General features: G+C 36.7%; 7 protein-coding genes, 1 long non-coding RNA gene and 1 other non-coding gene across 12 annotated transcripts; 5 read left to right on the top strand and 4 right to left on the bottom strand.

The window, feature by feature from the left end:
- The first annotated feature begins 1,812 nt into the window (after positions 1-1,812).
- LOC147506081 (uncharacterized) lies at positions 1,813-2,635 on the top strand. Its single transcript, XR_015220734.1, has 2 exons — positions 1,813-2,030; positions 2,132-2,635. It is a non-coding gene; the product is annotated as an uncharacterized LOC147506081 (long non-coding RNA).
- Positions 2,636-14,407: 11,772 nt separating this feature from the next.
- LOC147506082 (protein NRT1/ PTR FAMILY 5.2-like) lies at positions 14,408-19,299 on the top strand. The gene is given in 5 exon segments (XM_086558393.1): positions 14,408-14,667; positions 15,951-16,168; positions 17,496-18,061; positions 18,351-18,789; positions 18,791-19,299. Coding segments are annotated over 5 exon segments (1,767 nt in total). The 5' UTR covers positions 14,408-14,558; the 3' UTR covers positions 19,226-19,299.
- Positions 19,300-19,864: 565 nt separating this feature from the next.
- LOC147506083 (protein unc-13 homolog) lies at positions 19,865-24,675 on the bottom strand. Its single transcript, XM_086558391.1, has 5 exons — positions 24,020-24,675; positions 22,204-23,082; positions 21,623-22,075; positions 21,240-21,426; positions 19,865-21,137 (listed from the first exon to the last, which is right to left on the bottom strand). Exons 1-5 carry the CDS (start codon positions 24,620-24,622, stop codon positions 20,167-20,169), a joined length of 3,093 nt encoding a protein of 1,030 aa, XP_086414517.1. The 5' UTR covers positions 24,623-24,675; the 3' UTR covers positions 19,865-20,166.
- A 632-nt stretch (positions 24,676-25,307) lies between these two features.
- Positions 25,308-32,200, top strand: LOC147506084 (heterogeneous nuclear ribonucleoprotein 1-like). Of its 4 annotated transcripts, none has more exons than XM_086558394.1 (8): positions 26,997-27,136; positions 28,373-30,106; positions 30,180-30,239; positions 30,311-30,364; positions 30,450-30,476; positions 30,553-30,641; positions 30,725-31,778; positions 31,860-32,200. In XM_086558394.1, the coding sequence occupies exons 2-8, from the start codon at positions 30,023-30,025 to the stop codon at positions 31,941-31,943; spliced, it is 1,452 nt and encodes a 483-aa protein (XP_086414520.1). In that variant the 5' UTR covers positions 26,997-27,136; positions 28,373-30,022; the 3' UTR covers positions 31,944-32,200. The 4 variants fall into 4 exon arrangements, 3 of the variants coding, with proteins under 3 accessions (XP_086414522.1, XP_086414520.1, XP_086414521.1); XM_086558395.1 differs by having other exon boundaries at positions 30,180-30,227; XR_015193574.1 differs by lacking the exons at positions 30,180-30,239; positions 30,311-30,364; positions 30,450-30,476; ... (1 more) ...; positions 30,725-31,778; positions 31,860-32,200 and adding an exon at positions 25,352-25,693 and having other exon boundaries at positions 25,857-27,136; positions 28,373-28,710.
- A 1,296-nt stretch (positions 32,201-33,496) lies between these two features.
- LOC147506085 (transcription termination factor MTERF15, mitochondrial-like) lies at positions 33,497-35,873 on the top strand. Its single transcript, XM_086558397.1, has one exon. The coding sequence runs from the start codon at positions 33,794-33,796 to the stop codon at positions 34,946-34,948; it is 1,155 nt and encodes a 384-aa protein (XP_086414523.1). The 5' UTR covers positions 33,497-33,793; the 3' UTR covers positions 34,949-35,873.
- A 3,162-nt stretch (positions 35,874-39,035) lies between these two features.
- LOC147506086 (uncharacterized) lies at positions 39,036-40,526 on the top strand. The gene has a single exon (XM_086558398.1). The coding sequence runs from the start codon at positions 39,184-39,186 to the stop codon at positions 40,357-40,359; it is 1,176 nt and encodes a 391-aa protein (XP_086414524.1). The 5' UTR covers positions 39,036-39,183; the 3' UTR covers positions 40,360-40,526.
- A 16,998-nt stretch (positions 40,527-57,524) lies between these two features.
- On the bottom strand, positions 57,525-57,592 carry LOC147506087 (small nucleolar RNA snoR127). The gene has a single exon (XR_015194094.1). It is a non-coding gene; the product is annotated as a small nucleolar RNA snoR127 (small nucleolar RNA).
- Positions 57,593-60,129: 2,537 nt separating this feature from the next.
- LOC147506088 (protein FAR1-RELATED SEQUENCE 5-like) lies at positions 60,130-61,053 on the bottom strand. Its single transcript, XM_086605693.1, has one exon. It carries the CDS (start codon positions 61,051-61,053, stop codon positions 60,130-60,132), a length of 924 nt encoding a protein of 307 aa, XP_086461819.1.
- Positions 61,054-67,318: 6,265 nt separating this feature from the next.
- LOC147506089 (large ribosomal subunit protein eL20-like) lies at positions 67,319-69,810 on the bottom strand. The gene is made up of 5 exons (XM_086605694.1): positions 69,774-69,810; positions 68,673-68,718; positions 68,468-68,583; positions 68,302-68,365; positions 67,319-67,492 (listed from the first exon to the last, which is right to left on the bottom strand). The coding sequence occupies exons 2-5, from the start codon at positions 68,691-68,693 to the stop codon at positions 67,319-67,321; spliced, it is 375 nt and encodes a 124-aa protein (XP_086461820.1). The 5' UTR covers positions 68,694-68,718; positions 69,774-69,810.
- Between the last annotated feature and the right edge of the window lie 966 nt (positions 69,811-70,776).

The following is a 70,776-nucleotide window of genomic DNA, read 5'->3' on the forward strand; positions in this document are numbered from 1 at the left end:
TTATTTTATTTTTTCTTTTCACACCATAGCTGCCCAAAAAAATAAATAAAATAAAAGGGGCTGTGTAAGTACTCTCTTTTCTCAAACATATCACTACAGCACACGTGTCCACACCCCAGGTCATATATTCACAGCTTCATTACATCACCAAATTCATTACCATGCCACCCGGGGACGTAACAACGATCCGTTCGAGGTCATCCCAAATATCAAACACAACCATTTATGGAAGCGAATGATCTACCGCGATCCTGAAGCTCAGTCAACGCACCAATCAAGGAGACATTTACTTTGTAACATCAGAAGTAATAACGGATCATCAAGATAACACAAAATATGGATCTACACTTGACAACGGCCTATAGCAAATAAGGAAAGTCAGCTCAAACATAGTTTAAATACATAAATATGCAACGTACTTAGGGTATATTAACACTTGTATCAACATAATTTTTTTTTTCACAAACGTATCAATGTATTATGCTCGATTTCACAAAAATAGCAATCCGTTAGTTAAGTGATGATGTGCCTTTGTTTTTTCAATTCTGTTTTATTTGTATTTTCCACTTGGCATGCCACATCAGCATTTTCTACCAACTTAGCATTTCCACCTCAGCGTTGTTTCTTTTTTTTTTTTGTTTTTTGTTTTTTTTGTTTTTCATTTCATATTACTTTTTTTTATTATATATATTTTTTATTTTTTATTTTTTATTTTTCATATTTCTTTTTTTATATTATAATTTTTTTTATTTATAGTTAACTGACTTAAAAATAAATTAATAAAAAGTTTTTGAATTAATAAATATATAAAAAAGAATAAATTAGTAATTATATAATAATAAAATATTTATATAAAAAAAATAAAGAAATATATAAATAATAAATTATTTAATTTATTATATATATATTTGAAAATTATAAAAAATATTATAATATAAAAAAAGAAATAAAAAAAAATATTTTTTATTATATATATATAATATTTTTTATTATTTATAGTTTTTTTTTATAATTTTCAAATATATATAATAAATAGAATAATATATTATTTATATCTTTCTTTATTTTTTTATATAATTATTTTTTCATAAAACTGGGGTAAAAACCCTGATTTGAGTCTTTATTAGCTTAAAACTCATTGACTTTTTGAATTACGTCTAAAGCCCATCCCTTTTTTTAAGTTGTGAATTAAAAGTTTCTGCACGTTAAAATTATGGAATAAGGTCATTGACCCAATTAGATCACCTCCTTTAGCTTCTTCTAATACCAAATTTACCCTTTTCTTATCTGTTTAGTTCTTATTGTAGTTTGTCTTCGAAAAATCTCTCTTTTATTGAGTTTGAGATCGTGATATGTGATTTCATCAATTGAAAAAGTTTGGGTAACATAAATTTGTTATCCATGTTTGGGTAATGAAGAAAGGAATCACTAGTGGCTTAGCAAGAAAAAGGTTAGATTTTTATGATGTTGGGCTTTTGATTTAATGTGTAAATGAGAATTGGTGTTCTTCATTTTTAAGTTTTAAGCTTGGTTTTGTTAAGGTACAGTGTACGTTTGGCTTTGTTAAGCTTCAAATACTTAAGAAATAAAATTTTTCTTATTTGTTATGATGTGAATAAGATCTAGATAGAAATGTCAAAGATGCAAGAGCTCTTATTGCAACACAAGATCAATTAGAGATGGTTACAGTACTTAATCTTATTGTTGCAGCACTTGCACTTTAGCCTAGATATGAAGTAGCATTGGAACTCAATTCTAGAACACTTCGTTCGAATTAAGGAAGTGGCTAATATGCTTTAGGAATATGTTCTTAGCTATAAAATGGTGTATGATGAAGAATTGACTACTTATTTAGACAATAGTAGTTAACAAGAGATTTCGAGAGAAAGAGTGAAGCTTCTTTCTGAAAATTCTTTCGTCAACCGATTCATCTGATAGACAGTCTTCACTCAAATGCTTTTTTGTTTCTGATATGAAGAAAAAGTTATGGTTGGACTTTGTAAACAATATGATAAAGAAGGTCAATGGGGGTAAATTATTCATCTCAATTTCTTTAGCAATTGTGATTTATGTGGATTGATTTGGAGGATTATTGAAATAAATGGTATCTCACTATCCCTATGCAATGCAGGTATTTGGTATTGGGTGAAGCTTGTTGCTATCTTGGATTAATAGAAGATACAATGGTTCTCCTACAAACAGTAAGCCGCTACAATTCAAAGAGAAATCATATGATGTTATGAAGATATCTTTACCTTGTCTAATGCCGCTTTGTGCAATGACATGAATAACACCACGCTGCCTCCTTCCGAGGCTGCATCAAGTTTCAAAGGGGTATATTATGCCGAGACATTGTTTGTATTTGTGATTCTTCTGAGCATTGGACTATGCGTTGTTGTTGTTCTTTTTTTTTTTTGACAAACCGTAGTTTTACGAAGGATCCATAAGCTAAAAATGGAAGAGCACTCATTAAATGAGTGAGTGATGGTTTGAGTCCATCTAGATCCAATTCTAGCACCTTTTGGTGTAAAAAGGAATAAATAAAACGTCGTTTGATGGTAGTATATGCATAAGAGGCCTCTTTGCATAGATGATCGATAACATTTGTATATGTATTATATTAGGTTTTGTATTAGGTTGAAGACATGTTTTAGATTTGTTTGCACACAAACAATTTTTGCATTAGCAAGTGAGTTAAAAACCAATGATTTTGTGATGGTAAATTATACTTTTTTACCATATATAGATGACATAGGTTTTACGTTTCACAACAACTCATACTGAAGCATGGGATCCTTTTCAATGAACACTAACTTGGTAGTAATAGACAACATAATATTCATGTTGCAGTAAAGTTGACAGTGTAGCATCCATGTTGCAATAGATTTTCCAATGCAACATCCCTGTTGTAGTAATGTGGGAGTTGGCGATTACATTCGCGGATAGTAATATTAATATCTGATTGCAACATCCATGTTGCTGTGGGGGTTCACATGTTCCTTCTAATCTGGCTATTGAGTATTTAAAGAAGTACAACATGTTCCTTGTTAAGTCTCTCCATGCTTCTTCTCTCTCTAGCTTAAATTAGAAGCCCCGCAATGGGTTCATAGCTTTTGCAAGGTTGTGGTAATTGTAAAGGGTGATGTGAGTTTCATAAAAAAAATCATCATGAAGAAAGTGGCTTTGTTAATATATGTGATAATTTGATTACTACGCATTTGAATGCATTTCAGATAAGGAGCCAAAAGTGAGGTCTTGCGTTGCGCCAGTCTTGGATAATCTTTTGCAAGTAAGACTTATTTACCATGGAAACTTGTATGAAATTGTAGGAGTCATCCTCGAGAAAATTGGTGATCCTGATACTTCTATAAAAAATACATTCTTGTTCTTAGATAAGCTAACATCTCTTTTTTAGTTTTATACTAAAAAAAATCAAGCTTTTAATTTGTTTTTCTAATACCACGCTTACAAGTACCTTCCTCATGCACAAATTGTCATTTGTAGAATGTCTCATGTTTGGAGCCCTTAATACTGCAATTGATTCTGTCACCATTTTAATCCATATCTCTGCGACAAACTTTCTACTAAGTATGTCCATTAGTGTGAGTATAATAAAATGACTTGTATGCTCAAACTGGAAGAGCGCTCATTAAGTGTGAGGGTGATGGTTCGAATCCATATGGATCAATAATAAAATGACTTCGTATGCTCGTAAATGGAAGAGCTTTCATTAAGTGTGAGGGTGATGGTTCGAATCCATATTCGTCTTGATGGTAGTATATGTACAGTCGATAGTATTTGTATGTGTTATGATCGAAATTTGTAGTCACAAATAAATGTAGTCAATAGAATCTATGTTGTTTTTGTGTATTTTTTAGTCATTGATATAATACTTCGGTTAATTTCTAAACTTGAAGAACATTGCATTGTTTATCTTAGTTATGTGACAAAAGACCTCGACATCAAGTGTAATGTAAGAATGCGACCTTATGACTTGAGTCTAGTGTTGCAGTGAGAGCATGGACCAAAATATCGCCGATATATCCGATATATCGCCGATATATATCGGTATTTTGGTACACCGACATCGATATTTCCGACATATATCCACCGAATATAGAATTCTTTTTTTCCGATATATATATATCGAATTTCCGATATGAAACTTTATATCGCCCGATATAATCGATATTTCCGATATAATCGATATATATCGGTTGACTTTTTGACCATTTTAAAATATAAATCCGATATTTCCAATATATTTCCGATATATATCCGATATTTCCGATATTATATTTCGATATATCCGATATTTCCGATATTTTAAATAGTTTGGGTTTGTTACCAAAAAAATGGATATATCCGAAATATCCGATATATCCGATATATATCGGTTTTTGGGTACACCGATATATTCATCGATATCGATATTTTGGGCCTTGAGTGAGAGTACGTTGACAGTGCAACATTCATGTTGCAATGGGAGTTCACAGTGGTTGTTGCAATAGTAATAGACAATGCAACATCTATGTTGCGATTGAGTTGACATTGTAACATTCATTTGTAGTAGTAGAGTTGCCGGGCAACATCCATATCGATAATAATAAAATGTCGCAACATCCATTTTGCATTAGAGTTGATGAAGTCAACATTCATGTTGTTGTGCGATTACCATTTTGCAACATTTATGTTGCGATAGTAATAGTCGATCTGCAACATCCATGGTGTTGTAGAAGAAGTTAATAAAGCAGGCCCAAAATATCGATATCGATGAATATATCGGTGTACCCAAAACCGATATATATCGGATATATCGGATATTTCGGATATATCCATTTTTGGTAACCCGGTCCAAACTATTTAAAATATCGAAATATCGGATATATCGGATATATATCGAAATATCGGATTTATATTTTAAATGGTCAAAAAGTCAATCGATATATATCGATTATATCGAAATATCGATTATATCGGCGATATAAAGTTTCATATCGAAATTCGATATATATCGAATCTATATTCGGTGGATATATGTCGGAAATATCGATGTCGATTAAAATACCGATATATATCGGCGATATATCGGATATATCGGCGATATTTTGGTCCATGGTTAATAGTGCAACATCTATATCACAATGGGGAGTTGATAATGGTTGTTGCGGCATGGACCAAAATATCGCCGATATATCCGATATATCGCCGATATATATCGGTATTTTGGTACAATCGACATCGATATTCCGGCATATATATATCCAAAATATAAATTTTTTTCGATATATATCGAATTTTCGATATGAAACTTTATATCGCCGATATAATCGATATTTCGATATAAATCGATATATATCGGTTGACTTTTGACCATTTTAAAATATAAACCGATATTTCCAATATATTTCCGATATATATCCGATATTTCCGATATTATATTTAGATATATCCGGATATTTCCGATATTTTAAATAGTTTGAATTTGGTTACCAAAAAATGGATATATCCGAAATATCCGATATATCCGATATATATCGGTTTTAGGTAACCGATATATTCATCGATATCGATATTTTGGGCCTTGTGTTGCAGTAGTAATAGATGCGGTCAATATCCATGTTGCCGTAGAGTTGATGATCACAATATTCATTCGCGATGGTTGTTGAAGTAGTAATAGATAGTCGCGAGATCCATGTCTGCAAAGATATAGTTAACAATATAACATTAAATGCTGCGGTGGGAGTTAGCGGTGGTTGTTGTAATATTAATAGAATTATCTGGCATCAATGTTGTAGTGTTTGAGAAAATTTCGGAGAGAAATCAATAGGAAATTTTAAGAACAAAATTACCAATTGAAATTTCACAAAATTTCAAGACAAAGTTCACAAGAGAGAAAGTTAAAGCGGGTTTCATATTTGGCGTTATTTGTTTTGTCTTAAAGGGCAAAGTGGTAATCTAACTCAAAAGTCAACCGGATGGGCTTTTACACATAAATAAAAACCGGTGTCTTTTTATCCATAATTAAATCGAACTGGGGCTTTAGGCCCAAACTCTGTTATTTTTTATTATATAATTATTAATTTATTTTTAAGTCACTTAACTATAAATAATAATATAAAAAATATTATAATATAAAAAAAAATAAAAAATAAAAAATAAAAAAAATAAAAAAAAGAATAATATGAAATGAAATGAAAAAAAAAAATTGAGGTGGAAATGCCGAAGTTGGTAGAAAATCTTCGATGTGACATACATGCCGGAAAATACAAATAAAACGAAATTGAAAAAAAATAATGACACATCATCACTTAACCGACGGATCCTAACGAATTGCTATTTTTGTGAAATCGGGCATAAGATATCGTTGATACGTTTGTGAAAAAAAATTCTATGTTGATATAAGTGTTAATAGGACCTAAGTACGTTGCATATTTCTGTATTTAAGCCGCTCAAACATCTATAAGTAGAGAGAGATGAACTACGTAAGGCTTGATTCAAGTTGACCGAAAAAACTTGATACGTAGGCTCTTAACCACAAGAAAGAGTGCAATCATTCCCTATCAACCTCACCATCAGGTCGTAGATACAAATCCACACCTCTACAGGTGGTGATGTTGGCACCCCCTTATTACATACTATGTTACGTTAATTTTTTTGTTTGACATAAAAGTCCATGTTTGTTAGTGATTGCACCCACTTTACCAAGTAGATTTTTTCCCTCTCTATGCCACATAAAGATACCCAAAAAAAAAAGAGAATGTATTATTTTTCTTTTTTTGTTTAAATATATCCAACAACACCCTTTTTTTTTTTTTTTGTTTTTTAGGAGTTTACATCTTACTAAGGTTATAGCTTGTGAATTGCTCTATTTTTAGGATACATTATGGGTATATATTATAAACTATGGCAGGCTCATGTATGATAGATTTAATGTACTATAAATGGGATAAATGATTGCCTTTGTTCATGATAGGAAAAAAAAAAAAAAAGAAGAAGAAGGTGGGTTTTTTTATTAAGTGGGTGCAAACCTTTAACCAGGTGGATTTAGTCATAAAAGTGGGTGTAGTGCATAATAAGGGTGTTGCCAATATCACCACTCTTATTAGAAGGAAATTCATAATCTTAATAAGTATGGATTCGAGGTTTGATTCATTTAATTCATAGTAATTACCAATTGTACCAATAAAAAAAATAATAATTACCAGTTGGCAGAGTTTTTGTCATGCATATGTTGCAATATGATAGATAACTTATTCTTGTCATTGAACAGAATTATAGTACGTGGAGTCTGTTTTTGCTGCATAATATGTAAATCATTTTGAGAATGGGAAATTGTGCAAGTGGACACAAATCACACAATAATCTACTGAAGATATAAAATAAATAAATAAAAATTGGAAAGATTTTCAATACAATTCAACAAAAATGTGCAATTGATCTGATGTACAATTCGATATTCTGAATATTAATTGTGAAGTAAATAATGGAATTGACACAATGTAGTAGAAGAACTGAAGAAGGCTAGCTAGAAGCTATAAACTCTCTGAAATTTTCTTAATTTGACTCTAAATTGCGACATGAAGTGGTGAACTAGTGATATAGAGGCCAAGTACAAAGTTTAGCAGCTATCAAAGGCACATTAAGACAAAGACTGACTACCAGTGATCGTTTTTTTTTTGGTAACCAACTACTACCAGGCTACCAGCGATCTAGAAGCTGATTAAATTCGTTTTTGTTTTTTCTCCAAAGACGTCCATTTAGCTGAGCTCATATCAGCCCATCTTATTTTCTCCTAGATGGTTCTTAACTTCTTATCCAGAATTCTTGGCTGTCATCTAGAACTCCAAGTCACGTACCCAAAATTGACTCCACTCTCTTCAACACCAAGAAAGCGAGACCCACAGTATTATCTGTTTGAAGTTTGAACAAAATTCAGATTCTAGCGAACTGGACAAGTTGGTATTGTGCATTTATCAAAAGACATCTTGCTGGTTTGGACTTAATTTATACCATGTGACTTTCTGAGTGAACTAGCTCCTCACTCTATTTCTGAAAGAGGCGACCTTACCGAATAGTCAATACATGTACATATCATGTCGTAGGAACACAATTCATCATCAATGTACCAAAGTCAACAAATAGATCGATTATTGGACTTGAGGCGAAGAAACTATTTGCGCGTTAACCATTATTTCTTAGCTGTCTGAGAATTTTAGGAGATGCATGCAAAGACGGCAGATTGAGCTAGGCCGCAGTCACATTAGTACATACCTCTCTCGGGGATTTTATTCTTTGCATAGTTTTCGCAATTCGTACTTCCCCTACATCATGTGTACTCTTGTACAGTTGTACATGATTATTTAAGAGTTTTACTAATTAGGCTTTTGGGAGTGATAGGAGAAGGAAAAAAAAAGCGTTTGGGCACGTTGACTCTAAGACTTGGTCCTGGTTTTGGGAATGTGAATTCATTCTTATCAATGATCGTGGTTCTGAATATGCATGAGGTATTTCTACGGCCAAGGTTGTGGTGTTAAGGTTCAAATAAGAAGATTTCTGAAACTGGAAGTTCAAGAATCAAGATACATCAACCATACCCAAATTGTAACAATTTCTGATATCGAAAAAAAGATACATGCCACTTAATTGTATATGGAATTATGGATGTAAACTAAATTAAAAAGCTAGGCTCGTGTAGACCAGCAGACGAAAACCTACCCTAGTGAGCATGTCTTCCATCTTCATAATGTATGCAATTGCGTGTCTTTCTTGTTCCCGAAATCAAGAGGATGAAGGTGACCGTAACAAGCTGAAGATGGGGAAAATTCCATTTCAAACTAGTTCACTTGTCAAAAGTTAAAATTCCAATGATTTTTGCATTGTAGTGGTATAATAGACCACATACTGACATACCCAAATCAAATAATGCTTGTCTTACAAGGAATGAATTGATTTAGGTTGTATCACCAAATAATGAACGTGGAAATTGTTGATTCCTTCGGAGAGAAAAAGGAAGAAAAAGTATAAAACTACATATGCCACACAACCTAGCTAACTAGTAACTACGACATATACCACGAAGAAATAATTTTTCCAAAAAATGTTGAACTCAGTATCATTTCCTCTTATGTATCATGCCAACAATATACTTTTTCCAATATTTTTAAGCAACCTAACTAGTAACTACCGCATATACACAATTATCATTTTTTTCAAAAAACCTTAAAGACTATATATATACTGAAAGATTCTAAAGAATTAGGAGATCAATTGCTTTACATTTGTGTATATGCTCCTTAGAACTTCAATTTTGAGCATAATGTTTTGTTTGTGGATACTGATGGTATGTCACAAGTCACAACGGCAGTTGGGACGTGGGATGGCTCGATGCAAGTTGAGGCCTAAGGTGAAAACTATAACTTGGGAGTAGTGGTGAAAACTGGACGGTAATGCCCGGGCTATAGATGTATATATCAGGTTGGAAAACAGGTATTGACTATGTATAAGTACAGGGTCGAGCGCCCCTTAATATACCTTAGTGAAGGGGCGCACGCCCCCTAGCCTTCATTAGTAGAGTTGCTTCAGGAAGGGCGAACATCAGTACTGGAAGTTGATTATTCACAAGGGGCGCACGCCTCCTAGTTTCTACACAGCCAAACTTTCAGTTTCTCACATATATTTTGGCATGATTTGAAATTTCGGTGACACCGAAATTCCAGTTACTATATAAAAGAAATTAGAGTTTTGACCCAAAACTAAGCTAATTAGTGAGAAGAAAAGAGAGATTTGAGAGAGCATTCTTTGTGAGTGATTGAGAGTTGTGTACAATCAAAACAAATTCTCTTGTAATCTTCTTGTTCATCTAGTAGAACCACTGATCTCGTCGTGTGGATGTAGGTGTTAAATTTCATGTTAGTGGTGATGCTAGGAAAGTTGTGACATTGATATATTGAGAGAAACCAAGAAGAAGAACAATAGAGAATAATAGAGATTGATTGATTGAGAGAGAGAGAGATTGACTAGGGTTAGAGTGATTGTGTTAGTTATTGTTCTCTATTTAGAGTTATATATTTACACTAACCTACCTTGGGTGTGAAGTAAAACCCAAAACATGATAGTGGAAATTACTAGATATGGATGTCCGTACTTATGGAAATATGGGACTTTACATATAAGACATATTCTATTACTCCCCCTTAAGCTGTAATGCCGCAAACTTGCAAATTATAGTTTGAATGGCAAAAAGAAAAGATAAAAATATAGCTCTCCCTTTTGCATAGAACTGCCTTTAGTAGAATAACTCAAACAACTGTTGAGACGAGACATTCTGGAAAGTGAAACTGTCGGTGTAGACAATGGCCTAACCTAAAAGCTGAATTTGTACCACAGGCACAAACTAGAAACAGAACACCTGTGTGATGACTGCAAGCTGAGAGATGAATCTAAATAGTGTAGTGATTGATGTGACTGCAACCTGAGAGATTAATAGAAAACTCGTGTTTTTTAGCCAAAGAGCTCAACAAGAGATAGTAAGAGTCAATGAAACACCTGAGTACCGGGCACCACTGCGGCATAAAAGGAATCAAACCCTGAAAAGCTGAACCATCAACGACAGCAACATATAATAAGCTCCTCAATAAGAAGGCTAAAACATAAAGTCGGTGAAACACTATAAAACTCAAAACCATGATATGAAAGGGAGTCAAACCCTTATAAAGGAAAGAACTTATCAACCAACCAATAATTATGAATTCTACCACATATTAATTGATTAGCTTCCAAATACAAAAGTATTAGAGACCAATTTGTAAGAATGTGAGTTTAAGATGATCAATGGTTTGGGGTGAAACATGGAAGCAGTACGTGAGAGAGAGACGTTCATAAAGAGATGATTGATATAGAAATTGATAAATTTGTCTTTAATTAACTTGAGAAGATTAACTTGAGAAGAAGTGGGAAAGGCGCCATCAAATATGGAGATTTTTCTTGGGATTTACTATTTTCATTTAATCTTTCCAATTAAGAGATTTAACTAGATGAGGACACTCCCGCAAAAAATGAGACTAGTACGCGTTTGGTCATTAGATTTGTCATATAGTTTTGAGATGCAAATAATGTAGTGGACTATTGGATATTATTTCCTTTAAACCAATTCAATTCCTGAAATTTAGTGAGGTGGGGAGAAATATATGGAGAAAACAAATTGATGACATTATCGTTTTGTGTTTTTTTTTTGCTTTTTAAAAAATGGTAATATCAAACATGTGCAAGGACAAACAAGGAAATTTGAGCCCTTCCAAATTTGAGGCCTTAGGTGGCTGCCTAAGTCGCCTAATGGATGAGCCGGCATTGCACGCATACATCTCCAGAACAACCTTAACAAAACCATCTAACCCTACATATTCCAAATACTCCCATAAATGAAGCATTGACAAATGCTAGATCACTTGAGTACCAAACTAATATCAACTAAATAAACTAAACAAATAAAAATATCTCTAATATGGCAATCGGGTGGATACAAACACAACTAGAAATAATGACACTCATAGCAATAAATATTTAAGTTATAGTAAAACTTACTCTCAGTGCAATTCCTACATCTGTCTATTCGTAACCAAATGACAAACGTAAAATATTAAACCTGAATCACTTAATATCAATTCTTCTAAGCAAAATATATGAGGAGCCAATATTAAACAGATCACACTAAGAACGCTCTAACATATATAATTACGAAATAAAACAGCGATCAAACATTAGAAACAAATAACTCTACGAGGTGGGTATGTACCTTTGGAAGCGGCTGTGTCAGGTGACTGCCTACGTACCCTTTCAGGGATCAAGCCATACGTAGTTCTTCCTTAGAACTCAACAGTTTAACATTGGAATACTAGGTCACTTGCCTATTCAATGCCAAGAATAAAATTTAACAATAGTCATGCACAAATTAAAACCTTAACTATAAAAGCCATAAACATCGAACTATAATCTCTTGCACATACCATTAGAACATGAAAAACCAAACTATGGGATGATTAACACAACTAAATAAACAACCCATCACTTATACAGCCACCACTCGACTCAAACAATTCATCGTACCAATCAAATTGATTTTAGTGGTTAGCTACATGCATTTCAAACATGTCACACACCATATCGATAATGATAACTATGAATAGAATACCAAAAGATGTTTATCTAACAAGCATGTTGCAACAAACAGTAATCATTACATATATTTATACTCATAGAAATTTCAACTTCTAATTAAACTTAAGAGGATTTATGATAGAGATTACTTAGCTTAACTCATGTGGTGTTTAATTACTCCAATTTCATGAAATTCCTTAGAATTCGCTTCCAATTCAACACCCCACTAAAAACCCTAACTTGTATTGTATGAGGTGGATGAGTGTACCCTCAAAATTATGAGAGGGAGACTAAGGAAGAGAAACCCCCAAATTTCGGAGAGAGACCGAGAGACCAAGACCGAGAAAGAGAGAGAAGACCGAAAGTCTTCTACCTTTATTTTCTGTTTTTCCTCGCCCTTATCCCCTCATTCCTTGCCATCCATCTGCCTTAGGCCCAAAAGCCCAACTCATCCTAAGGCCCAACAAAAAATGGGGTTTTACATACTTCTACCCTTAAAAGAATTTTGTCCTGAAATTCAACTAACTTCGGATTACCAAATGTGACATGCAACAATAGCTTCAACAGAACTACACGTGTGTACAGTTCAGCCAGTGTTTTAGGGTTATCCTTCATGAGCAACCTGGACAGATCAGTGTTCTTCCTAATTGCTTTGGTGAAGGCCACTATGGCAAACGACTCCTTGAGGCCGCTCTCCATGGACAGTAGCTCTGTCTTGAAACGTCCTAGGAAGGTGCGAATTGGTTCATCACTCTTCTTAGACAATTGGAAGAGTGAATTGAGGTCGGCTGTCTTATGTCTGTTGTGGACGTACTGGCTGACGAACTGGTCAATTAGTTTTTCGAAACTGTCAATTGAGTTCGGTCCTAGCGAGTATAACCAATCGAGAGCTCCATCTTGTAAGCTTGCTAGAAACAAAGCGGCCGCTAGGTGGTGGTCTCCTCGCCCTTTGTAGAGTGCAAGCTCTCAATATAGCGAGCTCACGTCTTTAAATAGGGCATGTCTTTGCCATTGTACATTCTTGAACCGAAACCGAAAGTGAAATCTTGGGGGGAGGGTTTATTGAGTACCTTAGTTGTGAAGGGGGACGCTCGGTACGTCTTCAACATCTTTTGAACGACCTGAGTGGCGTCCTTTTTGACAGTACTTTGTTCGATCCGCTGAGAGAGACTGTTGATTTGTTGGTTGACCTTGTTAATTCCATCCTCATCGGTGATTCCATTCGGGTTCTGGGACTCGACCTGGGTTTTTAATGCTATGTTCTCCTGCCGGAGTAGGGTGATGCTATTGTTCATGGCTTCCATCTAGGTGGCCATAATCTTCAGTTGATCCTAGAGGCTTTCCATGCTTCGTGGACTTGAGATTTGTTTGAAGGTTTTTTGGTTGAAGGGTTGTGAACTCAAGAAATCTCCCTTTATAAATGTAGGCAATAATTGGAGAGAAAGGTGTTTGTGGGATTAAATTGACCGAGTTCGTTTGGACGAACTGCCTACATATCAAGTTCTCTCTGGGGGGGGAGGGAGACTTGAATCAGGTCAGATGTAGTTCTTCATCCTCTTTATATAGGTAAGGTGCCCACGCCTCTTGCTTTCAAGTCAGATCTAGGTCTTCAGGTCACTTGCGAGCCTTGATGGTGAGTTAATGACATTTATTGTTAAGCGTGCCTGAAGTCTCGGTCTTGATAGTTGTAATAAAGACATCGTTACGAGCCGTTGTGGATGAGAGGATTGAGCGCTATGGAGGTCGTTTCTAGGGTGAGATCGTTTACTCGACTTGAGCCACTTAGAAGCGAGCTCGCAGGATGAGTATGTGAGATCGGTTTCTTGCCTGAGTTGAATCACTATGAAGCGAGCTCTGAGGACGAGGATATGAGGTCGGTTGGTAACTCTGTATATGCTGAACATGTGTGCGGTATTTATTGGATGTGAATATTACTCCCTCACAATATATATGCAAGTAATTCAGAAAAACCTTACCGGCCTCCATGGTTGATTTCCCAAAATAAATGTCACTAAATTTTACAGTTTACATCAACACTTTACATATCAACATTATTATTTTATATAATTATCGTGTGTTAGGGTTTAATATTTCAAAAGTTCCGGCATCCATTTTTGTTGTTGTCGTTGACTTTCGAATCTGCTTTACACTCTTCTATGTCTCGGCCAGATATGTTGAGATTTCAATACTCGGCATCGAGATTTTGGACTATGATTGTTATAAAATGAATGTGTAGATGTAACATGTAACTATCCCCGGTAGTATGACTTTAATATGGTTAGAGAGATTCGAGGCTATATAAAGGGATCGGACACACTTCATGAAAGTAAGCAAACCAACAGCGGCTACCTTGTGAACCATATTCTTGGTTGGGAGCCTAGACATTGAGATTGTTTCATAAAATGGAAGAAGCTCGTAGTGAGTTCACACAAGATGGTACTGTTGATCTCAAAGGCAACCCTGTCCTTAGATCCAAAAGAGGTGGATGGAAGGCTTGCGCCTTTGTTGTTGGTATGTGCATCCCTCTCTCTCTCTCCTTTCTTTTGTGACTGCATGTCTGGGTCCACAACTCCACATACTAGTCCTTCTGTCCAATGGGATCTTCCACAAAATGGTTCTTTTTTTGGTTCATGAAGCCTTTTGAACTTTTAAGGACAACTAATCATCTAGCTTCTTTCTTCTATAGTCACTGTGGAAGTACTATGGCCTGGAGTACTTGTTAAGTTCTAGTTGCAATTTGGGAGGGTGAAATATGTTGGAAGTAATGGATCTCAATGACTTGCGGGCATACTTATTTTGTTAGAAACTGGATTATTGATTTAGTTTACATTCTTATTTGGATAGTACGTGTCTGTCGAAATTATGTTTAGCTTCTAAAAAATGTAACAACAACAATGGACTAACGAGAACTGTTTGGTGGAAGATGGGTTGATCACCGTTTTTCCGCCATTTTAAGTGATGTTAGGTACCATGAGAAAATTGACTTGTTCAAAACGTGAAGTCTAGTGTGGTCTATCTGCTATGTTGTTGTAGGTGTATATGATTGTATGAAGGAAATATGACATACGTACACATGATACACATAGACACATAGTCCATACTCCTTTGACCAATCTCTCTCTCTCCCTAATAGCTAATATGTTTTTAGAGCTGATTCTTATCTGGGAAGATTATCTTCACGTGAGGACATATTTTATCTTTTCAGAAAATCATATATATGACATATAAATCTCGACGAAAAAACAAATAATAAAATAAAAACAAACTAGAATGGGTATGATGATATCTAATTTTATTGTACTAATCACCTAACGTGTCTCTGTCTTTTTCCCTTGAAAGGCCGGTAATGTACGCAAACTCTAGAAGCTTTTAGACTTTTAGTATGACAACGCAAGTATGTAAATTGCACATGAGAGAAATGGTAATGACCGCTGATGGTACATGTCCTTGAACATTCATCCATAAGCCATAAGCTTTACTGTGACAGCTGATGCTACATGTCCTTGAACATTCATCCATAAGCTTTACTGTCATAGAGCTAATCATTTTCATTAACAGATTACTCTATTTGTTATATTCAGTCTGAACTTGTTTTATCGTCAAAGTGGAATTTAGTGATTGGCCCCAAGAAGGAAATATCACATTTTCGGGTCTTTTAAACTACGCCAAAAACATCCCTATCTCTTATTAATACAGCCCCATAACTTTCATTTATGACAAAATTTGCATTCAAATTTGCATTCATGAATCATGAGTGACCAATTTTTTTATTTCTTTGTTCCTTATTAATACAGTATATGAGGTATTTGAGCGCATGGCCTACTATGGTATATCATCGAATTTGGTACTTTACTTGACAACTAAACTTCATCAAGGAACCGTTGCTTCATCGAACCATGTGACCAACTGGGTTGGAACGGTATGGATGACGCCGATCATAGGCGCATACATTGCTGATGCACATCTTGGTAGATATTGGACGTTTGTCATTGCATCGGCTATCTACCTCTCTGTAAGTCTTCTACGGATGATCACATGGTTAATAGTTATTTTGGTCTTTGGCCAGTCAACTTAACCTCAGTCAAGTCATTGTGGTTTTCTTTTCTACTCCATTTTTTATTCCAGTTTCTTTGTATTCCACTTGTTCAAGTGGGACTCATACGTTTAAGAAGTTGATTGGATTTTAGTTTATAGATTCTTGAACCACCCTCATACATACAGATCAACTCTGGTTTAAGAAATGATTAACATGTTTGTTATCCCAACTTTCTATATATATTTGAAACTTGTTGGGATAATAATAACAAGTTGACTCGTGATCAGTTTATGAAGTAGAGTAATATATATTGGATTTTAGTTCATAGATTCTTGAACCACCTCATACAATATCATATACAAATCAAATCTGGATTAAGAAATGATAAACATGTTTGTTGTCCCAATTTTCTCCTTTTGAAACTTGTTAAGATCATAACAGGGAATTGTGGTCCCCCCCCCTTTCTTTCTTTCTTTCTTTCTTTTTTAAACTCAAGAGTCATATGTTCATGCATTAGAATAGTGAACTTATACATTGATGTTGAAGTTCTTATAGAAAAATTGATGTCCTTTTCCATAAGAACAAAGTTTAGAGTCAGTTGTCATTAATCTAATTATACATAAATTAACGCGTTGTAATATGTCCAGCAAGATGAATACATATAGAATACGACTAGTTGGATTATATTATCTAACAAGTAGTGGTACTTAGTTTTCCAATTGAAGTCCTCAATTGATGCTTTCAAGTTATTAGCATCAGATCTACAAATGTGGTTTCTGTTTTATGTATACGTGTCACTGCACCTTTATATTCGTATTAAAGAAATCCCACTTTTAAGTAATCATATATCATGGATTTGAGGTAATTAAATTACTGGCGTAGCTTTACTGCTTTACTGAATTAATGAGAGTGATTAGTGTAGTTCCATTTCCTTCCGTATATGCTGGCCGGGAATGATTCAGGACTTAGAGATGATCACCCTCCAAAGCGAAAAAGAATAAAAAGTAAAAAAAAAATGAGAGTATGTTGTTTATTTTGTGGGCAAGTGCATCAGGAATCAGAAAAATAACAGCCCTGGTGTTTGCTGGAAAATCCAGTTATCGATATTGCACCTTCATTATTTTGGGGGAGCTTTCTTCGTATTACCTTCTCCTGTTTTTGTCAAAAAATCATACACTTCACCTCTTGTCGGAGCATAGTTAGCTTCACATTCTCACTTGGTAATGCTAATAGGAACTTGGTTTAAGCCTACTTGATATGCATGGTACCCTTAACAAAATTCATATTTTAATTATGACCACAGGGAATGTGTCTGCTAACAATAACAGTTTCAATCCCAGCCTTAAGAGCTCCACCTTGTAAGCAAGTTGACGTAGCGGATTGTAAGCAAGCATCGACATTACAATTGGCTGTGTTCTATGCAGCATTGTACATTTTGGCAATAGGCACAGGAGGGACCAAGCCAAACATTTCGACTATTGGTGCAGACCAATTCGATGAATTTGACACCAAAGAAAAGGCTCATAAGTTATCCTTCTTCAATTGGTGGATGTTTAGTATCTTCTTTGGAACACTCTTTGCAAACACATTCCTCGTGTACATACAAGACAATGTAGGTTGGAGTGTTGGCTATGGACTCCCAACAGCTGGTCTAGCGATATCGGTAGTCATCTTTTTAGTTGGAACGCCATTCTACAGGCACAAGGTACCATCAGGGAGTCCTTTCACTAGGATGTCTAGAGTGTTGGTTGCTGCTATAAGGAAATGGAGTGTACCCGTTCCAAGTGATCCTAAAGAACTTTATGAGCTTGACTTGATGGAATACACTAAAAAGGGGAAGTACAGGATTGACTCCACACCCTCTTTAAGGTTAGTTACTTATTAGCTTATAAAAGATGACAAATTAACAAATACAATAGATGCAAAGCAACTCTAAATAAGTAGAGTCGACTTGGATCCAGTGAGATATAGCACTCAACAACTTTTCTAGTCATTTGTTCTTATTCAAGTCAAACACAATGGTGTCCAGTAATACACACACACACACACACACACTAAGTTGAGATTGTAATTAATTAAATTAAGGGTACCCTTAAATTAAAGAAAAAAGAATTATGACTCTTGAATTAGTGGTTACTAACAATGTATATCCATGCAGGTTCCTGAACAAAGCTGCTGTTAAAACAGATTCAAAAGATCCATGGATGCTAAGTTCAGTAACCCAAGTAGAGGAGACGAAACAAATGCTTCGTATGATTCCAATCTTGATAGCAACATTTGTGCCAAGCACAATGTTAGCTCAGATTAACACTCTTTTTGTCAAGCAAGGTACCACTCTTAATAGAAGGATAAACAATTTCATGATCCCTCCTGCCAGCTTAGCTGGATTCGTGACGTTAGCGATGCTTATATCTGTGGTTTTATATGATCTCGTCTTTGTAAAGATTATGAGGAAATGGACCAAGAATCCTCGAGGTATAACACTTCTCCAAAGAATGGGAATCGGACTTGTTCTTCATATCGTGATCATGGTAATTGCATCTGGTACAGAGATGAGGAGACTTAGTGTGGCTAAAGATCATGGGCTTGTGGAGAACAAAGGGGACAGTTCCTCTTAGTATTATGATATTACTCCCTCAATTTGTGCTTATGGGGGTAGCTGATGCATTTCTAGAGGTTGCGAAGATTGAATTCTTCTACGACCAAGCACCTGAAAACATGAAGAGTCTTGGGACTTCTTATTCGATGACTAGTCTTGGAATAGGAAACTTCCTCAGCAGTTTCCTACTGTCGACAGTATCTGATATCACCAAGAGGCACCATCACAAAGGATGGATTCTAAACAACCTCAATGATTCTCACCTCGATTACTATTATGCATTCTTTGCAGTCTTAAACGTATTGAATCTCATTTTCTTCATGGTGGTCTGTAGGTTCTATATTTATAGAGCAGAGGTCTCCGATTCAATGAAAGTTCTCACAGAAAAACAAAAGACGGTAAAGTTAAAGGATACTAACCAAATGTCCATGTAATTAATTTGACTGTCAGAATTGATAAAATACTTTCTTCGAAGGTGAAAAAAATAATATTTAAGAGTTGAATCCAATATCTGGATGAATAGGATCCTTTGTTTTTTCTGTTATAGATAATTGATGTAGTGATGGTATGTAGTATGAAGGAACCAGGATTGCAGGTATCGTTCAAAACACAAGTGGTCTGGAGTTTGTATACATAAATACAGACAACAATATGGTAATACAAACCATCTATGAAAAAGAAACATATGGAATGAAGTACAATACTACTACAGTTTGAATAAACAAAAAATTTCATTTAAACCTACATATGCTTCCTATCTTAAAATAACCTCTGTATATGCTGGACCGTATTGGACCAAATCTTGTTAAGAACTTCAAGAGAGGCAATATCTTTGGCCTGTGAAATTTTTTGTGCCAGTGATTGCATTTCATCCAGCTGCTCTACTCATTCTATAAATGTTAACTTGAATCTCAATGAAATACAACCTAATAATTCATTCAAAGTCTCACATTCCGTCCACTCACTTAGGATGCACCTTGGAAAGTTTGAAAGGCCTTCGGATAATATTTTCTCTTACAACTCAGTGGTTTGTACATTGTAAGTTTTCAGTTGTACTGAACAATCAACTTTACTCCATGATAACTAGGAATAGAATAAACATATCTTGTGCCAAAACTTTGAGACACATTCACCAAATTTCATACTAATGTTCTAATAATCCCCAATGCAATCTTGATAAAACATAGTAAAAAGCAAACTCACTTAATGATACATTCCTCCCCCCACTGTTTCTGTTTTCTCATCGCTTTTACATGGAAGGAAAGCTGAAAGGCAGCGATAATCAACACATATTTTCTAATCAAGTTAATCAACCAAAACTCACATGCTACAAACAAGAAGCTTTGTCATCCCTTCAACACTCTGCCAATTTTCTTCATCTCCTTTTTGCTAACTGAAAGTTCTTTTTCAAGAAGTGATTTGCTGCCTTATCATCCCTGTGGCACAATACCCTTAAGATTGTGTTTGGGTCAGCCCTGTTCCACCTTCCGGTTGTTGGTGGCATAGGCAACCTTTGGCCACTACCAATTACCCCCAGCCCACTCACTTCACATGTTACAATGCTGAAGTCTTCCACCAGTTGCTCAGTACATTGACCCATTAATGTTACCACCCCTTCCACTGTTTCTGCCTCCTTTTCAACCACTTCCTCGGCTATCAATCCCTCACCACATGCGCAGAAGACACGCTTTAGGCTATCAAAGTCCTCCTCAATCATATCATGATCTAGCCTTGTAAAATTTCGTCTGCTACCCCCAGCAAGCAACACCATAAGATAAGCCTCAAAGGTAGCCTTCATGACTTCTTTCATTGCTAATGGTTGAGCTTTATCAGTGAGGATTGCTGATAGAAACGTCAGATTTTGTTTAAGGGTGCGCAATGCAGGGCGTATACGAGCATTAGCAACATCGCCTGTGTAAAGGCCATTGTAGAAGACAAAATTTGAGTCTAGGAAAATAAGACGATAAGCAGCTACCTCTGATACATTTTGAGTGGCTGCCAAAATGGATGAATGGGCTAGGTTAAAGTAAGCTGTGGAAGTGGTAAAAGGTCGTCCGCTGTTGGATATTTGGCTGCGAGGCAAGGAGTTTTGGCGAGGAGCAAGGGAGAGTGACTTGTCAAGGGAGTGAATGTGAGTGAGAATGTAATGCAGGGTGTTAAGGCGTACGTAAAGGCGCTGTGTGCCACGGCTTGTCGATGGTCGTGGATGGTTAACGTCTGTCGACCCATCCCGATGATTATCTTCTACCCCAACTTTGCAAGTTTTTTTCCACAGCTGAAGAAACCTTGAGTCGCGGTTGCATCTTGTTAAAGAAGGAAGTGGAGGGATATAGCTTTGCTTCGATCCTAAGATAACAAAAAATATGAGAACTGCGGGCATTTAGCAAAAATTAACACAAAACAGTTGGAACTTAGGCATGAAACTTGAAAAGTTCTGAATGACCTTACCACAGGTTGCAACAAAGGAAGTGTAGTCTTGAAAGAGATGTTCCAAGGCATCTGCAAGATCTTGGATTAGATCATCAGAAATGGTAATGGGGATTTCAAAAAAATGATCCACGGTTTCCCTGGCTAGCTTTACAATCTCAACAGCTGAATGGGCAAATGGCTCAGTTTTGGACATTGGGTTCCATGTCTGAAAAAAAAAAGTGAACATGTTTTTCTCAAACATTTAACATAGTTCAAAAACACATCAAATGCAAAGTATTATACATTATATAATAAGTACATTAGCATTTAGTATTGGCATTTCAATCTGTCTTAATAGTTTTATTTTATTTTAGATGATTGAACTCAAATTTTTAAATACGTGTTAACTGAAATGTGCTTACCTCAGTTTCTTTAGCTCTATCAAAGCAATTTCTCAGTCTCTTCAACCTCTCATCAACCCATGTTTTAATGAGCCCCAAAATGATGGACTCAACTTCATAGGGAACCATTTCCCTAATAATTGCCTTGCCTCCATCTTCACAGTCAACAGAGTCTTCGACCACAATCTGGATTAAATCTTTCTCAAGCTTTCCAGCTCTCTGCAAGACCCTGATTGCCTCATTTGTTAATGTGGAAACACCAGATAGGTACTGTTTCAACACAACTCCATAGCAGTCATGGAGGGTCATTGCAGCAACTCCAGCAGCAATGGGGTGCCATTTCTTTAGGATAGGGCTGAAGTTCTCCTTTTCTTCAATAGCGATTTCCTCTGTTTCTTTAGCTAAGTGAAGAAGAGTCTCACTTGCCTCCTCTTCAACTCCAGTGTCCATGCTATTTGCCGCATTTTCTAAAATCTTTTAACCAATAGAAAGCAACGATGAACAAGTATGACATTGAATATTAATCCTAATACAGTACCATGTTATATGAATCACAAATGAATGAACAGTCTCAGACTATTTAAAGATTCTTGGAAACATACCTTGGCGAATGCGTTCCTCAATGAGGATTTGATGTAGTAATCCACTCTGTTCCCCATTGTATCCATATTTAGCTCCTCGTTCTCTTGTACAACAGAAATATTTGATATATCTTCAGCTAATATCCTTGCAGCCGATAATGCAAGAGGAAGAAGGTTCTCCATTAATCCCGCTGTTCCCCTTTGAAAACTCTCACGGTAATGAAGCAATCTCTTCTCAGACCAATCTTGTATAGAAGCAAGAACTGAGGACAATATCTTCATGTATATAACTTCTCGATCTGATTTAGTCACATCGTTTGCAACTTCAGATAACATAGCAAGAGAGGCACATAAGAGGTCCTGCTCACTTTGTACTGTCGCAACATATTGTTGAAATAGCAGCCATGTAAAACATGCATTATGAATTACTTTGTTGATTCCTAGTGTTGACCATGTCTTCTTCATGAGCTCTAATAACTCATCAATCTCATCAAGAACTAAAGTCTCATCTTTATGGTCGAAGACTGAGCATAGAAGAGAGACATACAGGTTGATATTGAGGGGAAAACCATCTGCCCAATGACAGAAGTCTGCAGTAGTTCCATTAGCAGTTCTCCATGATAAAGATATGACGCAGTTGCATAAAGTTCGCATCGTTTCAGAGTTCTTTCCAGTATCAATGGACTTCATCTCACTTCCATGAACTATTTCACGAAGCCGAATAGCGTAAGGATTTGACTTATCTAATGGAATGGAAGGGTATCGGACAAGACCAGCTTCAAGAATCTTGAGTTGGCGATTCTGCCATAGGTGATACTCCTGAGCATCACTGAATTCAGAAGGTTTCAAATGGCGAATGAGCTCAAGTGGGAGGATTATGGTCTCTGCTTTCCTTCCCATCTGTTGAATGTAAGACAGGAATATATAGGGGATTACTTAAGTAACAAATTCCAAACCAAGGCATAAACATTTTACAATGAAGAAACAAATGTAAAGCAGAAAAAGGGACTGAAACATGGAAACATGGAAACAAGAACAAGTGTGTTTATATAAATGAACGTGTCTTGCTATTATTCCGCCTTTGTCAATGAAATTCATCCCTTAGCCAAAAATTAAAAGAAAAAGCACCTGCTAATGGACTAGATCAATTTTGAGAATTATGAGCCTTCAATTCCATTCTCAAATGCATGAATAAAAAACCTGCATCATACCTACCATACTGTATAATATTACTACTAGCTAGAAGGATTCACATGGAATGCAGTCAAGGCAAATTCTCTCATGGAGTAATTGCTCTTACAAAACGTGGAATAATCACTGCTTGTTCCAATTAATTGTTAATCGCAACAATCCAACTTATTAAAAGTATCATTGAAATCCTAGTTAGCAAGACTTATAAACAATTGCATCAGTTCCACAATAGGCTTAACAGGGTCTGGAACTGTGGCGCAATTTCATGAACCAACCATACAATAATATCAACACACTTTAGGATTTCACGTCAATAACTCAATAAGGGACCTAGCGGAAGCAGATTCCAGAGGTGCCAGTCTACCACTAACTGCTATAATATAGGTACAGATGTAAGTAGCTCCTTAGCACGATTTCCTCCCACACCTCGAACTTCAAAAGAAGCATTGGCCTCATATATATATTCCTATTACATGCATCATTTTTGTTGAACCTTTAATCTTTAGGTGCTACATTTCTCATATAGTAGTGATAATGACTTGTGACTATATGTTCTGTACTCATGTAATTCGTCATACACATAGCTCTGCACCATTGTGCATTTAAACAAACACATAATAATTAAGGGGACATATATTACACATACCTGGCCAACAAGAGTCCTCAAGATTGTTTTTCTAAGTCTGTTATCGCTAAGTTCAGACACCCTCATTTGTTGTCTCATAATCTCAGCTGAAGTTAAAGGGCGTCTTATCCTGGGCGAGTTAACCACACTTGGTGCAGACGGATTTGAATTAGGCGACGAAATTTTCTTCATTGATGATAAACGTTTCACAGATTTCAACCCAAGTGCTCTCTTAACTCGACTCGATCCAACTATACTTCTTTCTTTATTTCCACCCAGACTGCTAGTCTCATTCCCACCATCTTTCTCAGATTGAGTGTACGTCAATGCATTATTAATATTCGTATTCTTTGACCCTCCAAAACCCGGAGATGATCTGCATGCTGTGAAAAATATTTCATAAGCTGCTTCTCTTAAATCATCTCTGTCTAACGCCTCTATTTTACCAAACGGGTATTCAAGATCAGTATCATATTCGAATTCTGATCTAAATGTTGATACTGAACCTGCCAACGATTCTCTCCTAGAATGAGGTGCCATATTTTTTTGCCTAGTACGTAAAGTGTTGCAATGTGGATGGTGGCCTGGTGTTGGGTCAGATTTCTGGCGATGGTCGTCAGACATCTGACCCAAGAAGAGAAACTATGAAACTTGGCATAATGTAATGAAGAGAGAGGAGAAAGAAGTTGATGGGACAGCGTTGTTTGAGATGGCGAAGAAGGTGGAAACAGAAATAAACAATTAATGATGAAATGCATTTGGGTATGCATGAATGCATGCATGAATATAATGTATGTAGGGAGATTTTCTGTGTTTGGCTAAATATAGGAAAGATGAGCTTTCTTCTCTAACTACTTTACAGTTACTTGTATTATTTTCTGACACGCACATGCTTCGTCGCTTGGCAGATCGAGAATGTCAAAAGAAAGAGGTGCTCACCCATTTATTTGCCCCTGTAGACACGAGACGCACTTTTAGTAGGTCCAATAAATTACAAGTCTATTTTTTCCAAACTTGCATTTGATAAAGTTGCCAATTTAATAGTTTTCCAATATATTGCAAGAGTTATACATGTTGAAATGGTTGGATATATGCTGGACAATCCTTACTACTTGAAATTAAAAGCTTTAAAAAAACAACACTATGATGTACGTGCTTGTTAGTGATCATCATCTCCAATTAAATAATTACCCTCCATCATTTTCTTCTTCTTTCAACGTTTTAATACCTTTACCCAGGCCCACAATCACTGGATCCAGATCCAAAGCACATAAAACACGGATCGAAAATGACCCGACCCAAGTACTGAAACCCTAAATAAAATCAGAACCGTCCATTAAATCCCAATATCAAAGAAAAATCCGAACCGTTGATTCTCATTCCAATTTTATACTTGCTAAACTTGTCCCTCTTCTTCTCCCATCTAGATAATATTCCGAGCCTAGAGAGAAAAAAAAAAGAAAAAAAGAATAGATGGATTCAGACCAGGGGAAATTGTTCATAGGGGGAATATCATGGGACACAAACGAAGATAAATTGAATGAACATTTTGGAAAATATGGACAGGTGGAACAATCTGTTATTATGCGTGATAAAATTAGTGGTAGGCCAAGAGGTTTTGGATTTGTTGTCTTTGCAGATCCTTCTGTTCTTGATAGAGTTCTTCAAGATAAACATACTATTGATGGTAGAACGGTCAGTCACTATTATTTCTACTCTTAGCTTCATTTTCAGCTCTTAATTTATTAGTTTTACTAGATTTGAGGTTATAGATCTCGTTTTTTTCACTTACAAAGGTTGCTTCAAATCAAAATATTATCATAAGATTAAAAATTGTATCTTTATACTTATTACTCAGGTGGAGGCGAAAAGAGCTATGTCAAGGGAAGAACAGCAGACCACTTCTAGATCTGGAAACCCTGGTGGTGCAGGTAGAAACTTTGGAGGTGGGAGTAATATGAAGACAAAGAAGATATTTGTTGGTGGGTTACCTCCGACTTTGACAGAAGAAGGATTTCGCCAGTATTTTGAGACATATGGTTCTGTAACAGATGTAGTTGTTATGTACGATCAGACTACTAATCGTCCTCGCGGGTTCGGTTTCATATCATTTGATACTGAAGATGCAGTGGATCGAGTTCTGCACAAGACCTTCCATGAATTGAATGGAAAAATGGTGGAGGTCAAACGTGCACTTCCAAAAGATGCAAATTCAAGCGGTGGTGGTGGTGGTGGCCGTTCAATGGGTGGGGGTGGCTATCAGGGTTATGGTGCTTCAGGTGGAAACGGTGGCTCGTATGATGGAAGAATGGAGTCCAATAGGTATATACAGCCTCAGACAGCGGGGAGTAATTTTCCGGCATATGGATCTTCTGGGTATGGTGCACCTGGATACGGGTATGGAGCAGGAAGTAATGGTGTTGGGTATGGAGGTTATGGTGTTGGAGGTTATGGTAGTGCTAGTGGTGGCTACGGAAACCCCAATGCCCCAAATGCTGGTTATGGCGGTGGTCCACCAGGGGCTGCAAGGAGCCCTTGGGGTGCCCAGGCTCCCGGATATGGTTCTGGAGCATATAATGCTAGCATGGGATATGGATCAGCAGCTCCTTGGACTGCTCCCGGTGTTGGTGGTGGGGCCGCTGCTAGTGGTGGAACTCAATCTGCTCCAACAGGTCAATCTCCTAGCGGTGCTGCTGGCTATGGGAATCAAGGTTATGGTGGGTATGGTGGTTATGGTGGAACTGATGGCTCTTATGCCAACCCTGGTAGCTATGGTGCTGTAGGAGGGCGGGGCGGTACTCCGAATAGTAACAGTGCTGGTGGAGAGCAACAGGGGTCAGGTGCTGGTTACATGGGAAGCGGCTATGATGCTAACTCTGGTTATGGAAATACAGCGTGGAGGTCTGATCCTGCACAAGGTGCAGGTTATGGGGCAGGCCAAGCAAATGGTGCTTCTGGTGGACAAGTAGGCTATGGTGGATATGGCAGGCAGACCCAACAGCAGTAATCTTTATGATTCACTGTCAACTGCTTATCTTATTCTGTGGAGCCCTGCTTACAGCAGTCATCAGCTGTTTGGTCCATAATCTCATGCATGGAAGGGCACTTCGGACAAGATGACATCAGATTTTATGACTGGTTGGATTGCTTTTGCAGTAATTGCTATTTTGCTATTATATTTTTACTAGTTTTTGAGTGCTAGATGCCTTTTCCCGGTAGTTTCTATCAATTTGTAGTGTTATATTTGGGCTGTTTCACTGTGTCTAGTGTTAAAGCTAGAGTATCTGATATTAGACTTTAATATATTGGTGTGGCTAAGTATTGTTAGCTAATTATGTTTTAACCTCGTGGCATATTATTAATGTTCTCATCCTACTTTTTTCTAATGAATATTATCACTTATTTTATAAAAAAAAAAAAACATATTACTAACATTCTCTGGCAGCTGCAGCTTAGTTCTACCTGGCTACATGACTAGACCCTATTAGTTATAGTAGGAGTATACTCAGTAACTTATTCATGCATGTTAATCAGAAAGTAGAGTATGTTGAGAAGCTTTTAGGTAACAAGTGTGGAGTTGGAGATGTAATTGGATGATTAAATTATTATATAAGTGATTAACTTGAAACATCTGATCATGCCATAGTCATCTTCATTCTTACCTGTAGAAGCAGTTGTTATTTCTGTTACATTAATTAGAAAATAGAGAGTAGAGCCGATTGCTTATTTTTGCCTGTTAACCAGAATGTAGAGAAGCTTCTTGGTAACAAGTGTGGAGTTGTAGCTTTATTTGGATGATAACTTCACTACGTAGGCATTGAACATAAGTGGTAGTTGAGATGATTGATCATGCCATAATCAGTTTCGTTCTTGCTAGTAGAATCAGATGTTATTTCCAATATATTTGGTAGAAAGTAGAGAAGTAGTGATTCTTGGTGGTTATTATGGGAGTTAGATTGAATTATTAATCTTTAGTGGATAAACATGTCGTAGTTGAGATATTTGGTATCATTTTCGTTCTTGCTAGTAGAATCAGATGTTATTTCTGATATATTTGGTAGAAAGTAGAGACGTAGAGATTTGTGGTGGTAATTATGGGAGTTAGATTGGATTATTAATCTTTAGTGGATAAACATGTTGTAGTTGAGATATTTGGTATCATTCTGTCCTCTAATTTCGTTCTAGTAGAATCCGTAGCTTTTACTGGTATGCTAACTAGAAAGTAAAGATGTAGAGATGCTACTTGATGATAACTATGGAGTTGTAGCCCACTTGGGATGATCACTATGTAGAGGGTAGCGATAAACATAGCGGTAGCTGAGATATTTGAAGTTCCGATATTCATTTCCTCCTGTATTTGCCCTTGTTGTACAGGAGAGAGATGCCCGCTTCCTGCCAGGTGTCAATCTTTGTGGCTTATCTGAATGGTATTTTATGAACTGTTTGGCATGAGAGGCAGTGAAAGCTGGATTGACCTGATGCGTTTTACCTGAGGCAGGGAAAAGAGAAACAAGGCCACGATGATCGCACAGTTAAACTTTCATCCCCTTCATTTGAAACAGATGATGGTGGCCAGTCCTGAGTTCAAATCTTCTAAACAAGAATGAGCAAATGTGGTATGTAAAATGTTGACCTGATAACGTTCTCATGTTGTGTCATTTGACAAGTAATAGCAGTTAAAGATGGTTATGAAAATTTTGTTACTCATTTAATCTTATCGTAGATGCAAATAATTTGAGTAAGTAGCAGTGGTTTGTCAGATGGTCTAGGTGCCAGATGTTATATGCATTTTTTGTCGGCCCATGTATGGGATGGTTCACTAGCAAGTTCAGTTTGCGAGATTGATCTTAGCAAAGCACTTTTCTTTGTTATAATTGCTGTCCTTCCAACAGGTTTTAATATTATTCAGTGTATTCTGCCACGTCTCGTGGCTTGGTTGGTTAATACTTGTTACTTAATAGCATACACTTTTCCATGTTTCACTTGCTTAGGAGCTTTCCCGTGTTTTGGCTGACCAACCATGTTGCAGTGTCGAATGGAAACTAACTTGCATATACGCAGTCTGGGAAAAAGAAAAGTTCTTTCATTCAGATTTGATTGATAAGATGATTGGATGTAAATACTCTCGTGGAGCTATTACATGATTTTGGGATTTGGGGTTTATTCTTCAACCCCAAGTCCCTAAATGGAACAAAAACGTAGGACTCTGTTTACAGATGAGTACACTAACAGAAATTTGGTGTATTTTTCATCATTTAAACACAAATCTCCATACTAAGTTGCATATCATGACTGCTCTGCGTTCTCATCATTTAAACACAAATTCCCACTCAAAGTTGCATGTTATGATTGTTGTTCTGCACGACTGTTTTCTCTAGCGAATTGCAATATGATAAACCACGAGTCTGAGTATGTGACACTTATCAGAAATTTGTAGCTGGCATTAATACTGAATGTTTTTGGATTTCAAATATGAAACATGAGGGGAAATGGAAGAATAAAGGAAAGGTATGGTTGTTTATTGAGAAGTTGAGAACCAACGAAGCAAAGTTTCAACTGAAAATTTGAACATAGACGCATAAATTTCCTTACGTGAAGTGATCATGACTCATGAGTAAGAGCCGATACATTGACCCACCGATTCTCTTTAACTTGACCTAAAAATATCGGGCGGATATTCCAAAATACCGACAATTTTGATCAGAAAATCAGCGGGCTGAATATTTTTGAGACTTTGTAATTTTTGTTCCTGGTGAACGTATTAATTTAGTAAGTGGACCACCCATAACCCATGGCCCTACTTCGGCCCACAAGTATAACGGTCATATTTTGAGAGATTCAAAATCTGATGACCGTTTTATCCTCAAAAGCACTAACTTTTCTTCCTTTCTTCTATACGCTCTTCTTGACTCACTCACTCACTCACTCATCACCTTAAACTGTCTCTCTTCTTTCTTTCTATCATGAACAACACTCTTTACCAACTCTTCCTCTCTTGAGAAGGAAGTAAAAGGAAATTATTTAATGGGGTGTTTTCTTAATTGTTTTGGTGCAAAAAAGGAACGTAGACGACGAAAACCGAACAAAAGAGTAATACCTAAAGATCAAGTAAGCTTGGGTTGTTTATTTGTCAGTTTTGTTTCTTTTTGAGTTTTGAACATTTTATGGAAATGTTTTGCAGAGAATTGGTTGTAATGAATCGGCCAAGAGAGTGCAACTTTTAGACAATGTACCCCCATGCGTAAGCTTGATGTGTTTATTAGTGCATAATATTTGATGTGGTCTTTTATTCTTTTTCTGGAAAATTTGCAGAGAAATGTCTGTGAGGAATCGGGAGAGAGAGTGCTACCTGTAGTTGCAGGCCAAGTAAGCCATTTTCTTAGCTTGGTTTTGTAATTAGGGTCTTAATATTTTATGGGGTTTTTAAGCATTTCCTAATGTTTTTTTGTAGAGAGAGGCTTGTGATGAACCTTTGCAAGTAAGTCATCTTTAAGCTTGATTTTGTACTTGGATTGTAAACCTGTTATGGAAACTTAATTTGAGTTATTTTGTAGAGAACTGGTTGTGATGAACCTCTTTGTCCCGCTATCTCTTTGAGTCAAGACCTCACAGAAAAAGCCGAAACCCCAATTGTAGAATCGAGGTAATATATCCACATTGTTTTTCAGTTTTGTTAGCAGTTGTTGCTTTTTGTTGATTGCTGAGATTTGTGTTTTGTTTTGTTAGTGATAAATTGCAGGAGCAATTGAGCTTTGGTACTAGAAAGAAAGTCACTTTTGACTTGAATGTAAAAACCTATGAAGAGACTTCAACTCACGAGATTAGAGATTATGAAAGTGAAGAAGAAAAAGAAAGCGAAGATAAGAAAGAAGAGAGAGATGAGTCGAGCATAATAAGTGTAGTAGGATCTTTCCCATCAAACCATAGATACCAAAATTGCAGCAATAGTGATGATGAATACGAGGTCGAGTCGGAGGAAAGTGAGCTAGATGACGATGAGGATGATTATTATGATGATGACGATGAAGATGACAGTCAACAGATTGTGCAAGATGAGTCTTCTGAGTCCTTTTTCTCTTTACCATCAGCAGTGCAACGACATGGCTCTGAAACTCCATTGGCTGAGAAGGAAGTCAATAGCCCTTTGCCGCTAAGCCGTACTGGCCCTGAGGAAATGAAGACCCTAAGCTCTAACCAGAATACTCGAGATAGAAGCCAATATGTCCATTCAGTTTTAAATCCAGTTGAGAATCTAGCTCAGTGGAAGGTTGCGAAGAAGAGGTCAAAACCACCACTCATACAACAGAAGGAGAACACCAATTTAGATCAAGAACTGCAAATACCATTCAGTTTAGAACCAATATTCAAGGTTTCACCATGTAGTTCAAGCCCAAAGAGTGATTGGTCAAAGTTTCCCAAGGAAGAATTAGTCGTGGATGCAAGCCTTTCAAACTGGTTGGGTTCGTCTGAAACAACACCCTCAACCAAGACTAGTAATTTATCTATTGGTAATGAGTCAGCTGAGAGAAGCATGTCGCAGAGATCAAATTCACCAAGAAGTCACGAAGATCGACCAATCTTAGGTGCTTTAACTGTTGAAGAGCTTAGACATTTTTCAGCAACTTCGTCACCAAGAAAGTCACCAAGTAGAAGTCCAGATGAAATGCCTATCTTAGGAACTGTGGGAAGCTACTGGAGTCATACAGGACAGGCCATGGATTCATCAAGCTCAGGCTCTGCGTATAAAGGAATACCAAATACAACCAGCAAATACAGAGAGGTATGCTTGAAGTGAATTTTGTGAGTGTTTAATGTAGTTAGTGGCACATACTTGATTCTGTATGTGTCTTTGGTTGTGCAGGACAAAAGAGTGAATTGGCATTCTACTCCATTTGAGACAAGGTTAGAAAGAGCTTTGATCAAAGGTGAAGCTTACTCCAGCTAGTAAATGGTTTGAAAAAGTAATGGACTGCACTGCTGCTGGCTTGTGTTTCTGTCTTGGGTTTGTATTTTGCGTTGATTCACGTTTGAACATATTGTGAAGATACTTGTATTGTTTTGAGAAAAGAGTTTGAGAGTGTTGTTGTGTTTATGTGTCTCTCTTATGTTGTTTAATTAATTTATTTATTTTACGGGCATATTTTGAAGATATAATGTATTAGTTCGACATTTGTTTGAAATATTGATTGTACCTTCTGATAATATTTTGGATGTTAGTTTGTCTCTCTCTTTTTTTCATTTTTATTGGTAAAAGCACATTAGATAATAGAGATGAGCTCAAAGATTAAAATGGGCTAGTGGAACGGCAGTCAAAGCGTTTTCTGTAGAACTGCGCTTGTGGTTCGCTGAAAATCAGTGATTGAGGATTTAATGCAGCCGACAGATAGGGCTTGGCTTCCTTCAAGACTGATACGCAGAGCTTACGTCATTCAAATCGATTGAGAGCACATTGCCCATCACATTTCCTAACACCTTGGCCCAAAAAGTTTCTTTCTGTTGCAGGTAAAGAACACTATACGAAGAACAAGGTGTACAGTGTACTGTGATACTGATCAATATGTACTGGGGTCACTGTTTGATGTTACCCTTTGTCTTTGTAGTGTTTCCAAGCGAATGTTTCTAAAATATGAAGGACATGAAGATAGAAGACTTACTTGTTAGAAACTTGATTATAGCCGATCCTTTTCTTCGAGACATACAAATGTGCGATCTGCCTATTCTTGCTCTTCCACATACCACAACATACGGTATTCTGTTCTGCAGATTTCATGTCATCCCATTTCTTGAGCACAATGCAACATGAAATTCTGTAGCTCTTTTTCTAGTAGGCAAAGCGAGTTCTTAGCTTGCAACACTAGGCTGTATTTTCATTCCAGGGTTCTGTAATCAGACCCATACTCCAGATCGAAATCCATGCCTGTTTGGTCACACAACTGGTCTGGCCTTGGGTTTGCTCCCCAATGGTAACTAGTTCAATTCCCCTCAAGGCCACTGGCAAGGCAGTACCAGGTTGAATTTTCAACCCGGGCTTAGGATTAGTCGAATTTCCAACCCGGGCTTAGGATTAGTCGAGGTCGAATTTCCAACCTGGGCCTAGGATTAGTCGAGGTGGACGTAAGCTGGCCCACCCGGTTAGCAAAAAAACAAAAAAAAAAAAAAAAAAAAAAAGTTACACCAACCAATCTTTTCCACCAACCAAGGGAGTGGTTAACTTCACCGTACATATTGCGAAGACATAAGTGGCGCTCCTATAATCTGGATGCACACACTATAAATCTCGCTGTGAATGGAGCACCCTTGCAATGTTTTGGGTTACCTATTAGTATTACCTATTGCAATGCACACACCATAAATTTAGCCTTCATTTTTTACTCCTCCAAAGCCATATATATATATGCCACAATTGTCAAATGTCAAAAGTCCAAATAATAACCACAAATGTTTTGTGACACGAAAGTTTTTTGGAACGCAATGATGCAAAGTTTTTCTTTCTGTTCTGTAAAATTATCTTCAGTAGCCTTGATGACCAAACTTAAGTGTCCAACACTCTGACACAAATCATTATATCAAACATTTATCTCAGGCAAAAACGAAATAATAACCATTTTCAAACACAATCTATCTATAATTAGCATTACACGTTTAACTTTGAAAATAAAAATAAATAAAAATAAACAACGTAGGGTTAAGCCTTTAAAGGAGCATCTGCACTTGTTCTCTGCGTTTTAGAGCTTTGAAGGCTTGAATCAAATCATAAAACTAGTAAGCTATTCATTTTCTCCATTTTTCAATCCAATGTTTAGTTTTATTCGTAGAGCACTAAAACCCCATTACTGCAATAGATTCACAGAACTGAAAACTTGTACATTCCATGACATGGGGTTTCTTCATTATCTTCAGAATCATCATTTAACTTCATTTTCAACAACCCCATCATCTAAAACAGTAGATTATCTTGTGCATTCATGTGGTTTATCTTTAAAAACAGCTCAAACTTTAGATAAGAAAATTAACTTGACAACAACTGAAAAACCTGATTTAGTACTATCTATATTGAGAAGTTATGAAATGAGTAATGCCCAAGTTGCAGAAATTGTTTCCAGGGTTCCAAGTATACTGAAGTGTGATCCTGATAAGACCCTTAAACCAAAGACTGATTTTTTACATGGTTTGGGGTTTTCGGGTCCGGAAATTGCCAAGATTCTTATCTGTGATCGAAGTTTTTTAAGAAGAAGCTTGGAGAGAAGAATCATTCCTGGTTTCAATTTCCTTAAGAAATTTATTAGTAATCATGACCACTTGTTTCGTGCTTTAAAGAATAGGATTAGTCAGTTTGATGAAGATCTAGATGGTGTGATGGGGATGAATATCACAACCCTTCGTGATTATGGGGTTCAAGAATGCAGTATTGTATGGATCTTAGTTTGTCAACCGAGAATACTGTTGGTGAAAAATGACCGGTTAAAGGAAACAGTTGAGGCAGTTATAAAAATGGGATTTGTACCATCGAGCAGAATGTTTCGTTATGCAGTTCGTGCAAAGGCTGGAGTGTGTGAATCAGGTTGGGAAGCGAAATGGCAAGGTTACCGCAAGTTGGGATTTTCCGATGAGGAGATTGTTTCAGTGTTTAGAAAGGAACCCTATTGTTTAATGTCTTCAGTGGAGAAGATACGAAAAGGGGTCGAGTTTTTCACGAGGAAACTAAGATGGAAGCTCGGTGATATCTGTGAATGTCCAGTGATTCTTCGCCTCAGTTTAGAGAGGAGGATTGTTCCTAGATGCAATGTGTTGGAACTTTTGAACTCAAAGGGTATTATAGAGTTTAATATGAATGTCTGCTCACTGCCTGCAGTGCTCAAATTATCTGACAAAGATTTCTTGAAGAAGTTTGTTAATAAGTACAAGGAGGCACTTCCTGAAGTTTTAAAAGCATACAGCGGTAGGATTTGATTTCCAGAGTTTCAAGTGGATAATAGACATAAGAAGCTGTGATTTTATTGTTTTATTCTTTGCCAAAGTGCGGTTGATAGGAGCCAGTGTGTTCATTCCGCTTTTAACCCAGTTGAAAATGTCAATATCAGACCACAAGGAAAGCAACGCAAAGGGAAATTCTTTTTTGAGAGAGATGCAAATACCGTTGAGTTTAGGTCCTAGCTTCAGACTCCCACTCTTCAGTTCACCCTTCCAATAAAGAACAGGCCGTCTGCACAGTTGGGCTCATGTGAGACCAGACCTTCAACCAATAGTAATTACATATCCGTAGGAATGATTCAGCTGTAGGAAGCATATCACAGTGATCAATCTGCTGGAAGTTGTGAAGATCAATCGGTTTCACTTCAAGTGCTTTAACAGTTGAAGAGCTTAGACATTTTTCGACAACTTACACACCAAGAATTAGAACTGTTGGACTTACAAGGACAACCATTGATACAGGCTAAGGCTTCTCTTGTAACAGAATACCTAACACAACCAGCAAAAATATAGAGCGGGAGAGGTATTTGTTAAGTGATATATGTGCCTTTTCACTCTTTTGGGTTTATCGGTTAAGAGAGTGAATTGGCATCCTACTCCGGCCTTTTGATACAAGGTTAGAGAAAGCTATGGAAAGAGGTGAGGCTGAAGCTTGCTGCAGCTGGTAATGTGTTTGAAACTGCAGTGAGTTGTCTTCTGCTTCTATCTTTAGTTTTTATGTCTCAGTGATTTGCTTTTGAACAGCTTGTTAAGATTTGTTGAGAGTGTTTTTGTGTTTGTTCGCCTGTCCTGTGTTTTTACAATTTGTTTCGAGTGTTGCAGACATTTTCTGAAGATACATGGTTGTGTCTCTTCATTACTTGTGGCTTCATTGCAATAAGAGCGAATTATCCTTTTCTTATTAGATTCCTTCTCTTAAACTTACCTTTTTCACCTTCTTATTAGTACCATGTATTGTACTTACTTAGTGGCTGAGAAATGAGAATTACATGTCGTGGTATGCCCCTAATATATATATTTTGGTAGCTAACCAGGGTTGTTATAGAGGTCCCTTACCCCTTTGCATTAAAAAAAGAAAGCCAATTACATTCTTGCATATACTTTGCCTATAGTATCCTCATACACAATTTTCTTAACATCCTCAGAGAAAGAGCTAGGTACAGTCTCAATAAAACTTACAGTAGGAATATTAGCAGCTAAGGCATCTGCTAATTTGTTAGACTCTCTATAGGCATGCATGTGCAATAGTAAAATGGTCTAACTGTCCTAGGTAGTCTTGTTTCTCCTCCAGTAAGTGGTTTGCTTGCCATGGGTGTCCTCTGTTCTTCTTGAAAGACACCACATTACTTGAGTCTGACTGTGCTACGATTCTTCTAATGTTATGCTTCTTCGCCAATTTGAGTCCTTGCTTGAGCCCGTAGAGTTCAATAAGTGCAATGGTACTGTATTCTGTCTTCCCTTTTGCTGCAGCAATGACTTCCTCCTTATGGTCCCTGATGGCAGCAGCCCATCCTCCTTGAGTGCCTTGCAAGGTGATGTCTGTGTTCAAATTGCCTATGCCTTCTTCAGCTCTCTCCCACTTGCATTTCTTTTCTGTTTCCTGTTAAGCTCTATATCAATGTTCCATAATGCCATGTGTCTACTTCTCTTAGGTCCTTCATCCATCTTGAATTGACATGCCTGCAAGTTTTGTTTTTGTATCACTCAGAATCAGAAGAGAGGTTTGTTCTGCCATGGTGTGAATGTTCTTGAAGATTCTATTGTTCCTTTTCTGCCACACTCCGTATACAAACCCATTAAATAAGAGCCTCAGTGCATCCTGTTCACATCTTTTGCCAAGTCCTTTTTCCAGCGCCCATCTGGCCAAGTTTGTTCCCTTTGTCTATTATACCTTGTTCTTTTAATTTGGATTTCCTATACATATGAATCTTTCTAACATTCTAGTATACCAAATTCGATCTCTTAACTTCAGTACTGTTTCTTAAGTTTTTGTTTTTTCCGGGCTTGAATATATGTTATTATTAAAAAGGCATGCAGTAGTTGCGGAGCTACAGTTAGAAGCTTTTTCGTTATTTTGACAGTATTGACATTGGTCAAGTGATGATTCCTTTGAATTCAGGACATGATTACTTGACAAACATGTATCCATAAGATTATTCGTCGTTCTAGACTTGGAGAACGTTCCACTAAAACCTACGCCCAATAGGATCAACTAGTGAAAAACCAATGTTCTTTATACTAAACACGCGACACGAAGTTGTCGAAAGTCGAAGCACACCAGCTCTTATCCTCTGATTCAAGAGCAATCTCTATGTAAGGATGGTGGATATATTGCTAGAAGGATTTTTCATTCTTTGCATTATTTTGTATGAAATTTCCTGATGTTACAAAAGATTGACAACCTTTTTCTTCTCATTCAGTGTAACATGTGACCAAGCAAGATACTGGCTTTTATAATTAGAATTTTCCCTGATTGCAGAAGAAAAAATGCATCCTCTGCCTCACTTTGCTTTCTGTTTGAGAATGAGTTTGTCGGGAAAGTGGTCTTTCAGCTGGGAAAAGCAAATTTTGTTTTATGGTTTTGTTTTGCTTTTTTTTTGAGAAAAATCTGCAGTCCACTGGGTTAGCAGAGCCAGACGCATACTCTAGTTTAAACATTAGCAACTGAGTTAGTTTGAGACTAAATATTTCTTATTGGAAGTATGATTGCATTCAGAGCATCATCAACGCATTTCTAAATTTGATTTCTAATGTCACAGTTGACAATTTATTTGACAATTTTCGTCCCCAACGCGCTGTTATAACAACGTTTTCATAATAAGAGCATCATCAACGCATTGTTATAATCTATTTCCAATGTGACAGTTGACAGTTTATTTGGCAATTTTCGTCACCAACGCATTGTCAAAACATCGTTTTCATTTTAACAATTGTCAAATCTGAAATCAAATTCATCAAGAATATAGAAATGATTCGCACAGGACAAGTTGTCCCGTTCAAGAGTGGGACGGGACAAGTTTTGCCGTCCAACATTTTTTCCTTTTTTTTTAATAAAAAATTAAAATTTCTCGATTTTGCATGTGGGGCCCAAGATGTTGGACGGACAAGTTTTGCCGTCTATAACTTTTTCAATTTTTTTTAATAACAAATTAAAATTAACAAATTAAAATGGACTATATTTTTTTGGGCCCAAGATATTGGACGAGACAATTATTCCCGTCCGAAATAGAAACCCTAAATTTGTGGAAAATGCATTGGTACTTAACACGAAAATAACAATTTTGATCGACGAAAAAAACTGATGTGTTACAATTTTTTTTAACAACGCGTTGATGATGCTCTAACAATTGTCAAATTCGGAACCAAATTACCCAGAAATATAGAAATGACTCACACGGAACAACTTATCCCGTCCAAGAGTGAGACGGGACTACTTTTGACGTCCGAATTTTTTTTGTTTTTTTTTTAATAAAAAATTCCAAATGGCTCGATTTTGTATCGTTGGGCTTTTGGACTGTTGGGCTTTTGTAATTTGACACGGGACAACTATTCCTGTCCAAAATTAAAAAACAAATTTTGCCCAAAATGCGCTGGTTCTTCCCTTCATTGTAGAAATTTTTAAGTACCAAAACTGCTGAGGTGTCACAACGAAAAATGGAAATGCGTTGATGCCCCTCAGTGCAGTTGTAGAGTAAGAGAATGCAAGTTGTTACGGAAAACCTGTATACAATCTTCTTCTTGTCATACCAAATAGAGGATATGTCGATTTGCAAGATAAGTGAAGCTTTCTGCCCATAGCCGCAGATGGCAAACAAGTTTTCTTTCAATAAAATTTAAACGTCGTACCATCTTCAGTTCACACTTCACACTTCACACACACATAAATACATAATCACCCGATGTCCCGAAACATCCGAAACTGGTACGATTTTTGGTGGGATTATGTCCAGCCCAATTAAAAGTCCAATACGAACCTAAGCCCAATCCACGATTTCTATGGGCCCCTGGGTACTTAGAAGCCCAAAACTCATAATAACTAAAACCCTTAACAGAGTAAAACCCTTGCTACCTTCTTTTTCTGCAATTCATTCATGCTTGAGTGGACTAGTGGAGGCTGTGGAGTGTCTGATTACAAAACCAATTCAAGCAGATCCTCAAAACCCATTCTAAGTTGTAAGTTCTTCTAACATTTCCATACCTTTTTTTTTTCCTCAATGTTGCATGCACTTGTTTATAGAACTTTGCAACAAACTAGACCAGTAACTACAGTACTTCATCTTCAGTTTCATTACCATGGTTTTACATCAAGTTCATCAAACCTTAACACATCTATATCAGTAGAGTATCTTATGAACTCATGTGGATTACCACTTAAAGAAGCTCTTATAGCATCCAAGAAGTTCCACTTGAAAAGAACAGAAAATCCAGATTTAGTACTAACTTTGTTGAAAAATCATGGTTTGACTGAAAACTATATAACTAAACTCATTTCGAAGAACCCCCTTATACTAAATGCCGATATCGACAAAACACTGGTACCCAAGATTGAATATTTGAGTAGTTTGGGTGTTTCTGGTCTTAGACTGTTTAAAATCCTCACATCTGATGCACAGTTTTTACATAGGAGTTTGGATAACCAAATCATTCCTTCTGTCGATTTCATTAAGAGGTTTACTGATACCAATGAAGAGTTTCTTACCATTTTGAATCGACCTTGGAAGATTTTTCAGATTAAGCTTGAAAATGTAATGGGGCCTAATGTTGCAATATTGACTAATTATGGAGTTCCGAAATGCAATGTTCTAAAGTTGTTCATACTCAATCCGTGGACGTTGTCATTGAGAAACGATCGGTTTAAGACAGTTGTTGATGAGATTAAGGGAATGGGATTTCATTCGTCAAGTTCAATGTTCGTTCGTGCAATTATAACAAGGTCTGCTATGAGTAAATCAAGCTGGGATGAGAAATGGGCATTTTTTCGGAAATTGGGATTTTCTCATGAGGAGATTCTCTTAGTGTTTAAGAACCAACCCACTTGTTTGATATATTCAAAAGAGAAAATTCAGAGTGCGGTTGAGTTTTTCACTGTAAAGCAAAATTTTAAGCTGTCGGATATTGCTAAACGTTCAGTGGTACTTGCTCTTAGTCTTGAGAAGAGGAGCATTCCTAGGTGTAATGTGCTGGAAGTTCTGTACTTGAACGGGTTGACAGGGAAACTGAATGCAGGTTCAGTCACTTCAGCATTGAAATTAAATGAGAAAATGTTCTTAGAGAAGTTTGTGATGAAGTACCAAGATGCTGTCCCTAAGATGGTAATTGCATACAAAAGTAAGATTGGGCTTGCAGAGTTGGAAGAGAAAGATGGGCTCCAGGAGATGCAGAAAGGTTAGGAATGTTAGCATTTTCTATTGTGATTTCTGTCCTTAGCAACCATATCCATCATACTTTTGTTGTCAGGATAAATGTTAAGAATGAATCTGATTTAATGTGATCTTACTTCTAGAGGCTGTACTTCGAATTCTAAGGTAGTAGTAGTATGGTCTACACTTTGTTTGCAGTGTGACTTTCTATCTCCACTGATTATTGTTTTCAACAGTAATGAAGACTGTCAAATTGAACCCTCCTGCTTTAGTATTTCATATTGAAATTGAAACTTGATAGGTTTTCTATAGTTCAAGAAACATATTATAATTAGAGAGTCACTCACTGAAAAGTAGTATCTACCCGCGAAGGAGCTCGCTTGCAAAAGCAGCGATTTGATTGTAGTGCAATCCAAATTTTGGCCGATGTTAAGTACATAGTTGGATTGTGTTTATAATATATATAATCCTTTGACCCTCAACATCTTATTTGGAAATTTGAAAGACGATCAGTTGTAAAGTGATTGTTACAACTTATAGCCATGATTAAATTGATTTTTAGGATGAACACGAATTGCTGCAAATGCCTGACTGTTATTAGTAGTCAAGGAGTGTTATTGGTAGTCTGACAGAGTGAGTGACTCCCATTTTGCTAACTCCTTGCTAAAAAGTAAAACATGCAATTCATCTGCGGATACTGGTTAAAAGCTCTTGATACCAACAGCCATGGAGAATAAACAATCAAGGAGTTAGAAATTGATACCAAAAAAAAACCTAATGTGATTCATCTGAAGAAACTTGATACCAAAATAAAAATAAACCATCAATGTCAATTAACACTGAAGTAAAAAGCTCTTGATACCATGACAAGCCTCATAGTTTCGTTAGTTGTCACGAGAATAGCATATACAAATTGCAGACTGTTTATACAGATTACATGTGAGTGAAAACACCGGACTGCGGCCACTCTCCACTGGAGTAATTATAGTAACAACTAATATTGGCCTGTTGCTTGCATAGACAAATTACACGACTACCAGCTGCTATTCAAAGAAACAGTTCTATAAAGTCCTATGATTGATTAGTCAGGCCATTTTGTACAGAACACAGTGATCGAAAAGTATATAATGTCAAAATCTGGAGAGCTGGATGGTAACGTAAGTATTACTCAGGACTTGCCTTCTTTGGAGATATAAATTTTGAAACGGCTTTAGTTCCGTCAGTGATGGCGAACTTAGCCAATTCACCAGGAAGAACTAGACGAACAGCACTCTGAATCTCTCTGCCTGTGATGGTACACTTCCCATTGTAACGAGCTAGTCTGCCGGCTTCTTCTGGTAGTTTCTCAGACATATCCTCTATGAAATCGTTCACGACACCCACAGCCTTTCTAGACATTCAAATATGACGATGAACTTCTTTTAGCACCTTGAATACGTACACACTGTATCTTTGACTTCTCTTCTTTACAAGCTTGTTCTTCTTGTCACCTGAGGCGACCAATGCTTTATTTCTGAGTTCCATTCTGGCATTTTGCTTCTTCTCAGCTGGACCTTGTTCTTTTGAGGATCGCTTTTCTGCTTGTGGGTCCTCCGAAGCTTTATGCTTCCTCTTCTTCTCTGCTGTGCCCTTTTGTGTTAAAACTTTCTCCTCCTCTGCCTGTTTACTGGCCTTCTTTTCTTTGTTGCCTTTACCTTCTTTGCTGGGGTCTCTTATATTATCTTCTCTGTTTGGGCGCGCTGGCATGCCATAATTTTGGGCAGTGCAGGCATGCCATGATATTGGGCACCGCAGACATGCCATAGTTATAGGCGGCGCTGGAATGCCTTAGTATTGGGCAGCGTAGGCATGCCATAATAGTGGGCAGTGTATATAGTAGTGGATGGCGCTATAGTGGTACTCGACAAATTATGTTTATGAGGGTATGAATATAGTGGTGCATACAATCTCCATTGGTGGGTGGATCCTCTTTGGGTGGATCTTGTAAACTGAGAGCAGCCCACTTAAAAACTAAGAAATCACGAACCCGAAAAAGAAAGGTTTTTACTGGTTAATAAAGAACAAAACCTCCAATTTTCATGACATAACAAATTAAAAAAATTACCATGTCAATTACATCTAGAGCAGATTTGCAAGGTGGACCATTAAATGCAACCGAGGATACTGTCTCCTAAAAGAGCTTTAGCACAAGCCCAAACCGAGTCAGCTAATGAAACAAGGTCATAACCCCCTTCTAGGACCATGACCACTTTACCATGGGCTAGGGGTGGCAATGGGTCGTATTGGGTCGGGTTAGGTAATGTGTCATACTTTCGGGTCAACTGTTAATAGTTCAAACCCGACCCAATTACTAATCGTGTCAAGTTTGTCAAACCCAAAATATGTAACGGATTAATGGGTGACCCGCTAAAAGGGGAAATTAACATAAAATAAAATTTTTTTTTGATAAAAAATATTTATTAATCTAAATAATAAAAGAACTTGCAAAAGTGAGTTTATTGAAGCACATGCATCTTACTAACCAAACAAGTGAAACATCCTAAAACATAACCAAACTAAAAAACAACCATGCATTTCGGTTTATCAACTTTGCTACCTGGTATTATTATTAAATAAATGCAAATATTATTGTGACTTTGGCATTGTTCTCTTTATATAATTGAGACTAGGGTAAAGAGTTCAATGTTAATGCACGTGATAATATATTTTATTGAATGAATATATAATATTCTATATCTTTGGATTGCCGGGCTTAACCTTCTAAATCTAGTTGATCATTTTTACGTTTAGTATTTTTCTTTTAGGTAATTGGGATTATGAGATTTAATAAAATTCGGAAACATATATGTTTAAGGACTTAAAAAGCAGTCATCTTCTTGATGACCCGACCCATTGGACCGGAAACTAATCGGGTATACTAACGGGTTACCGGGTTAACATGTGTGATCCTAACTAACCCATTTATTTGGCCGGGTTTGGCGGGTCAACCCTTAAATGACCCAAAAGCCTTTTTTTTCCAACCCAAACACTTTAATTTATATGTCTTAGCGGGTCGTGGTAATACAAAAGTTGCAATCTTACCATGGGCCAACATCAACTGAAAATAGTTGGTACAATAAGAATCTCAAAATGAAATTGGAAATAAAATCTGCTAAAAGGGGAAAATGATAAAATAAAATAAAACCACTAATAAACTAATGATACACTGACTTACTAATTTGATCTACTTAACCAATCTACTAATAATAACCATTGATTTACCTAGACACACGTGTATCATTATATTAATGCAAACTAGCATTATCCAAATAGTGAGTCGTCCATAGTAGGTCTAAAAAATAGGTACCAAAATTCTACTAAAGATTTAATGGTGGATTTGAACATATCTAGTCCTAATCTTCTTTGTCAATCGATGATAGCCAAGGGGTGTGATGTGACACTTGCCTTCAATGTTGCCAGAAGCTGTCAAGTATAAGAGTATGTAAACTATATATAAATGAACAATCATGTTCATATATGTTTTGGGTATGAACATTTATTGTTCATATATATTTTGGGTACGAACAATCAATGTTCATGTCTGTTTTGGGTATGAACATTTATATATGTTTTGGGTATGAACAATCAATGTTCATATTTGTTTTGGGTTCACATTTTTTTTTTGTATGAACACGGATTGGTATGAACAATCAATGTTCATATCTGTTTTGGGTGTGAACATTTATTGTTCATATCTGTTTTGTTCATACCTATTGTTCATAACCATTAAGTATGTGGTACACATATCAATCTTTGTCTATCCATTGGTTGCCAAGGTGTGTTTACCAGAACTTTGTCATATCTCATTTCTTAATTTTCAATTCCATTGTTTTAAAATGTGTTCACTTGCTACAAAACGATGCGCCCACCAAACTTTGCGGTTATGTGCGAGAGCTTTTGATTATCTCTTCTTAATCCCAAGCAAAGAAAATATTACTTTGTGAGTATCCTATATATGTTTGGGAGCTAGAGTGTGTATGGGTATCTAATTACCCAAAACCGAATCGAATTAGAACTGTTTATAAGCGGTTATGGGTTTAAAAATGTTAATAAGCGAATTAAAACCGAACCGAATTAATTAATACACTATATATGTTAAAATTTAGTGTGTAATATATATTTATATAGATCGTATGTATGTATGTATAGTATAATGTACTCTTGTTCGATTTAAAATGGATATTAATACATGCGTCATTTACAATTTATGAGTTGTACTTAAAAGTTTTTCTAAAAATTCAAAGATTATCAATTTATGACCATTATAAGTGTTATTGTCGCACTAAAAACTAACTTTTATATCTGTTACGTAATTAAAAACGTAATTTTAGTAATAATAATATATAACCCAAGAAAAAACCAAAACCAACTTAATTAATGGGTATAGTTTCGGGTTTTCTTAAAAATAAAATAAAATAACCAAACTTGATAGGAACCATTAAAAATAGAATGCAACTCGAAACCAGTAAAAACCGACCCATGAACACCCCTATTTGGTACCATGATCAACTGATCTTTGTTTAGCCTTAGGGTGCCCAGGTGTGTCTACCGCAAATTTGTCCTATCTCATTTTATTATATTTTTTATTTGAAAATGTGACCTCGTGTTATCAAAGAAAAACGTCCACCAATCTTTGAAGTTATGCCCGCGCCTACGGCCCACGAGACCTCGACGCGCCTGCGGCGCTACCCCGAAAAATGAACAATCAATGTTCATATATGTTTTGGGTATGAACATTTATTGTTCATATATGTTTTGGATATGAACAATCAATGTTCATGTCTGTTTTGGGTTCATGTTTTTTTTTTGTTGTGAACATTTATTGTTCATACCTATTGTTCATAGCCTCTAAAAGCACCGGACGCACCTCCTAATAGGTTGTGTCCGCGTCTGACGCGGACGCGGACACGGACACAGCATGGACACCCGTCGGACGTGGTCAGGACGTGGTCAACATGGTCAGGACGCGGGTCAAGACACAGTCAGGACACGGTCAACATGGTCAGGACGCGGATTTTGACCTAAATAATAATAATAATATTAAAAAACTTAATTTTTTCATTTTTTTTTGTTTTGTTAAGACTTATAACATATTTTTAAAGTTTGATTAGGAAATATTAAACTTAATTTTGTGGCTATTTATCTTTAATAGTTTTGAATTTATGATAGTTGATACATTTAATTAAGTTTTCAATGTTTAATTTATATAAAATAAAATTATAAATATTAATTAATTTTCGCATCCTTTGCCGCGTCCGCGTCCGCGTCCTACTTTTTTGAGATATAACCGAGTCACCGCGTCGATTAATGCTGCGTCGAAGTTAGTGTCCGCGTCCGCATCCGTGTTCGTGCAACATAGTTCATAGGTAATGTTCATAATTTGGAGTATGAACAGTTATTGTTCATATCTGTTTTAATAAGCAGTTGATGAAGAACAACTATATAGTTGATTGAGAAGTTATATATGTGATAAAATATATGAAGAAATGGTCACACACCCCATGCTTTCCAATGACAAATATTCCTTATGGGCTTATTAGCAAGTAAAGTGTGTAGGAAAAGACGACTTTGGATTGTGCTTTTAAACAGACTTAAAGATTACAAGAACTTGAAGGAGAAAAGACAATGGAATTAGAAAGCCTGAAATGAAGTGCACGTCATGTTCAAGTGAAATGTATCAGGGATGGTTAAAGAAGTTAAATGGACTTGTATACAAAAGGGTATGCCCGTGCCTACGGCCCACGACGCGCCTGCGGTGCCACCCCGAAAAATGAACAATCAATGTTCATATATGTTTTGGGTATGAACAATCAATGTTTATGTTTGTTTTGGGTATGAACATTTATTGTTCATATATATTTTGGGTATGAACAATCAATGTTCATATTTGTTATGGATTCATGTTTTTTTTGGGTATGAACACGGATTGTTCATACCTTCTTTAGGTATGAACAATCAATGTTCATATATGTTTTGGGTGTGAACATTTATTGTTCATATCTGTTGTGTTTATACCTATTGTTCATAGCTAATGTTCATAATTTGGGATATGAACAGTTATTGTTCATATCTGTTTTGGGTTCATGTTTTCATAGCCACAATCAATGTTCATAGGCGACGTTGAAGATGGGTAGATATGAACAATCAATGTTCATACCTATTGTGGGTATGAATGAAAATAGAACCCGCAAGTCTCACAGTTCAAACCAAAACCAACTTCATTCTAGGCATTTTTCACCATAAAATAATAATAATAATAAAAGATTCTAGTGCCTCTTCAAAGGAAACTAAGGCATGTGTGAATATGAATACTAAGGAAGCTTTTCATCATGACAAAAGAAGACAATCCGCTGAAAATTTCCCGCATTGCAGGTAAATTGCACCATACAAAGTGACTTCTAACATCCAAAGAACCAAAACCAAAGGACATCGGGATCATCATCATGAGAAATTCAAAATGTGGCTATAAAGAGATTGTAGCATTAGCATGATGAAATTCCGTCTCAAGCACATTGGTAGCGATGGTTGAAACTTGGAACCGGAGAACACACTATTCCCAAATCGAGAGTGAAGAATGCAATTAGTAACCTCTTCAACAACCCAACCAAGCCATCCATGCATGAACCTCTAGGTGGTGGACATTAATCACTTATCTTGAGTTGTGGGTAGTCTTGATTATTTTGTTGATGGAGACTTGAAATGATTTTGGATTTGAAGTAATGGAATCATTGGCTGTGAAAATTTCAGAAGTGTAAATAAGGAGGCAAGTATATGATGGTTCAAAAGAAAAACCAAAGAGCTAAACATGTATCCATCCACAAAACAATGGCGTACCTCGAACATGGATGAAGACGGTGAATCTGGGAGTGATGGACGAAAGATGTCATCTCACGATCTAAAGCAGAAAGTGTTAGTTTTCACCCTGGACCTACAATGCCATAAATCAAACAAGTAGCCCAAATTGGAGCTAAACGCAACACTGCCTTTGCTTATTCCACCTGAGTAATGCTACAAACTTCCCAATCATCTGAAGTGACAACTGCTGAACTCATTGCTTTGTCAAGGAACCTGACAAGGCCGGATTAAAAGTTTTTTTTAGTATGTTAGTCTATTAGTTTCCATATACTAAGCATTACCGATGTGGTTAGTAAGTGACATTTTTTTCAAGTGCAAATCGTACTAAACTTGAGATCTAATTCGTGCGGCAGCTGGATCTGTGGATCAGTAGTAGCATTCTAATGCATGGGTCGTGAAATGAATTGAAGGGTCCTACTCTTATAGTGTTATGATCTAGCAAAAATGGAATTCCACTCAGTTTATCAGGGTGTTTTTCTTTATAGAATCACACTCATTATGCATAATGTGGGCACAAATGAACAAAATAGAACATGAGCCTCTTTTAATTTGCCATGCACTACAGAATTCTAATCATTCTCAAAAGAAGTGAAATATATATACTTCTCTTACTTGAATTAGTTCTGGTTGATGAGAATCCATTGTCGCCATGTAAAAAAGGTGAACCACTCTACACATCATCCAAAACAAGTCTTTGCAAGCTCTTTGTGGGTACTGACTTGTTTTCCATCCATTCTGACTCTTTTATCGCAGTCTTCATCAATGTAAGCCACTGTGACAGAAAGATTCTTCAAATCACTCTCTTTATATGCATTCAAGAAAAATGTACATAAAGACTGAAACGAAAACATTGAACATAACTAAAAATAAAATCTCACTATTTCGACAATATGTCTTGTGACATCTCGATGTTGCCATCTAAATGCCTTCTCTCCTAGGTCAACAATTGTGCTTTGTAGCGTATGATATAATATCTCAACTGGTTCAGAGCAAAAATCAGTAGCTGAGTAAGTAACTTTAAACAACCATGAAAAGAAAATAAAACTAATAAGTAGGAAAAGAAACTACTTATGCACTGACCTGAGAAATGCTTAAAGCAAGACTTCAGGATATACAACATTTGTCGTAAGTTTGGAGGTAGAAGAATACTTATCTTGGACTCGCGGAAGTGCACCTTGATAATGGCACATATAAACCGGCAATGGCTGAAAAACTTCATTCGAAGATCGATGCCCACAAACTTCACAGATTGTCGTTGTGATTTATTTATAGTCATGGAATAAGCCAAACGGATCGGAAATTGTCTTCTTGTCCACTTTGTCCACTATAACAAAATGACATCTAATATGAAAATAAACTCACATGTAAGCGCTGTAATGCAGTGTTAAATAATATTATTTATGTTAAGTTCTTCAATTCAATTAAATGGCCACTTTGTCCTATTTTCAATATCAAGCTTCCAGACATTGTTTACTACAATGGTATACCTTATTACGCATGTCATAGACATAAGCTTCCAAAGCATTTTTTGTCTTTGGTTCGTTCCATAATTTGATCCCGCGCACACCAACCTAAGCTCTTTATCATGAGCTTCTAAGACTTGGGCTTTTGTCATTCCACTATATCTGATCTAAGTGAACAGGTACCTCGATCCTCCTAGAGTGCCTGCTCTTCCTCATTTCATCACCGCACATGGTAATTCTGAGCAATCAAGATCCAAGATGTAATCCGGTTTGATTCAGGCCGAGAGAATTTTGAACTTGACAAACAATAATATTAAGAATTAAGGGTATACAAAGTTTAAAGCAAGACAACGGTAGAATAAAAACTGGACAATATTAATAGCGAAAGTTCAATTAAATTCTTACGAGTGCCAAAACGACAAAGAGAAGAGACGGAGGAATGTTATCCGTTGGGCGCTGAACAATTATGAAAGATAAAATAAATAAATAATAGACGTAATTGCAATGCAACAAAATAATGTTGTACAGATAGTAACCCATGAGGTAACTAAAGTAACACCTAGAAACCATGAGGTGGCTGAAGAATCAGCCTATCTTGTGGGGAAATATAAATACATCTTTATTGACGGGTGCCTTGGGCGCTTGCCCTTATCCACATTTGGTCGGTTGGATTGCTTTAATACATAAGAAGGAAAAAAGAATTAATAATAAAGTGAGTGCAAATAGATCGACTTGTTGAATAAGTAAATGTAAACAACCATGAAAATAAAATAAAACTAATAATAAGGAAAAGAAACTACGTATGCACTGACCTGACAAATGCTTAAAGCAAGGCTTCAGGGTATACGACATTTGTAGTAAGCTTTTCAGCGTTTGGAGGTACAAGAATACTTATGCGGCCGCGGAAGTGCACTGGATAATGCCACATATAATCGGCCATGGCTGAAAACTTCAGTTCAAGATCGATTCCCACAAACTTCACGGATTGTCCTTGTGATTTATTTATAGTCATGGAATAAGCCAAACGGATAGGAAATTGTCTTCTTGTCATATTGAAAGGAAAATCAAGAGGGATGGTGACAAAGAGATCCTTGGAATAAATACACGGTTACCTGATTTTTCACCGTAAGAATTCGCCCGGATAATGTGTGGTTGACATTGCAACACCATCAAAGCGAGTCCCGTTGCATAACCCATCTCCTCAGGGCAATATTGCGAAAAACATTATTGGACAACCCTCTTTTAGATTGAGTCGAAATGGTGGCGGGACCCATGGGATCAAGTGAGTTTAGGTACTCATTTGGATCTTGATTAATATTTCTAGGATTATTTGCATCCGCCTCATCCAACTTGTCGTGCCAGCCCGAAAAAGTCCTAGTTTCTCCCCGGGAACATCATGTAAAGTTCTTTGCATTAATGGCATTGACATCATCATTCCTCGCAGAAAGAATTGTCCGCTCGGTTAAATAGTCGGGGTGAAGGGAAGTATCATCCAAATTAGGATAAGTAGCGTAAATCGTGTCCCGAAGATGTGTGCAATGATGGATCGTTGAGGGTAGCTCAATAACCACTCCAGGATCGTTTCCAACCTGATGACATAAAATGTGAAATAGAATATTATGAGAATTCTAATAGAGGAATATTATAAATTAGGACATGAATGTTGGTACCTTTGTTAAAAACTCTGCAAAAAGTAAATTCTCATAAGTGCCACGCTCTAATCGCATGTTCTGTACCAGGGTGAGAACATTGACGTGATTCCAAAGAAAAGAGCATCGCAAGGAAGCACGAACAATTTGCCCTCGGGACCCTCTGGGTATAACTGGCAGGCATTGGCGGAAGTCACCACCAAGAACAACAGTGATTCCCCCGAATGGGTTGTCATTGTCTCGAATATCACGAAGTGTGCGATCAACAGCTTCCAAACAGAACTTGTTTTGCATCGGGACCTCATCCCATATGATTAGGTTAGCTTGTCTGAATAAATCAGCTTGTGGTGAACTTCTCGAACCCACATACGAGTTATCCATAATATCTAATGGGATGCAAAAGGTTGAGTGAGCAGTTCGACCACCTGCCAATAGTAAAGAAGCTATTCCGGATGAAGCCACCATAATAGCAATGTGTCCTTGAGTACGACACGTAGCAGCAATGGTGTTGTAAACAAAAGTTTTTCCTGTGCCGGCTGCTCCATTCAAGAAAAATAGTCGTCCGCTGTTGTGAGCTACTGAATCTGTCACTTCACTATATGCAAAGTGTTGCTCAGCATTTAAGTGGATGGCATTGGCATGTGCCTCTTCATTGTGTGGGTCAAACTGAAATTGCCTTTGCTCCCATATAAGTCTGTTCCCAACAACCAAGCTCCAATTTCTAATTGGGAGCGGCATTAATAGGAAAATGAGCAAAGAGTTTGACCACCGACTCATAGAGAATATCATTTAGGAGAAATAAGCCATAATCTTGTGTACGGGCATCGTAGGATGAGGAATGAAGAACATGGTTTGAAGCTTGTATGGGAGGTCATCACAAATGCTTTCGCAAAAATTCATTCCATAAGGCTTCAGGTTGCACCGGATTGCACTCGTGAGAATAGTACGAAAAAGTCGGCCGAAGTTGATACCCGGTTGCATGATTGCGACCTCTTGTAAACATTGCACCCATTCGGCCGTCGTCTTCAAGAAGTCCACGCGATAACACACGCTTCTTTGAAAGTACGGCGGAGGACCATTTCAATTCTCTTTAGATCATCAAAGGATCATGGACCTTTTACAACAGTTAAAGTAACCGCAAATAAAACCGCTCACCAGAGTTAGGACTTGCAAAATACATTCTGCCAATAGCAGGTGCTTGAGTCCTTTTTGTCCATCTATGCCACCTTTTGGTCCAAACATAATGTTCTGGAAATTCTTGATATGTAAGCCCTCGTGTATCAGGATCTAAAGCACACCGCTCAAAAAATGCAGTTAGAGTTGACTTTTGTTGCTGAGCCCTTAAGAGAATAGCATCCGTTGATTCATTAGGATTGTAAACTACTCGGTGCATTCCAGGGAGATTAAGTGCCAATCTCACAACAGCCGGCTTCTCTTGGTGAAGAGAAAACCCGAACAACCTCCAAACCGCTTTAGGTGGCCCGATATATCGTGCATCTAAATATTGTTGTATCTCATCCAAGTCATTGAACACCACTGTTGTCCTGTCGTGTCCTTTGAATATGTACTTGTGAATGTATTTGACACAACGTATCCCGGCACAAACTTTGACATTAATATGGCAATTGAACATCTTAGAAAGATAAGGATTGTATGGAACAACATTTCTATTATCAACTTCATGCCCTCTAACATTATATTTCTTGCCAGTGTCACGACGACGATAGATAGGATATCCAGTATTATCCATGGTTGTAACATTTTCGAAAGCACGGGGATATTGACTTTTGCAACGCCTATTTACCATACATGGACAACTTGGATTTTTAAGCCACATGGCCCATGAACCATACATTTGATAACAATCTTGAAACAATTCAGGTTCAAGATATCTAGATCATGAAATTCAAAGACAAACAATGCGATCAACCCGAAAGCGGGCACCGCGAATCTTGTCTTGATGTCGAAGATATATAAGGCGTGCATATGTGGTAGACCACGTTTCTGAAATTCAATTGTGTAAACATGTGCAACAACAATACCAAGCACACCCTTGTCTCGATCTCTCTCATTAAGGCTCTTCGCTTTAGTTCAAACACCGCGGGCTACCACTTCCGGTCGATCGAGAGCGGTTTAAGTTCTTCCGCAAGGCCTTAATAACTTCCTCCCAATGTGGGTTCCACAATCATGGTGAGGAATATATCCGGATGGTTGTTGAACCGAGTTATAGCCATTGAGTCTGGAATATCTCAAACATATGCCTTGGATTTTGCCGGCGATATGATCTTTGGTAGAACTATGTGCCTTCCAACTTGATCCGGATTTAAGGTTTCTCTTTGGGATATCGGTGAGATTTTGATATAATTCAAAGATGAAGTACATCTTGCCTAAATCAGTAGTACCGTAAATCCGTTACGTTCGATTGGAAGCCCATGCATCAACTAAGAATTCACAAACAGTTTTTCCCTTGCAAAATAGAAGAATATTCGTTGGGGGCCAAAACATCGGTAAGAATAGAAGTCCATCCGTGTGAGGTGGTCGTGATGGTGGTTGAAGTTGAGGGTCCAAAGCGCCGGATCCGGTGACCACCCAAGCTCTCCATGAGGAAACATTAACACATAGTGCAAAGGTAAATATGCTGGATGACATTCACTGATATGAACAAATTCATTTCCCCCCTTTAAGATAAATAACAATGTCTCGCATACTGTCCCGCTCACTGCCATCTCCGGGTAAAATAACCGCAATTTCATCAGCTGATGGCAAGTTGTAGTGGCGTCTGTCAGTGGCCGCACTGTAATGTAAATAAGCATGGATGTTGAGATTTTCATCATTCCTAACAGAAGCCGATCTAAGAACCTCATATGCATGTAAAAAAGTGTCAGAGAAACGGTTATATTGGAGCATAGTTTCGTGCAGGATTCTAAGAACATCTACATCCGGATTAGGATTCGGCCGCCGAATATCCATCTTTGCACTTGGATCATAAATATAGAGTTGAGAGTATGTTGCCCGCCTCTACGGATCGGGAATAAGAGCTCCCCCGCTCGATGTCGTAGTTCTCTATGTATAGTGAAAGGTCGTGGACCTCGACCAACAAAAACACGTTCATCAACACCTAGACTTGTAAATGCAAACGCCTGATTGTATTGTCTTCTGTACTTTCGAAAAGACTTTGACTTGTGACCATCTCCCTCGTACAAAGCTTTGAGGGCAGCAGGCAATGTCTGCAATGGAGGCATTTGTATTTTTCCTTGCAAACAACAAGTCCCAAACTGAGGATTTGCTAGCGACGATCTACTCAACCGTTCGTCTTTCCAATGAAGTGCATGGCAGAAAGGACACTGAACATTCATTTCCCCTAAGGAGTGACGTCCTTGTTCAATTGGATGGTTAAGAACATTAGAAGGAAGTACATCATCTTCATCGTCTGTTATGTCATCATTTCCATCATATTGTTGTTGTCTACATAATAACGAATGTGTCAGCAAAGTAGATGAAGGTTAACGCGTCAGCAAATTAGACGAAAATGCAAATAATGCTCAATGTTTCGATAAGAACAGGCGTATACCCTGCATTTTGGTGATGCGATGTTGAAGCACAATTTGATGTTGTTGGATGTGGTATCGCAGAAGAAATGATGAGGTTGAAGACTTCGGGGGCATACGGCTGTAGAGAATACATGTAAGAGTTGATCAGAAAAGTCAAGATCATACGTAACAAATAATTGCCTATTTAAATACCTTGCATTTTGATGACCCATTCGCAGAATCGGTCGAGCATGATGGGAGGACATCTGTAAAAAATAGCCTTACAGATTAAGATGTCGTGACGACTTCGTTGAAGAGATTCGAGGAAGTGAGTAGCTCGAATCCGTGAATAGGTGTAATAGGGCTATGGTGAGTTGGGCCCTCACAGCTTGAGGGAGGAGTAACGTAGATTTGGAGGAATGATATTTTGTGAGGACCCGGCAGCGGCGGAAACCGGGTAAGAGGCCCCGGTCGCGTAGATTGTGCGAACAAACAATGCGAGTTATTGTTTTGTTTAAGGTTTTTTTCTCGTTCCCTTCTAACACGTTGTGCCATCATTCTTTTTGTTAATATCTATAGCAAATGAAACAATATAAAAATCTATATAATAATAGCTATAAATGTGTTGGAGTAGTGACAACAATTTGAAATTTCAAAAATAAAATCAATAAAAAAAACAAGACAGAAAGTAAGAGCTCTATAGTAATAATACAGTTTGGTGGAGAAATAATTGTAGACGATGGTAGAATAAAATACATCGACAATATTAATAATATGGGAAGTTCAATTCGAAGCTGACCTGAGCACCAGACGACGGTTGAAGAGAGGGAGGAATGTCAGCCGTTGGGCGCTGAACAATTAAGAAATATAAAATAAACAAATAAATAATAGACTTAATTGCAATGCATCAAAGCAATGATGTATAGATAGTAAGTCACGAGGTGACTGAAGTAAGACCTGGAAGGCACGAGGTGGCTGAAGATTCAACCTATCTTGAGGGGGAATGTAAATACGTCTTTTTTGGTTTGAAGGTTCCTCAGACGGGTGCATTGGGCGCTTGCCCTTATCCACATTTGGTCGGTTGGGTTGCTTAATAAAGATAAATCGAGAAAAAGATTAAGTTAATACTAAGCAATATAGAAGAAGGAAAAAAATTTAATAAGTAGAAGCAACGGACATCGCACAAGTCTGAAAGGGTAGTAAAATTCATAACAAAATAATAGAAAAGTGTGAGAAGTTGAAGTAGTACCCGAAGGCGGGTGGTGGTTGAAGGGTCAACCTATCTTGGGCCGATCGAATTATGGTTTTCATGGTTGAAGGATCCTCGTGGGATTCATGGGCGCTTTGCCCCCGTCCGCCATTTGGGAGGTTTGTGAAGAAGAAGGCATGAACGTTAGAACACATGAATATGTCTAGCTTACATCACATAATTCAAATTAAGGTACACAATCGAGAAGCATTCTTACAAGTACTTGGATGTAAGAGTGAAGTCCCAAAGATACTTTCGTGGAACTACTGAAGCGAGTTCCAAATATCTTGCTACACGCTCAATCCACTCTGAACTACGTAGAAGCACATGACAATGGCACGAAATTCAAATCAGAAGAAGAAAAAATCGAAAAAGTTTCTCGGACATCCATAGAGCATAATGAGTTGGTGACAATTAAGCGTTTGAACTAACCTGTACTGTTTTTCACTTTGCTTTCTTTGTCAATTACAAACTGTTCGATATGAAGAAAGTGTAAGTCACTCCAGTAAGAATTAAGTTACAAAGTTGCACAAAACTGTCAAGTTACCGTGAATGATAAAAAGTATGGCAGGTTTCTTTAAGGATTTGCATCTGGCAGGTTTTAATACAAAAAAAAAAGTATGCTGTATCAAAGTAGGCCCTGCTTGACGCCACATTCAAAGCCCCAGAAACTAAACTAAACATGGTAAAGATTCAACACTAACAAGTAAAATTTCCGAATTTTCTCATGTGTGACCAAACACAGCAATATTACATTTTCTTGGGTAAATATCATGAGAAGATGATCCAAATTATCTTTAATGAGCAACCAAACACAGCCGCAAGGCCCAAAATAAGCTGAAATGAAGGTACTGGGTTGAGAAGAAGAAATGAGAAAAAACAGGCTCAAACGTACTGCAATAAAATGGACGAAAGTTGACACTCACAGCTCTTGGTGGCTCCTTAACTACACTGCAGAGCAAGCTTCGATACAAGAAAGACAATATTAGCTAACCAGTGGTATTGTCTGCACTATTGAGTTTCTACACTTGAGTAATCTGGGTCTGCACAACAAAGAAAAATGTAGATTGGCAAGTATTAAAGTAATATATTTGTATACCTTAAACAAAGAAAGGGACTAAACATGATTTTAGTGTTTCTAATACTTTAATATGGTTGGTACATTTTAACTTTCCCCCAACCTACACTTCCACAGTCTAGACTTCAACTGAGAGAAAGGGAAATATGGGAGGATCAAGAAGGAGGTTAATGGAATAGGACTCCCCAAAACTAAAAGAAGAACCTTTACTGAACAATTCCGTAAACTTTGGTTGAATCCACTGTTGGGAGGATTAAGAAGGAGGTTAAAGGAATAGGACTCCCCAAAACTAAAAGAAGAACCTTTAATGAACAATTCCGTAAACTTTGGTTGAATCCACTGTTGGAAAAGTGCTACAAATCGGCATGAAGTAAAAGCTAAAGAAAGCGAGAAGAGAGAGAGACGGTCGGGAGAGTTGTGTGAGAGAGGGCATCAACTAAAAACTAAAGAGAGCGAGAAGAGAGAGGCGGTCGGGAGAGTTAGATTACATTAAATCTAATGAGGGCGGATGTTGCTGTGTAAACCAGCAGACGAGCGTTTATCACTTAGATTGTCCACATCATAAGCGAGAAAATAGGTTTGTAGCCGTAGGATGAAGGCCCTACGAGCCCCACACTGCTGTATATTGTTAATATAGATGTAAACTATATATAAATAGGCATGGACTACCCAAGGAAATTCTCATGGGGATGAGAGTTTGCAGACAGTTGGATGTGTAATATAACTGTTTGAAAATCAAAAACAAAAAGGATGAGAAAAAAAATGAGACGATTTTGTAATTCTAGATTGTTAGATCACACATCCAACGGTCGCGGATCTGGTCTCTATGAGGACTCATATAAATATACAACAAACAATGTATACTTGACGTTTAACTTTTCCAAACAAGTTATAGTTGTACCCGAGTCAAATCCTGCAGAAATGAGTACGATATCTAGTTGAAAATAATGTGCTATGGGGAGCAAGATATGATCCCACACTGCCGTACTCAGCATCCCCATACTTCTCCCCTTCTTCTCAAGACTCCATGGAACGTTTCCGTTGAATCCAACTCCAGACCCCCCTCCAATTTCAGTGTAATTACCAGCTTTCCCGTGGGATAGAAGTTGCAATCTTCGTACCTGAAAAATATACTTATTTGTGTGATAACTAGAACTATCAGCATGCACAAGCCACATAAGGACCAGAGTGCCAATAATAGATTTCCAACAAAATCTAGTTAGTGAGAAACCAATATCAATGTTATCATTAGAAAAGTCTGTTCTACTAAAGGAGTCTCGACTAGTGCTTGATCCAGTCCTCAGCAAAGATCATCAAGTGTCTGTAAAATCAGCTGGGAGGTGTAGAAATGATCTCCTCAAGGAGCAAACCTCTGATTTGGCTAAATAGCGTCATCCCAGACGTGGCGAGATAAGTAGATAGAATATACAGTAAATTTGTATCTGGACTACTATCCGATATAAAATTAGGATTTCCAGATAGAGGCCTTAATCCAATCCAGCAAAATTCTAAACTTTAAGTCCTGAAGAGAATTGCAAAATATGTTCCCTTTAGAATTGTAATCAACAACAGAATTTTGTGAAGTTTACTGAAGGCATAAGTTGCAGTACAAGGGAGAAATTTGGAGACATTCAAGTATTCAACAGGGCATTCAAGTTTATGCAATTAAGAATTCAACTGGACCCCATGTGGTTTTGAAAAAAGAAATTAAAATACCTCAAGTGGTTCGAGTGTTCGACTACCCTATTCCATTTGCACATACAGTTTTGCTCTCATGCGGACTGTTAAGTTACATATTTGGAGCGGACTCAAACTCAAAAGGAAACGAGTTCGTCTACTCAGGATATCCTCATAGGGACGAGGTCGGCGACCGTTGGATGTGTGATCCAACGGTTTAGAAATATAAAATCATCTCATTTTCTCTCTCATCTTTTTTGCTTCTTGATTTTCACACCCTTAGATCACACATCCAACGGTCCACAGACCCTCATCCCTATGAGGATATCCACGGGATAGCCCAAGCCAAAGGAAACTCACACTTTTAATTTAGTATTTCTTATTCTTTCATTAAATATAACTAAATTGGGTCCCACAAATATATTCACATGACTCCTTTTCTTAATTCTCTCTCTATTTTATCTCCCCCACACAACACACACCTCTCTCTCCTCACTCTCTCTCTCCAAAAGTAAACACACGCCCTCTCTCCTCACTCTTTCTCCAAAAGTAATTTCTCTTTATTTGACTTCAATTAATATATTTTTTTCTCACCTCTCTCTTACCTATCTCTCTCTCCACTTTTTGCTGCTGTCACTGGTTGTTATCAAATCTTTAGAATTCAAGTCATTAGGCCAGCTAATTAGTATTCTATTTCATGAAAAATCTTTACGGCAACAATTTTACATTCAAATCTTTCCACTTTTTCTGCATAGATTTAATAGGATATCTGAAAAATGTTTGTTTGAAGCTAGCTAGGATGTTCCAACGGTTCTTTGTGAACTTGTGAAGTACCCAATCTTTGATTCAACTCTCGACAGAGTTGCAAAGAGTGCTTACTTATGCATCACTATGTAGTACCTATGACCTAAACCGAAAGTGGCATGTATTGGATTGCCGATAGCTGCAAATCATTTGAGTGAATGTGTAAGATAATATATTTCAATGTTCTTGAAGTTACTCTCTCTCCTGCTTTTTAGACTTCTCAAATTGTTTTGATCATCATCATCATCCAATCTCGAAAAGAGAGTCAAGTGATCTCTCTATGCCAAACAACTTCAGAAAGAGGAGGGTCCAGTTAAGCTTTATAGTTTAAATTTGGAACCCACTCACCAAAGAGGAGGGTACAGTTAAGCTTCCGTAAATACAATGATCAAGCTTCTCATCTTGGCAAACAAGAACCCATGGGCGTGGACCATCAGCCATAATTAGAAAACGATAGGGGATAAAGTTAGTGCTCTAATCAGTCAAAACTACAAAGCATTCATGTACGGATTGAAGGAAACATCAAGGCGTTGTTCTAATGAAAAGTGTGGTGCCAAATTGAAAGACATGGTTCTTGATTGGGAGGATGCCTTACCTCCAAAGGAGATGAATCAAGCAAAGAAGCACTGTAGAATGGCTGATGTTGTACTATGTCTGGAAATCAGGTGGTTATGGTGGTATTTTCCGTTGGCTGAGACGTGCTTTAAGCAAAGAAGCACTGAAAATATAGGTGGTATTTCCGTTGGCTGAGACATTCAGTCGACAAAACGGGCTTTGCTCCCCTTTACAACCCTTTAATGGTGTCGTCCAAAGAAGGACAAATGAAATGACCGCAGAGAACAAGGCGGGGAGGTGTTATTGAAAGAATAAAAAGAAAAACAGTAAATAGTCCTCAGACATTCACATACTTGGCCTATAGTGCGGATGATTTCTCATGTTGGTTAGATGAAAATGAAAATGTATATATATAATATAAGCATGTGGGCTACAACTATACTTTTGGTTTTTTGTCACACCAATTCATACTGTCAAAAACTGATGTCAAAACTGTATAGTGGAACAAGACAAACAAGACGTGAACCCCGAAGTTGGAAACTTGGAATCAAATCATTTAGCAAACATGTACCGTGAACTAGCTAAAGGTACTTAAAATGATATGTTTAAAAATAACATAGGAACACCTCAATTGAACACCTCAATTCACATAAAAAAAACAACGCTAAATCTAACTACAGACTATTTAATTTACTAAATAAAAATGCCACCAGTTCATTATTTTCACACTTGATTCTCTCACAATCATGATCCACTCAAGGCAAACGCTCAACCTGTGTAGAGGCCGGACGAAGTTACCACCACCATCTCTTAACTCGAAAAGGTTGAACCAAAAAGTCAATATTAACCTCAATACAAAATAAAAATAAAAGAGTACGTATTAAATAAAAATAATAAACAATCAAACATTACCAATAAACTTCGGACAATTTCTTTTGTCGTGTGATTGCCCGGTAAGTCCACATCCATTACAGCGCCTTGCTTGAACTTGTGCTTGAACATGTGTCTTCTCTTTTCCCCCTTGCAATCTATGTTTCCCACTCCCCTTTGCTTTAGCTAGATTCGGCTCATTCAAAGTCACATATCGAGGCATTTTTTCCTTCTGAGAAATTCCAACTCCTTTAATAGCCAACACTTCCTTAATCATTTCATGTACCACTTTCAAATGTTGCTCATAGATTTCACTTGCCTCTTCACAAGCTACAGCATCATCAAGTACCCTTGAAGTAAGATGAGATAATTTTGTGTGCCTCAACAACATAAAGTCGTTACTACTTTCTTTCACCTCTTTCCCACCATCTACTATTATTTCTTCCAATTTTGTATCTTTCCTCCATCTACTCAATATATAAGCATCCGACAAGTAAACAATTTGACTAACTTTCAAGTAAGCCAAAATGTGTCTACAAGGAATTCCTTCAAATTCAAAATTTTTGCAGCTACAAGTAGCAAAATTTAGAGCCTTATCATATACAACTTTCCGCAGTCTAGAATCTCTTGCACTTGGCCTTTTCACCATGTAGACAACCTGTTTTTCATCATCTATTGAACTTTCAATCAAGTACTCCAAACTCTCCCACAACTCATTCTGAAATTTAAAAAAAATAGACAAGGTATATATATCTGCCATCTGCTTCTCCATAGAAATTGGGGTTTTCATCACGGGACACTCATTGCTATCAACATGATCAGCTTGCAATTCTTTATGACGTTGGTATTCAAGTGCACGATTAAATCGCATAACAAATTCATTTAAAGAATTTTCTCTAGAGACATACCTCTTGAAAAATGCATGTGAATTTTCCGCTCTTTGACTACTTGACATGACATGCCTAAGAAATAAAATGTGTTTCACAAATGACGGAACCCACCTAGAACGCATACCATACAATGCAGCTAACCAAGTGTTATCTTTTAGTTAAATTTTCCCTATTGTATCTTGCCACATTGCCTCAAACTCTTCACCAGACTCGGTATTCCAAATGCATTTTTGAAAAACATTATAATGATCTCTATAAATGATAGCATCCAATTTTTCAGAAAACTTGTTCAGAATATGCCAAATGCAGTATCAGTGATATGTATTTGGAAGAGTTTGAGCAATAGCTTTTGACATAGCGGGGTCTTGATCGGTGATAATCATTTTGAGAGGGCCAACTGACATTACTTCCATCCATTGTTGGAGTAGCCAAATGAATGATTCTGTCGTCTCGTCACACAGGAATGCACAACCAAATATTACAGTCTGACGATGTTTATTTACCCCAGCAAATGGTGCAAATATCATACCATATTTATTGATGTTTTAGGTTGTATCAAACACTACTACATCACCATAAAGTTTGTGCGCTCTTATTGCCTTCGTGATCACCCGAAACAATGAGTCAACCTATTTTTGTCGCCTGCGTCTCCAATTCTCAAAGAAAATGAAGAATTTTTTTCTTGCTCGACAAAAAGTATTCCATCAATATCTCTGCATCATGCCCATCTACCAAGTTCTTTGCATCCCTAACAAAATTCCTAAGATCTTTTTTCTGTACAGTCAATATTTTCTATTCCACCCGCTTCCATTGAAAGAATACTTATCTGCTGGTTTATAGGTATATTGGTCGAAGAAAAAAGTTGAAACAATGACTTTTTTGTTTCAGATACGCCTCGGTGGGATCTCAACAGATGTACTTTATGAGGGGTTGAAATAGAATGGTTGTGACCCTCGATAAACTGGCTAACAATGTAACCCGATCTCTTCAAAACTGATAATTTTGCCTTGCAACCCTCATGAACAATCCCCCGACGCCTTTTTTTTTCTTTCTCATTTTTCTGTTTAGGTTTTCCCTCTTTGAAACAACAGTACTCCTTCCTAGTTATTTCATTATCTTCTTTATCTTTCTTAGTAGAACTACTTCGTATATACTAAACCTAGCCACTTTTGCATAATTGTTGTAAAATTCATAAGCTTCATCTAAAGACTGAAATTCTTGTCCTATTTTCGGTTTGCAATCTTCTTTTACTTCAGGCATATAAACCATATCAGATTGTTCTTCTTCATCTGAGTTTAATTGTTCAAACTCCATATTCATTCAATAGATACTACACATAAATAAAATTGTAATTAATTAACATTTAATAAGAATTATTGAAAAATTAAATTGTAATTAAATTGAATATAACACTACGAGACCCTGAATAGGGAGTATACGTAATAACCATTTAATAAAAAAAAATGAGCAAAAAAAACTAAACAAAAATTGAACATACCGGACGCGGGGGATGCTTGAAAACGACTTCAAATATATTATTTTTTGCTCCACGTTGGAACAATCCAAAAAGAAAAAAAAAAAAAAAAAAGGTGTGTGATAGTGAGATTGAGGTGAGAGACTATGTGTGTGGGGTCGGAAATTTAGAAGAGGGTTGGAAATAGAGAAGAGTACGTGACATCAGCAAAAAGTGGAGAGAGAGATAGGTAGGAGAGAGGTGAGAAAAAATATATTAATTGAAGTCAAATGAGAGAGAAATTACTTTTGGAAAAAGAGTGAGGAGAGAGAGAGAGCGTGTGTTTACTTTTGGAGAGAGAGTGAGGAGAGAGAAGTGTGTGTTGTGTGGGGGAGATAAAATTGAGAGAGAATTAAGAAAGAGAGTCACGTGAATATATTTGTGGGACCCAATTTAGTTATATTTAATGAAAGAATAAGAAATACTAAATTAAAAGTGTGAGTTTCCTTTTGAGTTTGAGTCCGCTCCAAGTATGTAACTTAACAGCTCCGCATGAGAATTCCACATTATCATCTCCTATTAAAACGGGAATTCCTTTCCTATTTATTAGATATTTCTAATTAAAGCGAGAATCAATTTCTTATTAAAACATAAATTCCTCTTTTATTAGAAAAAAGAAATTCTAACACTTCTAATTAAAACGGGAATCTTTTTCCTATTAAAACAAGAATTTCTTTCATATTGAAAAGGAAAAATATAACATGTCTAATTAAAATGAAAATCATTCTCTTATTAAAACGGAAATCATATTTCTAAATTAAGTCAACTATTAAAATGGGCGGGGTTAAAAAAATGGGTTTATAAAACTTAATTAAAATAATTTGTTAGAAAATTAAAACGGGTTTTTAAAACTTAATTAAAATGATTTGTTATGAAATTACAATAGGTTAGCGACTAAAACGGGAATCACGATTTGTTAGAAAATTTCTATATGTATATAGTTATGATTGTTGAACATGTTTTCAAAAGAGCCCGTGCATTATAGTATTAATATTAAAGCTCCCACAAGGGGTATTTTTTTAGCTCTATTAAAATTCCACGTCATCTCCTATTAAAACGGAAATTTCTCTCTTATTTGAAAAATCGAGAATCTTTTTTTACAACGGGAATTTCTCTCTTATTAAAACAAATTCTAACACTTCTAATTAAAGTGGAAATCATTTTCCTATTAAAATGGGAATTCTTCCCTTATTGAAAAGGGAAAATTTAGCATATCTAATTAAAACGGTAATTATTCTCCTATTAAAAACATGATATCTCTCCCAATTTAAAAAAATGGGTTTTTAAAACTTAATTAAAACAATTTGTTAGAAAATTAAAACGGATTAGCGACTAAAATGGTAGTCCCAATTTTCTAAAAAAAATCTAAATATTTTCAAAAAAGCCGGTGCATATGCACGGGACTACAAGCTAGTCTTAATATTAAAGCTCCTACAAGGGGTATTTTTCGAGCTCTATTAAAATTCCACGTCATCTCCTATTCAAACATAAATTTCTCTCTTATTTGAAAAATGGAATTTTTTTTTACAACGGGAATTCCTCTCATATTATAACGGGAATTATTTTTCTATTAAAACAAATTCTAACACTTCTAATTAAAGCGGGAATCATTCTCCTATTAAAACAGAATCTCTCTCCCAATTGAAAAAACAGATTTTTAAAACTTAATTAAAAACAATTTGTTAGAAAATTAAAACGGGTTAGCGACACAAACGGTAGTCCAAATTTTCTAAAAAAAATCTAAATGTTTCAAAAGAGCTATATGCACGGGCATACAAACTAGTATATATATATATATATATATATATATATATATATATATATATATATATATATATATATATATATATATATATATATATATATATATATATATATAGGGGATACAGCCACAGTCTTCAGAGCCACATTGTGGACACATGCCGATCCACACCTTTCATCTCCCCATCAACCCAACCGATCCTACGGACAAATGTAAATCGAAAAACAAAAAACGAAATTCCAGAAAAACCAAAATTTCAGGAATTTTGAAAACAAAAAACACGAAATCAGACATAAACACGAAATGTTTACCTTCTTCTCCAATTAGTTCATCGTTGTGAAAAACAAAATCTCCTCCAATTTCACCGATCTCTCTCCAAAATCTATAAAGGAGAAAGCGAAAACAAATCTATAAAGAGATTCATTTGAAAAGACGCAAACTGCAAGTGTGAAATATGCTTAGCAAGCATTAATGCAACACTTGATCTATTGCCAATGAGCATTCAAAAAAGCACACTAACCAAGTTTTCCACTCTTAAACCTTTTAGAATGAAAAGAACCCCTATTCGTTTCAAACCTTCCATTTTATCCACACCCATGAAAGGTACTAGTCGATTCAAACTTCCCCATTCTTAAGTCTATCTTGCTAAGTCGAATTTTCGGAGGAACAAAACATGGGGAAGGAGAAGAAGAGGAAGAGAAAATGGAATATCGGGTTTTATCTATGGAGATTGATTGTCGCTTTGGCGTGATTTTTGCAGTTTGATTCTGTTTTACTTGGGTGGTTACCGGATTCTCGACCTACATTGTCCCCGAAAATCCTTAAAAGAGTAGGAGAGGAATTGTGGGTTAGTGATGATTTGGGCCGGAAAGTTAAGACTCTTGCAAAAGAATTTGGAGGGCTTGTCAATGAGAAGGTTTCAAACCGCAGCTCTGTTGATTCTAGTTGGAGATTGATTCAGTACTATTTCTTGTTCAAATTGAATTCATCAAAGTTTGTTGTGCTTTTACTATTCACTTATATCATCGTTTTATCGAAATTGAATTTGACAAAATTTCAGATATATAAAGTGATTGCACAATATATAGTCGCCGATGGTCATTGTAATACCAGCTTTTAGTTGACGTCGGCCATACCACTGCCGCATTGACAAATGACAAATCTTTATTAGCTAAACAAATATGATAATATTGGTGAAATGGAAATGCTACTTTCGGTTTTGTTTAATGTAATGATACATTTGTTTCGTTTTTTTTTTTTTTTTTTTTTTTTTTTGCAACTTTTAAATGGTTTTAGAGTATACATTATATGGTGTACACGCTAACCGGAAGCATTTAAAAGAAGTTTTACTACCGGGTATGGCATGATATCCGGTGTTAGATTCTTCCGCTACATCGAGGTCATTGTCATTGTTAGACCATCATTCATGTCGAAATTGTCCAACATGTATAACTTTTTTATCATTATAATTTATCATAAGTTTATTCCTTTGAAGTAGTAACAGTCCTTTGTTTTCATGTAAAAAGATGCATGAAGCAATCATGCGTGAGGATTCATCGAGTTTGAGGAAGGTATTGTTCTTCAAGAATTTCGTAAAGGCTTCAAACTTGGTGACGGACTCTTTACTGCCATCAATGGTGAAGGTGTCTGCGGGACCCGCCCGAAAAGCCGTAGGGAATTGGACCATCGGGGGTGTAGAGGCTGGCATTGATACGAGTGAGATCAGAGAGTCTTCTTAGTTTTGAGTGAAGTGAATCTTATTGTTGGTGGAATTGGTGTCTGAAAATATATTAGCAGTTCTTGGATAGTGGCCGGACTGGCGCAATGTGATCACTACATGTAAAATTTTGCTGTATTTGGTGTCTTTGTGATGGAGCTGAAAATGGTTTGAAGAATAGCAAATGGAAGTGTATACTTGACAGGGAGAAATTGCTTATTTTCTACCAATGTCACTAGGCAAGAGGTGTGGTACAAGCTGTCCCTCTTTATTTTTAGGCGGGAACATCTGCTGTTGTGAATTGTAAACACGTGGTTAGCTAATGCGTCATCCCCGAAACTTGCTTCTTGATAGCAGAGGTTAACTTTTGCCAGTTTTGATTGTTGAAGCAACTTACAATTATGTTATTTTTATGTCCCTCATGACCCATGGAAGCATTATCTCTTGTTTACCAATGGCATCAAACAGGACCTTTGAGTCTCTCTTTACCGTTGGTTTGGTGTCTTTGGCATTATGAACTTGCTAAATTTAATTGCCAAGTCCGAATCCATATCCAATAAGAGGTTCCAAGTAAGAAAAGGAGGGGAAACGGGGAGTTGAATAGATGATGATGAAAGTGGAAGGTGGTGATCTTGACATCTTTCTTCTCGGCTGCTTATTACGATCTTGAGCCAACGCCGTGCCCAAAAGTCAAGGACTAACCTTTTTCAAAGGCAAAAGATCCTATACCTTTTCTCGCACATGGCCAAACCAAAGCTGAACGTGACTCTAGAATGGAGGGATGCATTCTAATAATCAAATAATACAAAATCAAAAACATATTGAGTGGAATTAGCCTCATAATTCATGTATAAGAATCACTTTCGGAATGAACAAACTATACACCGGTCATTGCTAACTTTACCTTAATAACAATTTATTAACCAACTAGCAAATTATAACATCACTCTTTCGAGAAAGACAAGTCAATTCATCCGGTTGAAATATCAAAGACAAGAATAGATTACAACCTAGCAATATACAAAGCGAGGGCTTTCAGTAAATGAAGTCGTACTTCTATTTTCTCCGAAGATCCTTAATGTCGTTTCGGGCGAAGTTTTGGCAATGTTCGGTTCCAACATTGTTGTAACGAAAAGTTCTCACCTCGAAAAACTAGCGACAAGGCAAAATTTTGACTCCTAATGCAGTTTTGTGTGGTCACATCACCTCCCTCTACATTTGTCTTGGTGAAGGTCATGATTAGCCCCTCTTTTACCCACTAGAGGAAATGATACCCTTTGTGGAGTTTTTGCGCTCGCGGGATCTGTCTTTTGTTCCCGGGGAGGGTTTTCATCACCCCTACGTCATCTTCCTCTGTTTCTTCACCGCCTCGGGTCGATGCTTCTTTGGAATTGCAAATTGGTAGTTTGGACTAATCAAGGTGTCCTCTTCAGGTGGGAGTGGGATTCCAGAACCTGCGATAGACTTCAAAAGTGGATTTTTGTTTCGAATCCTTGCCAGCTCAAGTAGGACCTAATGAACGGTAAGGCATGTTAGCATCTCATGGGATGGACGCCTCGACAGAAGGATAAACAGGGAAGACCATATTAAAGTGAAAGAAAGTGCTATAAGCGGCACATTGCACATAATACAAAGACATGTAGCAAGAAAAACACCACAAGACAAAATATAAGGGAGGATGGAATGGTGTAAATCGTAATATATGTGAGATGAGGTGAAATGCCATTGTAACTAAATAGAGATCCTCTAGGCCATACCCAATTCTCAGAGTGTACTTGTAAATCCTTTAGATTTGTTAATACAATACAAACACATGCATTTTTGCCAAAAAGGAAAAACAATCACCCACTAGCATGCATGTAGCAAAGAACATGGAGAACAAAATGAGCACCCTTCCGATCATATGGACGATGACAAAAGAACTCAGAGGGATATTTTTTGAATAGTTGGCTAAAAATGACAAGTAATTAAAATAATCCCTTGCATTTGTGATGAAAGAAAATACAACCAAACAAGCATGTGATCTGCTAAACCCGCATGACCCTAATAGCATGTAACTTGTGTAGAATAATGCCACTTATAATGTTCATAATAATGATTATATAAGCAGCCTATGAAGCTAGATTATCAACATTTACAGTGACATCAAGGACATATCACATAGGTTTGATAGAGATTCTCACTTATTACACGCAAACTAGCAAATTCATAACAATCATATGTCCTCACAAAGCACATAACAATCATCATTATATAGAGGGGGGGGGGGGAACACAACAACACATTCCTTTACAAGCCTAACAATGAAAAAAATGAAATACCTCATTGATAGCAAGCACTTGTCCATTGCTCTTCTTAACCTTCTTCAGCTTCCTCAAGAAATACCTATAAAACCAACCAAACCAAAACAACAAAACATATCAGATCATCAAAAAAAAAAAAAAAAAAAAAAATGATGATGATGATGATCATAGTTAGATTGGTTACCAGAACTTGGATTTGGCACGAACTTCATTAGTAGCCCAAAGCTTCATCCTGAAAATCTTAGGGTGCTCCTCTGATTCAGTTGGAAGAGCTCTCCCCACCACCTGATACTGATGAAACTGCACAACACCATGAAACACCCATTTCTCAAAATGAAGAAAATAACATTACATGATAGAATGAAAGAGAAAAAAAAAAAAAAACTTACCCTGAAGGTAACCATTTCCATACGAGAGTTTAGATACAACAAAAACCTTGAATCACATAAAAGAAACTCCCAAACATAGATATATTAGACAATAAAACACAAAGATATTATGATATATGAAGAAACCTTCAGATCGGTCTCAATTTTGAAAATTTCGTGTTTAAGATCAGTTGTGTGCATTCAACATTTAAAAAAAAGAACATACCATACCCAAGAACACCTATAATAGAAACAAGAGAACTGTAAAAGGCTTACAAATATCAGAGAAGAGGGAGGGAAATTCAGTAAGAGAACACATGAAGCAAATTCACTACACTATAGTAATTAAACTACCCATTAAAGGAAGTACACGAAAGAAAATGATCATGTATTTACTCCTCTATTTAACTCGTCCCACAAATATAGCGATGTAAGCGTGGCGATGTTGATTATACTAGGACTGATTCCTAGAGTTATGTTGTGAGTGATTCTACCGTTAGAACTAGGGCCGAATTGGGATATGTGAACGAATTCACATGAATTCGATAATAAATTCTGAGTTAGCGGAGGATGCAACGATAACCATAGCAGTTTTTCCCCACGAAGTAAGTGAAACAAGATTCGCTTCATCAAGAAGACAAGTTCAATTGTTCTAGCAAGAGTAATAGTCTCAAAAGAAATTTAAGTTCTAAACCAATATAGCATACTAACCAGAGGATGTCTTATGCTTTCATATGGGTAACGAGAAAAAGTACATCAAAATTTTGAATAATAGTCCACCACCAAAGCGGGTTCCCTAGTTCATAACAAGCTTGGATATTATAGTAGAGGTTAGCTTTTAACTAATAACACGGGGTGCTTCCTAGTTACCATCGAGAAGAAATAAATTGATCACCATTTCTCGTAATATTTTAAAGTTGCAAAATTAAAGATATTTGTCCTAGTGCATCACATGAAAAGAACAGACAGAGATAAGATACACTTTATCTAATAACAAGAGAATCTAAGAACTTAGAAACAGATCTGAGAGAGAATCGAACCCGGTGGACAGGAAGCACATTCCTTAGAATAGTAATTTAAATTATACAAACAATAAAATACAACAAAGAAAGTAGTCCAAACCTCAGCACCAAAACGCCAAAAAGAGACAATTCAAGGCTCCAACAATTATCATTTTCCTATTGAATTTTGGAGAGAGGGAGAAAAATTCTCGATCTAATTTTGGAGAAGAAGGTTCGATCGATTTTTGTTTATTTCGTTTTTATGTTTAAGTAAAATTTGTTTTTTCCGAAATTTCGCTAATTTCATTTTGGTAGCTGAGAATTGAGATGGTCCGTTGGATTGGAGATAGATCGGTGGTGTGCATTCATCATGGGCGAATGTGGCTACAGTGAATGTGCCTCTATCCTACCCCATATATATATATATATATATATATATATATATATATATATATATATATATATATATATATATATATAAATAATATGAGTGATTGCTGATTGTTAACTGACAATAAACAATTAATCCACTGTTGCTGAAACTTTACTTTTGATGGCCACTATTATTATAAGCCTAATTTTGCAAACAAATCCATACCTCCTCGGTCTTCCTAATTTTGCAGAATAGGAAAAAAAAACTCCTGAACAAGAATTTTTTACCATTCAAACTCATGACCACAAAGAGCTGCATCATTAACCAACTTGAGCGAATTTCGATCTAGAACAAACCCATACTCGTTTTCCATTTTCTCAAAAAACTAAAAAAACTAACTGTTTGACTAAATCTACCAGCTCTAACAAGTCTATAATTGAAGATGCTAACATCTTCGACCCGGCAATACCACGACCCACAATAATAATATCATAAAATCCTTTTTTCTTCGAAATAGTCAATAATGTATGTTCCAACCAAACCATCACTAACGGGAACATTTGTCATGGAATCAGATGGTGAACGTTTTATAATTTAAAAAATATAAAATCCTCTGTTGTAAACGAATTCCTAGCTAATGCTGCACACATGAAAATGCCATGCCCAATAACTCCTCACATATAAAAAATGGACATCTTTAACAGTTACTTACACAAGATCTTCTTATATGTTCTATGATTTGCTGAGAATA

This window comes from Coptis chinensis, chromosome 4 (assembly GCF_015680905.1).
Source record: "Coptis chinensis isolate HL-2020 chromosome 4, ASM1568090v1, whole genome shotgun sequence".
NCBI classification, from domain to species: Eukaryota; Viridiplantae; Streptophyta; class Magnoliopsida; order Ranunculales; family Ranunculaceae; genus Coptis; species Coptis chinensis.

What these genes read in the sequence shown, in the direction of transcription:
- LOC147506085 (XM_086558397.1), top strand. Translation starts at nt 33,794, where the DNA reads ATGTTTAGTTTTATTCGTAGAGCACTAAAACCCCATTACTGCAATAGA.
- LOC147506088 (XM_086605693.1), bottom strand. Translation starts at nt 61,053, where the DNA reads ATGTCAAGTAGTCAAAGAGCGGAAAATTCACATGCATTTTTCAAGAGG.
- LOC147506084 (XM_086558394.1), top strand. Translation starts at nt 30,023, where the DNA reads ATGGGGTGTTTTCTTAATTGTTTTGGTGCAAAAAAGGAACGTAGACGA. An exon ending in CTTGTGATGAACCTTTGCAA is followed by an intron (nt 30,477 to 30,552) that starts GTAAGTCATCTT and finishes GTTATTTTGTAG; the next exon opens with AGAACTGGTTGTGATGAACC. An exon ending in ACCCCAATTGTAGAATCGAG is followed by an intron (nt 30,642 to 30,724) that starts GTAATATATCCA and finishes TTGTTTTGTTAG; the next exon opens with TGATAAATTGCAGGAGCAAT.
- LOC147506089 (XM_086605694.1), bottom strand. Translation starts at nt 68,693, where the DNA reads ATGGAAATGGTTACCTTCAGG. An exon ending in TGGAAATGGTTACCTTCAGG is followed by an intron (nt 68,584 to 68,672) that starts GTAAGTTTTTTT and finishes GGTGTTGTGCAG; the next exon opens with TTTCATCAGTATCAGGTGGT. An exon ending in AAGTGCTTGCTATCAATGAG is followed by an intron (nt 67,493 to 68,301) that starts GTATTTCATTTT and finishes ACCGTTCATTAG; the next exon opens with GTCCTACTTGAGCTGGCAAG.
- LOC147506086 (XM_086558398.1), top strand. Translation starts at nt 39,184, where the DNA reads ATGTTGCATGCACTTGTTTATAGAACTTTGCAACAAACTAGACCAGTA.
- LOC147506083 (XM_086558391.1), bottom strand. Translation starts at nt 24,622, where the DNA reads ATGTCTGACGACCATCGCCAGAAATCTGACCCAACACCAGGCCACCAT. An exon ending in TGAGGACTCTTGTTGGCCAG is followed by an intron (nt 23,083 to 24,019) that starts GTATGTGTAATA and finishes TACATTCAACAG; the next exon opens with ATGGGAAGGAAAGCAGAGAC. An exon ending in ATAGAGCTAAAGAAACTGAG is followed by an intron (nt 21,427 to 21,622) that starts GTAAGCACATTT and finishes TTTTTTTTTCAG; the next exon opens with ACATGGAACCCAATGTCCAA.